Here is a 72,089-nt window from a genome sequence, read left to right as displayed (position 1 = left end):
ATTCCTGCCTCCAAGTAGAGGGCATGCAACCCTCATTATCGCCATAGGAAGCCCTGACCAACATCTCTGATGGCGTAGACGGGGCATCATCCCCTTCTATACACCTTTTCCCTTTTCGGTCTACCCTTTTGAGGACGAGCCCTGCTCCACTCCATGACAACTAGTCTACGCAACTTAGCATAAGCCAAGATCTGCTAATGGCTGGAATACGCCCCATAGTCCAGGCAGGACGAACATCATCACGAGGACCATCCCTCTACAACAAACATTGCATGCCTCACCTCTCCCCTCCTCCTCATATGCACTTGATAATCCACTGTTTAATCCCTTTCATGCAAATAATTCTATCCTGACTCAAAGCCTAACCTTGGTTCACATTTTGCAGATTTCCCCACAATAGCCGTCATGGAGCACACAATGCAGCTGGCCTACAAGGAAGCTCTCCTTCGTAGAAGGGAGGATAAGGCACTCGCGCCCCCACCAGAACGCTATGTGCCTACTCTAAAGAGGTACACACCAAAAAGAGGCCCCAAGAGACACTGCCTAGGATGCAGGCCAAAAACTCCCCAAGCCAAGAGGACGAAGGCTCAAGGGAACACCCGGGATGTGGCAACACCGGCCGTGCAAGCCCCCACTAAACGCTCGAGCACAAGGTGCTCGAAAGAGGAGAAGGCAGCAAGAGACAAGAGGGAATTTGATGAATTTTTTAAAAGCATTCTTGAAACAGCTACGGCCAGGGACTACACCATTCGGGTCCCGGTCGATATCTTCCCCGCCCAACCTAACAGGAGCCCACCACTGGCAAGCCCCAGTCGTCTGATCACCCAAATTCACCATGCCTCATACAAATAGAGTAGGCTCTATGTGTATAAGCTGCTTGCCAAATGCCATTTTGTCATGACTTTTTGTCCTTAAGTGGTTAAAGGGGCAGGCTCCCCAATTGTATAAACCTCCCTTACCTACTACTAATATTTGTCACGTCTTTAATAAGCGCCAATGATATGCATCGCAGTCAGCACCATAGGATTTTGATAAAATAATATATTTTTGTGTTGCATCTGTCATTATAATTGATGCATGTGACTTGCATATACTCTTACGAAGTGTCAAGTGAATGCAGGACGACACATGTCCTTGTACGAGAGTGTTTAGTGCCCAAGTCACCGCAAGACCAGCAATCTCACAAGGAGCCATGATGAAGCCTCACTACCAAAATCGAAAATCACCCTTGCCGATCGCCCACATCGCATGGCTCAAAGCATGATTAGTGGGCCACTCTCTCTTTCTAGGTCAAACTCTACACCTGGCACTCATGGCATCTGTTACCTCAATTGTACCAACATCGCATGTGATAAGAGGTTTTGCAAAATCTCCAATGTATCTCCCCATCTCAACAATTATTCCTCTAGCAACAAGGCTAGGACACAATCATTGCTGTAATATCCATTTTCACAGCCTTTGAATCTCAACATTTCCTACTCCAATTGAAAGTCCGATAGCCTCAATGTATTGCAATGGTTATACTCATGTTATTATCTTTATAAAGAGAGAGAGAGAGAGAGAGAGAGAGAGAGAGAGAGAGAGAGAGAGAGAGAGAGAGAGAAGAGCACTCACAATCACAACACGAAACCTAGGGGGTTAGGTATGCCTAGTGACCTTGGTCGACTGGCTCCGTCCCTAATCCCCTAGCCCTCTACACATCCCCCACAATTGTTCAGGGCACATCAAGGGTAGGACATACCTAGGGAGCTTGTCTCGCCTATGGTTAGACCTGTCACCCTAACCCAATTTCACGATTCCTTTTTGCATCCACCTTACTACCATTTCAATCGATTGTGGTAAGCATCACACGAATGGGCACGAAAAGTACACCGTACTCGTCGAGCAAACCCAATAGCTACCAGCTACTAAAAGTTCAGTGTCAATGTGTTCAATTATGCTACATCATGCTATCACAATGCAAAGGATGTCTCATACATCTTTTTGTGTACTTCTCCTCAACATGGAAAACTTTGCTTCATCCACACATTGTTACGAGGAACCAGACCCACGGTCTTCTAACTACGTAATATCTAAGTATGCACGAGCACTCACATCATATCTGCACCGAAATATATACATAGTTTGGGTCCTCAAGTGCAGGACAATACTCTCAGCTTGCTTAGAGTTCGACCTGTCTCCCAAACTAATTGAACTACGTCTTATGTACGATAAAGAAGACTAGCACTACCCTAAGGGAGAGACCACCTATGAGAGGTTTTCAATTGCAAGTATTGAAGACTCCCACAAAAGTGTCATTCGCCCTTCATCCACACTCAACTCTGAATTCTTATCCTATATCATCATGCAAGTCCACCAAGAATCATCGGTCGCAAAATCCCCAGAACATCAACACCTGTGTCAACCCATGAGTGCAACTCCCATGAATCATCGGTCGCAAAATCCCCAGAACATCAACACCTATGTCAACACCTGTGTCAACCCATGAGTGCAGCTCCCAACCCTATCACCGCCAATGTGCCCCCAATGACCTTCATCCGCACCACCACCAAAACTCCTCCAAGGCAAACCCCAGATGTCCCTTCCACCCACATCTTCGGTGCATGCCAAAGCTTGCTACCTACAACAATGAGTGCCATGGGACTGGCACTCGTCTAGGAAGGGGGTAATGTTAACCCTCAAACAACAAGATGAAAAAGCCGAAAAATCTAAGGCAGAAGAAAAGGCCAAGAAAAAAGTGAAACAAAAGACGAAGGCGCGCCAAGAAGAATCTAAAAACACAAGAAGTGCAGAAAAGACCTAAATCAAGGAAAAAGGCACATGAGAAAAAGCGCAAGTCTATACTATTGTAAAAAAGTGCGAGGCGCACCATGATTTATTTTTTAAGAGTGCCGGGCTCTCACTCGTGCAATTTGTAAATGTAGATGGGTGGTGGAAAGGAAGCTAGGAAGATATGAGGACAATGGGAAAAAGGGCCTAGGCCATAGACATGGCCGCCCATGTAAAAAAGGGGATAAGGGGATGACCACCCAAGAGGGATTTTGGATTTTGTATATAAAGTTGAAAAGTAAACGAGAAGCTCATTCTTGTGTGTGGCCAAAAGTGGCTCTCCTCTTCTCCTTCTTCTTGTTCTTGCTAGCTTGAGCTTATGCTTGAGAGAGGGAGTGTGAGAGTGTGAGGGAGTGAGTGTGTGAGGGTGAGGGACCAGGGAGGAGAAGCTCTCCATATTCTCCTCTCTTTTTCTCTTCTCTTCTCTTGCTCGCGGCAATGGAGCTTGGAGCGTGGAGCTTGAGGATGGAGCTTGCTTGAAGCTGCACTTGGATCGTGGAGCTACCAAAGTGCACGGGAGAGGAGGTAACTCAATCGGCATGGAGATAAGCTCACTACACCCGTAGAGATAGATAGCACATCAGCTATGTGAGAGGTAGCCATTAGTGCTCAGCTTGGAACGCTTGAAGCAATAAGCGGTCCGTGGGTCTTGGCGGTTGAGCGAGAGCTCCCTACAATAAAAAATGATAAACTTAGTGATGGTGGTGTTGAGGGAGGTAGGGTAATTTGAGAGAGAGAAAGAGAGAGAGAGAGAGAGAGAGAGAGAGAGAGAGAGAGAGAGAGAGAGAGAGAGAGAGAGAGAGAGAGAGAGAGATGTGGGTAAAGAGAGAGGGAACTATTTCTTACAGGTCTACAAAGAGAGAGAGAGAGAGAGAGAGAGAGAGAACAAAAAGGTGGTGATGAAGAACATGGAGTTGTTAAATCTCTACGCTAGGTCCAAGAAGGACAAAGTGGAAAAGGTGAAGAAGGTTCTTTGAGAGAGAGAGAGAGAGAACATTGTGTGTAGGGGGGAGAGAGAGATGGAGAGAATGAGCTACTTTACACACACACACACACACACAGGGAGGGAAAGAGAGAGTGAAGGTGGTGGGTGGTGGTGGTGGTAGTTGTTGAGCTAATGGCGGTGGTGGTGATGGTAATGGTAATGGTGGTGGAAGTGAAAGTGGAGATGAGTACATTAAGGGGTGGAATAAGTGAACTTTGTGGAACAAGAATAGAGAGATTGTTTTAAAAAATCACTCAAAAGCTCGCTTCTTGCCCTTCCCCCACCCTCATTATCCTTAAATCACATCAACGGTATCTTAGATGCCTTATAGGGCCATGGTGTTACACTTGGTTAGAGCTTCTCATGGCTACAAAATCAAATCAAGGAGAGGATGAGCAAGTGGTTTGAATATACTCTCCTTTACTCACAGTCATCAAGCATATAATATCTTCAAGGATGATCTAAGATGCATCTACCTTCCCTTTCAATAGCACAATTTGGTAGAAATGAGAAGCTATTTAAAGAGTCTCTTTGGATTAAGGGGAAAAGCATGGATGACCTTCCATCTCTTGGTAGCAAATCGTTGCTCTCAAGGAGGGGGAGTCGATTTGTAGAGTATTGATAGAAAAGTGAAGAGGCTAAGTCTTTCATTGCTTAATTGACTTAGATCAACAAAGAAAAATTGGGCAACCATACTACCAAATGGAAATCTAAATGTTGGGGATAAAGATGCCTGTGCCTAGCCGCCTATGTATTAGTCACATTGATAGTAACCGCATAGCAGCATACTTGTGCTTAGCCATGTGTGCATTAGTTACTGTTAGATATGATCAATGCCCCACCCTCATTAGGTGCCACCAATGATCCATGGTGCTCAAAGTTGTAAGGCCCCCAATATGAGGAGAAGCCAAATGTGAGCCCGGACATTGGTTGAGTCCTGACTTGTATATCAGATGAGGTCTATGTGACCGGATGGCAAAAAGGTGACCGTTGTGGGTCTAATCTTTGGGTTAGACAGAGTGGTTAAGCTGGTAGCAACTCGAGGTGCATTGCATCGAGTTGCGGGGTAAGGGAGTTAAAAGGGGCCCCTGGCGCTGGCCCCCCTGGCGGGGGTTCGGGGGCAGCGCCCCCGACCTGATGGTAAAGGGAATATTCCCTGGCCAACTAGTGGAGGCTCATATGGTAGGTCGGTCGGGCCGACCTAACGGCCTTCGCGGGCTATAAAAGCTAAACCCCTTCACAGCCATCGATCATTCATCTTTCACCAAGTCAGAGTTGTTGTTCCAGCTAGCCTTAAGCTCTTCACCTATCTTCTGTCTAGATCGCCATCTAAGCTTCACACAGTGGAAGCGCACGAGTGGACAGAGCCATCTTTGTATCAATTGTTTGGAGCTAAAGAATTTATTGATTCTCCTCTTATCTGTTGTGTACTCTCTATCTCTTTCTCAGATTCTGTTCGATGTGCCGTGTAATTTTTACACTTACACTGCTAGTACCCGCATACCTATACATTGCAGATGGCGGGCACCCATCATTGTCACTTCATTCTTTATTCTTTCAGTGTGATAGTTGAATAAGAAGAAGGTCAATCACACATTGTGACTATTGGAGTTCCCACATCTCTCTCTCTCTCTCTCTCTCTCTCTCTCTCTCTCTCTCTCTCTCTCTCTCCTTTTCTACCATATCTCTTGCTTCACTTCAGGGATCACTCTCTTCAACTAGTATCAAATCCATCTTCCCTAAGAGCTTGAGCCCACCAACCCCAACTTGTGGAGAAAAGCTTTAGTTCATAATTTCAATGGTAGCCATGGATTCTTCCCCTTGAGGTATACATTAAGTTCCCCCAGCTTCTTCCCCCCTCTTAATGCTTGATCTAGGACTTTGCTAGAGGTCATTCATCATTGTTCTAAGCCCTATTGTGGGTAGCAAAGGCAAAAGCAACAACAACAACATCAATGCGATTTGTGCCTATTTGGGCAACTTACATCACTACTCAACCCAATCACTTCTCCGGCCTCTAACAAGCTCCTGCTACTCTTGGTATCCATGGTCATCATTGGCAATATCTCCTAACACTTGTGTTTGCCATTGGACATCAGTTGGAGCTCTTGTAATCAGCTATTAATTCACAAATTGTGATAGTTTGTTGTCATACAGTTCAGGATAGCACTTCATTCATTGTTTGGAGGTCACTTATGCTTCCCGAGATGTCTATTTGATGTCAAATCATTTAAGGATGTTATGCTGATGTATTGGAATGTTATGGGACTAATTTGAGCACTCTTTTGTTCAATTTTACAAAGGTTTTTAATTGTTGTAATAAGCAAGGTTGAATGCTATTTTGTCATGAAATACATATCTATTGCTCCTTGGGTGCTTATTGACTACTTGGTTTGATGTACCGATGCTTATGGTTCATATTATATGCTTGGTTGTGCTTCTGGATTGCCTTTGAGCTAAGATTAGAGCTTTGAATCTTGGCATTGATTGTCATTCACTATTATGTATGGTTATTTGATGCTCTAGTAAGCGCTTTGCAAGTTACTTGGGTCAAATACTCTCAGATATATGCAACTTGGATCTTGGATGTATGGATGCCTTCCACATGATGTTTTGAGCTTTATTTGCTTGTCTGGCATTCAACTTTTGTTCCAATGGGAGCCACTACTTAACACTGGGATGTTACATTGAGCATTTGGTTACACAGTTAAGCTTGAGGGTCTTACAATGAGACAATGGGACTTTGTGACATGTACATGCGCTTGTCATGCTACATTTATGTAGTTGATGCTTAATGGACTGATCTGACATTCCTCTTGGAATGGCACCTATCTTGATGATATTGTCATAGTGATGTATGCATCTTGGTTGGTATTGAGTTATCGTTACATTACTTAGTCTATTGTGCCTCTAGTTGGTCTCTTCTATTACTTGTGAGACACACTCTATGCATGATGGTTATGCCTGTGGGATGTATCTTAGTTTGACACATTGATTCTTTATCAATGCTAGTCACATCTTCACTCACTGCTAGTTGGATATATTCCTTAGCAGTTGTAGTTTGTCTTACTTCAGTGATTGCCCATCTTTGGCATTGTTTTCTTACTGATGTACTTCATCTTTATCATGCTATAATTGCAGTCTACTATTGTTTATGCAAGCAGTCACCTTTTCTTGACAGTTCTTTGCTTTGAGTTTAGGGATACTTCCTTACTTGGTCAATACCCCTTGTTTTTCAGCCTGATTTAGTAGTGGTTTAGGGCTATCTGCAATCATTACAACAACTTGCTTTGATAGTTTGTGCACTTATTTGCTTTCATTATGACTGGTGGCTTGAGTGATAGTGCTATCTTTAATATTGAAAAGTTGGGTGGCACCAACTATAGCTACTAGAAGGCCCAAATTTGGTAAGTTTTAGTGTAGAAAATGTAGGTTAGGCCTTTGAAACATAAAAGTGTCAAGAACAAAATTATTGATGCAGAGAATTGGGTTGAATTAGATGAGCTATATAAGTCCACCATCATATTATCCCTCTCATAGTAGGTGTTCTATAATGTTGTCTCTAATGGATAGTCTGCATGGGAATTATGGGAAAAGATTCACAATGTCTATGACAAGCAAAGCCCTGCTTCTTAGATGTATTGGCTAAAGCAACTCATGGACCTTCGCATGAAGGAGGGCACTTCTATGTCAACTCACTTAAATGAGTTTCGTTCCATTATCAATCATTTGTCTTCACAGGGGATTGAATTCAAGGACACTCTTCTTCCCTTGTTCCCCTTAATTACACTGCTTGCCTAAATCATGGGATACCTTTCGTACTACTATGTTTGCCAATATACCTACTGATGGGTTACAGTTGCAAAATGTAGAGGGTGCACTCTTGATTGAAGCGATTAACAAAAATAATGTCAATGCTTCCTACACCTCTCATGCTTTGACTGTTGGAGACAATAATGGTAGAGGTGGTAATGACCGCCATGGGAAAGACTCTCAACAGTCCCACTCTTAGTCATGTGGACAGTCTCACAGCAAATCCCATGGTCGTAAGTCCTCATTGACTTGTCACTACTATGGGAAAGTAGGGCATATTTGGCCACAATGCCATAAGACGCACGAGGACAAGCATAAAGAAAAGGGCAAGGATAAAGCACTGGACAAAAATAATGATTTTAGGATTGTCCCAACAAGTCCAATGTTAAGATTGAAGAGATTAATGTTGTGCAAACTAATTTTGATGATGATTTCATACTTGCAACTTCTTCTTTTGATACTTCATAGTTGACTGAGGCTTTGTCAGGTATACCCAGTGTTGGCTGATAAATTGAGGGGCTTCTTTTCATGCAACCCCTCATAGAGAATGGTTTCACTCATATCATAGTATGGCTGGCTCTATCTATTTGGGTAATGACTTGGCATTAGAGATAGTTGCTATTGGTGATGTCCATTACAATTTAATTCAGGTTGGTTGTTTACTCTTCATAATGTACACTATGTACCAGCTCTCATGAAGAGCCTTATCTTTGTTGGCACTTTGGATTATGCAAGTTATGTAGTTTCTTTTGATGATTCCTCATGGAAGTTCACTACTCTCTACTCCTTGCTTGTATTTGGGTTACTTGACCATAATTTTGGTAATGGATGCAGTTCCATGTGTATCTCTTTGGCATCGTCGCCTTGGGCACATGTCCTTCAAAATAATGAAAATGCTTACTTGTTTTTGCAGTATCTTCCACCCCTTGACTATAAGTGCTTTGAGTATTGTGATCATTGTTTATATGGCAAGTAGACACGTAATATGTATAAAAAGTTTGGTATGATATTCATGGGTGAGCCATTGGCTCTTGTTCATTCGGATGTATATGGTCTTATATTATACAAGTCGTTAGTAGCATTTCGTTACTTTCATTGATGATTGTACACATAAGGTTTGGGCATATCTTATTAAGTAAAAATCGAAAGTCTTGGCTACATTTCAACATTGGCTTGCTTTGGTTGAGAATCAGTCTGGGTGTAGGCTAAAATGCCTAAGTTCAGATAATGGGGGTGAGTATGTCTCTAAAGCCTTTGAGCAGTTTTGTGATGAGAGGGGTATCAAGCATTAGTTAACCACCCTATACACCCCACCCCAAAATGGTATGGCTGAGCACATGAATATAACAATTCACGAGTGAGTTCGCTGTTTGCTTAGCCAAATAGGCTTACCACAGTAGTTTTGGGCAGAGGCACTTACTACTACCGTACACAATAAATCAATCCTTATGTACTGCTCTTCACTATTAGGTTGCCAATGAGGGGTATGGTCTAGAAAACCTCCCTCATATGCTCATTTGTGTATATTTGGTAGTGAGGATTTCTGCCATATACCCGAGGACAAGCGCAATAAGCTAGATCCTAAGTCTAAGAAATACATCTTTTTGGGTTATGAGGATGCAAGTGAGATGGGCTATGCCTATGGGATCCGCAGGCTCGGAAGGTTATCTGCATTCATGATGTTGTTTTCATAATGAAGAGAAAAGCATAAGTAGCCAGAGCATGTCATTGAGGTACATATGGTGATATTTCAAGAGGAGCCTCCTACTACTATACAACTAGTTGATGCCCTAGTGGCCCAAGTCCCTAATGCTCCATAAGATGTACAAGCCCCACAACCAGCTTTAAGGTGGTCTACAAGAGATAGATGATAGCCTGTCCAGTTTGAGCTCTCTACAGATTATGTTATGGTGATAGATTCTAGTGACCCTCTTACTTATCATAAGGCCATTCATAGAGGTGATAGTCACTCTTGGGATAGGGCCATGCAATTAGAGTATGACTCAATACAAAAAAATCATACGTGGGATTTGGTTTCCTTGCCTAGTGGCAAGCGTGCTTTTCCATGCAAGTGGGTGTACAAGTTGAAAAGTACCCTTAGATGCCCCAAGCCACGATATAAGGCTAGATTGGTGACTAAGTGCTTTGAGCATGAACATGGTGTGGACTTTGATGAAGCTTTTTTTCCTGTTGCTTGGCAGTGGCTTTGGTTGCTCACCTTAACTTGGATCTTTATTAGATGGATGTCAAGATGGCTTTTCTTCATAAGGACTTGCATGATGAGATTTACATGGAGTAGCCTGCAGGCTTTGTAGAACATGGTAAGGAACATCTAGTGTGCAAATTGAGAAAGAGCGTTTATGGCCTTAAGCAGACACCTGGGGAATGGTATCACCAGTTTGATGCCTTTATGCATTCACATGGATATTCCCGCAGTAATATGGATCTGTGTTTATACACGAAGAAGGCTTGTGATGGTAACCTTATGATTTTGATCCTCTATGTGGATGATACATTGATTGCTAGGAGTGTTCACGATGAGTTGGATGCCTTGAAAGGTCATCTCAAGAAGAGCTTTGAGATGAAGGACATGGGACAAGCCTCAAGTATTCTTGGGATGTGCATTACACGTGATCGCTCTAAGGGACTTCTCTACTTGTCACAGAAGGAATGCATCCAGAATGTCCTTGAGCAATTCCATCTATAGGATGTTAAGCCTATTGGTTGTCCTTTACCTTCTCACATGAAGGCTAGTTAGGCCAATTGTTCACAGTTTGATGAGTAGAAGGTTGAGATGGCCAAGATCCCTTATGCATCCGCAATGGGCAAATTGATGTATGCCATGATAGCCACCCATCCCAACATAGCATTTGCAATGGGAGTTGTGGCACGCTATATAGCTACACTTGACAGATGACATTGGGATGATGTCAAGGGTATTATGAGGTACTTGAAGGGCACATCAACTATATGCCTATGTTATGGTAGCCAAGACATGAGAGTTGTGGGAACACTAACTTTGATTATGCAAGATATGTAGACAATAGGAAGTCCACCTTTGGCTATGTCTTCACCTTTGCTGGAGGTGCTAATGTGGTCACTACACTACATTTGGATTCTATGAGTGCTATTCAATTGGCCAAGAATCTGATCTTCCATTCGAAGACGAAGCACATTGTGTTACCACTTTATATGAAAGGTCATTGAAGACAAGTCCATTGAGCTTGTCAAGATCTCAAACTAACCAAAATCCTATAGATCTACTTACTAAAAGTCTCTCAGCAGAGAATTTTTGCCTTCCTTAAGAAGTTGATAGACATTGAGTGAGATGACATCTTTCCTCATCGTGTTGTACTTATGTACATTTGTACTATATTACTTTTTTCCTTTTCTCTCCTCTCTAGGGACACATTTGCCTTTAAGTGGGAGATTGTTGGAGGTAAAGGCACCTATGCCTAGCCGCATGTGTATTAGTTACATTGATAGTACCCCACATACTCGCACACCTATACATTTCAAGTGTTCTTTCAATGACATTTGAATAAAGGGAAGATTGGTCACACATTGTGATTGCTGGAATTCCCACATCTTGTGTGTGTCTCTCTCTTACTCGTGCTCCTTCCACCACATCTCTTGCTTTCGCTTCGTGCTTCCACTTCAGGGCTCACTCCCTTCATTAAATCCCTAATTTTAGGTAAGTAGCAGGTGCTTTTCTCACATGTAGACCTAAGGGATTGATGATTCTTTGGCACAACAACGGGCTCTATAAGAATCTAGAGGTGTGTGATAAAGAGCTAAAATGGAGCCCTTTGGCTAAAAGGAGGGAGGATGCATTCTTATCACACGTGATATGGTTGCAATTTGAAACTTTTTAGAAGGGAGGATCTATCAATGAGATTTCTAAGCTCTCATTTTTTATCTTTTTGAAAGGAATTAACATATGGGTAGACCTCCAAGATTTTAGTTGACTTCGTTGGTTGGAAGTGTAGGAAGTCTAGGTTGGTACACATCAAATGCATGAACGAACTTAATTGCATGAGGTGTGCAACAAGAGGAGGGTAGATCGGCCAACTTCTATTGTTGGAAGGGCAAATGCACAAACTTGATTGTCGGAGAATAGGAAAGGGGGTTAATAAGAGGCCATGATGGGATAAAGACCAAAAGAAAAGGATGAGAAGAGTTTGAAACTAACCCCCTTATACAATTAGAATATATCCTTGTGGAGTATAGTTGCTTGGAAGCTGCCTTTGAGAGTGAGCATGGTGGAGGTGATTTGATGTTTGCCTCTTTGCCCACCACTATGTGGTAGGGAAGAAGACATTTCCTATCACCTCTTTGGGAATGCCAAGAATCCAATTTTATTTGGAACGAGCATAGCAAGCTCTTGCCTTTGTAATGAGGTAGGTTGGGGTTTGACTATTGCAAGACATGCATATGATGAGACCTTAAAGGTTTGGAATGTCATCAAGGGATTTTGGAATGAGTATAGCAAGCTCTTGCATCTATAATGAGGTAGGTTGGGGTTGGCTATTGCAAGACAAATGATGAGATCTTAAATTGGTAGGGGTGCAAGGACATGATATTGGGGGGCTTTGGAGAAAGTGTGGTAAGAGTGCCTTTACATGAGCTCCAATCTCCATGATCTCTTTTTACATTGTCCAATAAAATTTTGAATAATATATATTCACATGGTGCAAGGGGCAAAGAACATCTCCAAAGCATCCTCCATAAATCTCTATTTTATAGGACAAAAGAATTGGCCTTCTAGAATTACTAACACCTCTTCCACATGTGGGGGATTTTGTACTACTAAATAGAGTATCTCCACCACCTCTTTCTTCCTATATTTATAAAGATTCTTGTGAAAAGTAGTGGAAATAACTTGTCGAACCAATATTTTTACCCGTTGTTGATAGCACATAAAGTTGACAAGCTAACAGCAAGCTCTAGTATCTATGGTAGTAGCCCTTGCCATAGTTGGCCTTGGAGATTGGTGCTCATGGGAAGTTGCTCTAAAAGAGTTTTGGTATGCAAGATATGAAGTTTTAGACAAATTCCCATTATAAATCTCACATTGTGAATTACAATAATATCATGAGCTTTTGCAAGGGAGAGATTGCACGCCTGACCCAAAAACCTGCTACTCTCAATTACACCTAGCTAGCTATGAGGTGCCTCATAGGGAAAACCTTATGATGTCAAATACTATATAGGAAAATAAGTGAAAAGAGATCCATTTCCAACACCAAAAAGTTATTGTGGAAGGCTATTTGATTACATGTGTAGCTTCACATAAATTTTCCTCTACCAATTTTCCCATTTGTTTGAAAAAAGAAACTAACTTGATTTTAAACTAATTAAACTAGCTAGTTAGTTTAGCATTTGATAGTAAACTATTAGTTAAACTAAATGGTTAATTTTAAAACTTAGTTAATTCATTAATTACTAGTAGTTAATGAGTGCTAATGTTTAATTATAGTTAACCAAACTAATTAAACAATTTAAAACTTAGTTATTAACTTAAATTAAAAATGATATAGGGATAATTTACACATTACGGGTTTGCTTCACTCATTAAGGGCTATGGACTTAGGCATTGGGGGCCTATCATTTAGCAATTAGTTTTGATTAATTAGTAATTAGTTTTAAATAAATAAATAAATAAATGATGTTTTACATACGGGAGAATTGATTTAGGTTTGTTTAGGGATGGAAACCATGGTGGTTTATAGCAATTCAATTAAATTAATTTCATAATAGTAATTAAATTAATTAAATAGTTTAATTAAACATAATATTATAATATAAATGTATTTAAAGTTATCAAGATGAGTCAATTGTAGTTAAGATTACTAATTAATTAGAACAACATACCTAATAAATAAATAGTGATGACTAGTGTTGTAACTAATTAATTGGTTAGAGAGAGTATGCGTAGTTAGTATGTTTTGTAGTTAATAACTAATAAGTCATAATAGAGTACACTAGCATATATTTTATTTAATAACTAATAAGTTAATGATTGTAGTATTCCAAATCAAGAAAGATATAGAGAATGTGTATGTGTGTAGTTAAGCATGAAATTGTTTATTGTTCTGCTTAGAATTAATCTACTTTCCTCATTTGGTTTTATCTCATCATGATAGGTTTCAATTTAGCAAAGGTGACTTCAATCTTTATATGTGCAATCTTTTACAATGTTAGATTTTATTGTTTTTTCATTTTCTAATAATGAATAATAAAGAAAAACAAAGTTAGAGTCTTCACAAAAGATGGGGGAATGATACCTTCCCTGGTAATAATAGTTCTTCCACACTCGCTTAGCTCGTCGTTGCCAGGTGGCAAGAGTGGCCAAAGGGCTGCATTTCTTCCATTTATCCTTCAATGTGAGAGGGATGGCCATAGAGGGAGGGCTAAAGTCCTACAAAGACTTGCATTTGATAAGCTATTTGCCCGCTTGGCTATTTAGTGCAAGAAGGGGCGGTGAGTTCTTGGACACCGGTGAAGTGGACCAATCATTTTTGAGCTCGCAAGAACACTCTGTAACTAGAGTGAGTTCTTGGACACCGGTGAAGTGCACCAATCATTTTTGAGCTCGTAAGAACACTCTGTAACTAGAGCAACTCCCTGGTTGTCAAGCCGAAGCTGGTTTTGGCGACAAAGTCAAAAGGGAACCAATCATTGCGCGTAGGGTCCCAAAGCTGCAACCTGAATATTAAGCCTTTAGTAGCTAATGCTTTTGTAAGAGATCTATTGCGAAGCACATGCGAGTTTGGAGGATCAAATGGAAAGGGATTAAGCCAAATTGACGAAGATAGGGCTGTGTCACCCTGCTTGCTAAATTTAGGAGACCAGTCGAATTGTGAGATGACAACTTGCCAGCTTCTTACTAAACTTTGGGCTATTGCTGATTGCGGGATGTGAATCATTTTCTGGTAATTTTAGACCACATCAGTCGAGACTGCCCCAGTCCATGCTCGTTCAGCTTCCTTAGAGGCCGCGATCCATGTCTTCAATATTACTAACCATGGCTGGTTGTCATTCAGCCTTGTGAGTACATTGAATGCTAGTCGGTTGGCCTTGTCTGCTAGGGCTTCTATACCAACACCCCCTTCACCTCTTCTTGAGGTGATTAGGTCCCATGAGATTTGGTGCATTGTAGGGCCTTCCTTCTTCTTCCACATAAACTGTCTGAACATCTTTTCGATTTGCCCCCAGGCTATCTTCCCAAACACAAAGAGGGATGCCATGTACACAATCTGTGAAGAGAGAACATTCTTGATCACGGTGATTTGCCCCGCCAAAGACAAGGATGAATTCATCCACTTGACCATTTTCTGTTGGATCTTCTCTAGATACCATTTAAATCTTTGACTAGGAGTTATGCCAACCCCTATTAGAGCTCCAAGGTAACATACAATTTCCCCCAGCTTTACCACCTTAAAGTCATAATCAAGTATCCAATTTTGTGGGTCCCCCAGAGTAACAGGGTTGAATTCAGTCTTGCTTTTGTTTATGACCGAAGAGGAGAGTAGTGCAAAGTCATTGAACACGCCCATCAATTCATCCACTAATCTTTTCTCTGCACCCACTAGGGATCCGCTATCATCTACGAATAACTAAGATGGTGAGCATGATATGTCAAGCAAGGGCATCCCTCGAATGGTACCATCATGTACTTTATTGTCTATGTTGCGAAGGAGTGGGTTAGTAACTAATGCAAACAAAAGCGGGGCCACAAGGCACCCTTGGCGGATTGACCTCCTGAGAGAGAAAGGCCGGGTCATTGAGCCATTAATGCTGATGGAGGCCGTAGCATTGGTGAACAAAGCAGTGATCATATTTGTGAAGATGTCCCCAAATTTGAATGCTTCCATGACCTTCCTAATAAAATGCCACTTGATTCGATCATATGCTTTGTCTAGATCAATATTGATTAGAACAAAATTAGACTTGTGTGTCAAGGCCATGCCCACAAAGAATAGAAGATTTGACACTGCATCCAAAATTTTCCTTCCATTCACAAAACCGTACTGCCTCGGGTGTATAATCTTACCCATTAGGTTTTTGATTCTGAGGGCAAGAGCTTTAGACATTATCTTATAGCTGAAATTAAGCATGGTGAGTGGGCGCTAGTTGTTTACCTTATTTCTCATAGGAGACTTAGGCACCGGCTTGATTAGGCCTTGATTAATTTCTCAGGTGACGCATCCAGACCTTTGGATGTTGTTCATCATGTCCAGTAGGTTTTCCCCGCATGATGTCCAGAGGGTTTGGAAGAGCTCGAATGGCAGGCTGACAGGGCCAGGAGCTTTGCCCTTCTTCATTTTGAAGACCGCTTGCTGGACTTCCTCCAGAGTGAACGGCCTATCTAAGGCAAGAGAGTCAGTTGGTGTAATGGGGATCACAACTCCTAAGAATCTAGCTGGTGTCAGGGAGTAGCTCAGGCTCTTCCCCTACTATGGAGGATAGATGCTTCTCGAAGAGTCTTGAGATGGTATGCTCATCAGTGAGGAGTATTCCATGTTCATCCTCAATCCCTATGATGGTCTCTTTGGTTTGCTTTGCTCTAAGTGATGGGAAGAAGAAAGCATTAGGTGCGTTGCCAAACCTTTCCAATTGGCCCTTGAGTAGGGTTTTGGTAGTCTGGACTGAGTAGAACTCTTGTGTTTTCAAGAAGTGCTATGTTTGCCTTAGATGGCTCTGAGCGGTGAGGTCTCCAGGGGCCATTGTTAGAACCCGCAGGAGGTGTTCTCTAGCATTTATAGCAGCTTGGATGTCCCTCCGCCTTCTTGCTGCGATCATTCGACCATGCTCTTTCGCAATTTTGATGGTAACGTTCATGCATTTTTGCCATTTGAACTTCGGTGCTAGGGAGGAGTCTTGGGCTATCTCCAAGGACTCTTGCAGTTTGCCCATAAAGGCTTTATCCTTCAGAAATGATATGTTGAAACGAAATGGTGGCGGGCCATTTTGCATGTGTCGTGTCAGGACAAGCTGGCAAGAGATTAGAATTGGAAGGTGGTCCGAAGCTGTGATTTCACTTAGCATGTGGTATTTAATTCTCCCACACATCCACCATGTGCCATAAGTGGCATAGAATCAATCAAGCCTACATGCACGCCATGTGTCACCCACATGGCGACTATGCAAAGTGTAGGGAACTTCAGTTGTGCCTAAGGCAAGTGTGGCCACATCTCTCAACTCGCACGATGTCTCAAACATGTGCCATGCTTCCAGCTCCTCTTGGAACATACTCCGTGTGCAGCGGTCTGCGGGGAGGGCCGTCATATTCTAGGCTCACTTGAACTTGGATGCACGTGCAAACCGAGTCTAACTTCTAGACAACGTGTGGTCTAGTATTGTTATTACCATAAGGTTTTTCTGGGGCGGGGGAGGGGGGGCATGTGATATAGGCAGAGGCCTCCCGCAAAACTTTATGGAGGAACCATGTCCGTCCTGCATGATATGCCCGTCCGTCCTACACGCCTGGCCGGCCGCATGCACTCGTGCCGGTCCATGGACTTGCCCGACCAGTCGCGACGCAAAGCGCTGGGCGCTCCGAGCCTGGAAAGAGAAAGCTTCTCGAGCATTAAATCATAAGACGGGAAGAAATTTAGGAAAACCGGCAAATTGCGTGCTAAATGTTGAAACGGGAATTTTATGCCGGAGGGAAGACCGGCCTTCCCGCCGAAGCGGTAAAAGAAGAAGAACATATCAACTTCGCCATCTCCTTCTCCGTCGTCGTCTCTCTCTTTCTCTCTCTCTCGCTCTCACGGGAGAGTACCTGCTTGTAAATCCCTCGGGCTCAAAACCCCCCTCCCTCCCCTCCCCCGCCCGCAGGAACCCTAGGGCCCTGCCCCTCTCTCACCTCACCAGCAACATCCTCCAACCAGGTCCATTCGTCCATTGCCCCAATCCCCCCTCCCCCCCCGCGATGGATGCTGCCGCACCTTCTGCCCTAGACGATCGCCCCGTCGACCCTCCCTCCGAGCCTCATACCCTCGCGGACCGCACCATTGGCTCGCCACCAGCTGGTCCCCAGCCCAAGCATGAAGTAGAATCTGTCGTAGCTCATCCGGATGACCATGCACCACAGCTTTCAGGTCATGACAGCAGTGACGGCGTTGTTGATGCTGCCATCTCCATGGAACGGTTGCCCGAGGAGCCCGTTTTCGATGGCACCGAGAAGTCCTCGAGTGGAACCACCGTTGATCATGACAGCAATGCAGAGGTGACATCACGAGATCTATCAGATGGCCATCATGAGGAGAAGAGCCGTTTCCCAGCGTTTGATTTTGCAAAGAAGGGCGTGGATTGGCCTGAGAAGGCAGCAGCTCTGAAGAATTTTGTCAAAGAGCGTGGCAATATAGTTACTAGTGCTATCCGCAGACTTTCAGGTAAAATGGAGGATTTAGGGATTTTATCTGACAAGGATGGGAAAGATGATGCAGGATTCGGGGAGAGGACTCACTTCTCTTCCCTTAGCTTTTCAAGGGGCCATGTCGATGCCCCTGGTTATCCCAAAGCTGATCTAGCGTTGAAAGCGGAAACTGAACCCTCACAAATGAAAGGCAGGATAACTTTATTCTCCAAATCAGGTTGTCAGGATAGCGGAGCAGCAAGGTCTTTACTGAGGAAAAAGGGACTAAGGTTCACAGAGATCAACATAGATATTTTCCCCCAGCGGAGGCTTGAGCTTGAAGAGCGAACAGGGACGTCTAGTACCCCACAAGTGTTCTTTAATGAATCTTTTGTTGGTGGAGTAGATGAACTGAATGCTCTGGAGGATAAGAATGAATTGGATGAAAGGCTGAAGGAAGTATTTGAGAATGAATGCTCTTTGTCAGCGCCACAACCTCCTAAGTATGGAGAAGATGAACCGCGGAGTGTAAAGTTTGATGAATTTGCTGAGGTTGTTAGAAAATTGAGGGAGAAGGTTCAGGTTAAGGATCGGTTTCATAAAATGAGAATGTTTAGCAAATGTTTTGTGGCATCAGAAGCTGTGGAAGTCTTGGCAGAGGATCAATACTGTGAGAGAGATGAGGTAAAGTTATCGTGCTAAACTTTAATTAAAATGCATGTTGTCTATTTGGAAGGTCACTCTGTAAGGTACTGAAATGATTTCATTTTTGCTCGTTACTTTGGCACTCCCTGTCTGGAGAAATATAGATAAAAGGTTTGAGAGTGTGAATGTAGAACAAGTTCCCAGAGGTTAGTGGTGCAGCTTGGGTTTTCTTTAGGTCATGTGTTCAGTACTTCACAAAAACCAGGTAGGGATATCCACGTCTGACTCCATCATCCTCAAATAGTTAATATGTGCTGTGCTTTTGGATTTTCTTGAAAGGGGAGATTTCAGAAGGAAACATGAATTTGGAAAAGGGAATCTGAGCTCAAGGTTACCAAAGAGCAAAAGAGAAGACATAGTAAAGAGGAAGAATGGGACTTGGGAGGGAGTTGAACTTGGAAAAGTAGTTAAGAATGATGAATTGGAATCCAGGCAATTGGAGATCATATTTTCAACTTGGGCTGTCAATATTATGTGTGGATTTGTTGTGAATATATATTCCAAACTTGTTCCATGGTTTGTCTGAGATACAGGAGCTTGAGGCTGTGTACCTGCGTCTGAAGTTGATTCATGAGAAGCTCACCTCACTCTGATAAGTGGAGGAATTAGAGTAGGGGTGGCACTTTTGCCATTTGACCACTATTTGGTTGAGAGAAATTGCCCTTCGAGGGCCTCACATGTGTTCATGAGCCACCAGTGTAAAATAGAATGGGTGTTTCTGCCCAACTCATTAAGAATCAATACGTGTTCTGCAGTGTGTAATGAAAGAATCTCCTCATCCTTTAGTGTTATGTGTTCTGCAGTGTGTAATGAAAGAATCTCCTCATCCTTTAGTGCTGCTTAGCTACTCCCAAGTTTCTGGTTATGCCCTTTCGATCTCAATAACAAGTCAGCCTTGTCTTTTGATGATGCCTGATCAGATCCCAAGGGTCTGGATTTGCACGTTGAAGAAACTTCTGTAATGCAGAGTTGTTGGAGGTGATGACCTGGAGGAGCTTGTGAAAAAAGGTTCTTAGTCACCTTGTGGTGAGGTGAGCATGCATATGGTGAGTTCGGAAGTGTGGAGCAGAGAGATAGAGGCTAAGAAGAGTGCAGGCAGAGATGGCATTGACTTTGGAGGGTGATGGAGCAGCATCCTAGGCTGTGGAGTGAGCAGTTCTAGTTCTTGATAATTATATTGCTCTTTCAGCATCCTAGGATGTGGAGTGAGCAGTTCTAGTTCTTGATAATTAGATTGCTCTTTCATACCCTGACTATTATGCAGTGTTTGTTACTCAAGAACGTGACTTTCGTGGGAGAAAGTGTTACATAGCTTTACACACCATAGTGGTGCAATTTCTCATGCACTTGTGTTTCTTTTTTCAGGCAGTAGAATATGGCAGAAGGATTGTGGCCAAGCACTTTTTCCACCATGTACTGCAGTAAGTTTTTATTGCTTATGCTTTAGACAATGTGTGATCCTGATTCCAGTTTTTATTGCTTATGCTTTAGACAATGTGTGATCCTGATTCCAGCTGGAAAATCTTCTACTGATATTACTTTTTTTAATGAGATTGAGCTTAACAAAATGTCTCATGTACTGCTAACATTCCTAACGGCTATCTTTTTGTTTCAGGGAAAATATATTTGAAGATGGAAATCACCTTTACAGATTTCTAGAGCATGATCCTGCTATTTCAGCAAAATGCTTCAATTTCAGTGGACTTACAAATGATATGGAGCCAATGTCTGCAACTGAGATTGAAGCTCACCTAAGAAAGTTTACACTTGCTATCATTGATGCATATGTTTCTGATGATGGCAAGCATGTGGACTATCAAAGCATCTCTTTGAGTGAAGAATACAGAAGGTCAGCTCTTGCTAGCTTGTCTTGAAAATCACATTCAAGTGAGCCTTCTCTTGTCCAACACCATGCTGTATAGCATTGTTGCACTTCTATTGCTGTTCTAGCTTTTTTATTTGTTTGTTTGTTTTTGTTGTTTCTGGTGGTCTATGTATAGTTTCTGATCATCTGAATTTGCGTGTGGAGCGCTCAATTAACATTATTGGATGGTTTTCCCTTATGATGCAGGTACTTGAAAATGACCGAAGAGCTTCACCGTATTGACCTTAGTCCATTCACAAGAGAGGAAAAGCTTGCTTTCTTCATTAATCTGTACAACATAATGACAATTAATGCAATTATAACCCTTGGTCATCCAACCGGAGCCTTGGATAGGAGGCGACTGTTTGGGGATTTTCAGTATGTTGTTGGTGGTTACCCTTACTCACTTTCAGCCATTCAAAATGGAATATTACGGGGAAATCAACGTCCACCTTATCAACTTATCAAGCCATTTGGACCAAAAGATAAGCGATTACCGGTATGTAGGCATTCTTATTTCTCTTTTCTTTGGTATAGTTGAAGTGATAGAAAGAAATGGGCATTGTGAATGAGTGCATTTCAGGCATAGTATTCATTCACATAGAATTAACAGTCAAGTACAAAACAAGTCTCAGCCATTTAAACAGGTGTACTAAAAGCTACATGGAATTTACGCATCTATTTTCTGGATCAAAGTGCGGGCAACACTGGCTGTCCATTTAATGCTGCCCAGCTCATTTTTATTCCTGCTGTCATTGCTCACAAAGTCATTTATTGAACAGTTAACTACGTGATGTTGAGAAATCCTATTTTGATGAACATATTGAAAGCTTCATGTAGTTCTTACATAAGAAATATCTGGATCAAATTGTGGACAACAATGACAACCATGGATGTCCATTTACTGACTGCTTCTCATCTTATGTGTGCTGCATCTGCTTAGAACGTTAGTTTATTGAACAGTCATCTTTATTTGCCAAACAAAAGTGTACAAGGTGCACATAAAGTTGATAAGGTGGATGAAATAAGTAAGATGAGCAACTTTTCAAGAAAGTAGTCTTTGGAATGCAAGATTATTTATGTATATTTGTTTTACTGAGCAAAGCAAGGGACCAAAGTGCCTATGCTGCTGGCCTTGTTATCATGGCCCGCATGTATTTTTCACGGCCTGTGTTTCTAGACTGTACAAAGCTCTTTGAATGAATGGTTGTAGTGTCTTTGAAGCTTGATTTGAATTCTCAGGTGGCGTTGCCTGAACCAGAGCCCTTAATTCACTTTGCCCTTACAAGTGCATCTCAATCAAGTCCAGCGCTCAAGTGTTATTCTCCTGCAAATATTGATGCAGAGCTGAGAGCTGCTGTCAGAGCCTTTTTTCTTGATGGTGGTGTTGTCATTGATATGGAATCAAAGAGTGTTTCAATCAGCAAGATCATCAAATGGTATGTGATTCATTATTCCTCTCTCACGTAGGTTCTTTAGAAAAGGATGTGGTTGTGTAATGACCTTTAAGTTCTTATTAGCTGTTACTGCATAGATAGCTTGTGGATACGGGGAAACTATCTGAAGGCTTCTTGCATTTTATGATAAATCTTGATGGTTTTGACCTAAGAAGTGTTGCAATTCTAACTTCTGATATTGTTCTAAATAGATTGTAAATTGAAGCGGTCTTTCAACTTCTAACACAGAACAGCAGGAGCAATTTACGACTTGTTGCACACTGCACACATGACAGTTCCATTCATTACAAATGACATGCACATTAACTGTTAGGTTGCAAGATACTTGGGTTGGGAATCTAAGCTTGCAATTCCATGCACATGTATTGAGACTGGCATGCTTTTGCTAGCTCATTTCCACCTGCTATACATGAGAGAAAGAACATGATCACTTGACCCAAAAGCACAACTTGCTTGCTCATCCTTAGGGAAAAAATATGAAAGTTGCCACTCTAATCTTGCCTTCCGTGATTTACACATGGAAAGACAACTGGTATGCACAGAGTGTTTTCTGCTTAGTTCAAAAATTTTGTAGATGAAAGTGCACAGTATTTTGTTTCAGTATCAAATCTCAAAATGGTGGCATCACCTCACATTTGATCCGAATCATCTTTGACCATCTGATTAACGATCAAATCTCAAAATGGTGGCACCATGTCACATTTGATCCAAATCATCTTTGACCATCTGATCATACCAAATGGTGCAGCATTGTCAATCCTATGGCTCTTTTTTATAAACTTGGATTATAAAGCTGCAACTTGAAAAGAAGCAGCATGATAGCACTGTCAGATCCATGTTAATAATCTGTTTTTTGTCTTTCTATTCTTCTTGTCTTTATCTTCTTTGGAACTTTTACTTTCAAAGTTGGAAACATAATCGGTCAAATCCATGTCCGTAATCTAATTTTTGCCTTTGTGTTTTTCTTGCCTTTATCTTCTTTAGAACATTCAATTCCAAATTTGGAAACATTTGGTAAGTTTTTGCTGGTAGGACTCATCTTGGTACTCCAGGGCTTCAACCAGTCTGCAAATGGACCTCCCTTAGCTTCAGAGTTAAACTTCATAAAAATTACTAGCTAGTACACTTTTTGTTGGTTGGAATTTTGTGGGTTCTTTTGGCTTTTCTGTTTTGTGAATTTTGATACAGCTAGCTGTATGAACTGGATGCTTTCTCTGCAATTTACTGAACTACAGTGTCTTTTTAATGGCAGGTTCAGCGTTGATTTTGGGAAAAATGATACAGAAATTTTAAGATGGATGGTCAATCACTTGGAGCCAAGCAAAGCTGAAAATTTACTGGAGTTGCTGGATGGGAATCAGTTCAAGGTTTTGTACCAGGCATATGATTGGAACCCTAATTTTTAGGTTGCCTTTCCCATGTGTCTTGAACAACATTTTACTATGAACAGTTTTTGTAAGAGCTGTTGTGTGTACATAGAGCATCCGGCATACTTCTTGCAATTGTGAAGTTGCATTCAGCCTATTCTGGCTGATTTTGTTGGCATTCTAACTGTTTCGTTGGCATTCTCAGTTACTGAGTGCATGCAATGCCCTTGTGAACTCTAATGCCAGGGTGCATGCTTTGTTAAAACTTGATGAATACTGCATCACAGTTTTCTAGCGTGTTACAATCAAAGAATCATGAACGACTTCATGGGTCTTTTACATCCAGCATGTGTGCTTTTCTTCAGCTTGAGTAATGCATGATGATGAAAAATTGAATTATCTTCATCCTTTCCAAGAATCAAACAAGCCAAGAAAGGATGGACCCTGGACATCCTCATTTTTCAATTTCAGTATACACCATTCATCTATTCTCAAGGATGATGAAGGAAGACTAAGTTGTTTCCAGTTTCGATGAGGGTGTGTGAGCATTCCACCATGACTCTGCTCTGTCTCCCCCTCTTTCTCTCATCTTCTACTTCCAAGTGCTATGGGAGGCGGCAGTGGGGAATCGTCCGCGACGGGCAAAAGCCTGACAGAGCAATGCAGTATGGAGGTACAAGGCCCATGGGCCATAAATTCCATTTCTCAGAGAAGCAATGACGGTTGCATATTCTCCTAAAGAAAATAAAAGAAACCTGATTAAGGAAAATTCCATGTTATGGAAAGTGTTTTTCCTTGTTCAATAAGAAGTGATCTGTGCAGTGGTTCTGGAAGAGGGAGCCAACATGGTTATAACTGCAAAATAAAAGCTCATTGTAGCAGTTTCCTTGTAGATGGGGGAGATGATGCATGTAAGGTATCATGCTCAGTTGTTTTTTCCAATAGTCAGTAGTCGCTTGTACTAAAGAGATTTGCTGCGAGAGTCCAAGATGTTTCTTTGTTCTAGATTTACTGCTGCTTTGTAAAATGATACTTCCAGTATGGAGGCGAACTTGGAAGAGTTTGTTTCATGACTCTAAGCTGAGGGCAGAGTTCATGGGGGAGAACTATGTGCAATTTAGAAGTGTTTTTTTTTAATGTGCAATTTCATGGGCTTGTACCACATTGACCAGTCTAGGTTCGGATGCCTTCTTATAGAAAATAACATAGCAATGTATTAGAATGGATTAGGTTACAAATGCTCCAATAATGGAGAAAGGTTAAGGGGGTATGTGGAAACCTTGAAGGGCTCTGTACGTATACCATGGTGTTGCCTAGGAATGCACTTACGTAGGTAGTAGTCATTTAGGCTTTGCTTGGGATGTGCTCTACATGCGATTTTCCATGCTCAGTAATCAGTTCTTTCATGTGAAACGTCATGAGGGTGTAGTTTGAGATGTGCTTACATGTATCTTTCTATTTCATGATGAATCCAATGATTTTTTATTGATATATTGTGTCCCTTTTTGTTGTGCCATTTTTCTGCATAGGTTTTCACTTGAAGTTTTGTGAAGGCCAGTGATACTTGGTATTAGATCACCTTTGTTGTGGAGCAAACTAGCTTGATCGGAGAGGTGGCTCATAGTTGTAGAGATCCTAATGGAACATGAAGCCGATTCCTACGTATCAACCGAGTTGTGAAGGAGTCATGACATGATAGGGGTGTGTGACACTGTTAAAGATAACCACTTGGAAAGACCTCAAGCAATGGAAGGGCACCTCATTCAAAGAGGGGCTTGAGCTATATCATTAGCTTGAAGTTGCATACACAAAGAATGAGTTGTTCAAATAGATTTAGCAAACATGGAAGACAATTAAGGAGTTGAAGAAGACTCATAAGGGAGTTGAGTTGTTGAGAAGGATGAGTGAGAGTGAGGCTATGGCATTTTATCATAGTGAAAGAGAGAGATGGAAGATAGATAGTAGGTTGAAGCTAGAAAAGATTAGGAAGGACTTGGGTTACAAGAAGGAAGATGAAGATAGGTGGATATGGGAGAAGGATGAGTCCTTGCATGTAGTATAGGTTGCAGCCCAACTTGAAGAACTGGTGTTAGAAGAGATGAAGATAGAGAGCGGAGAGGAGATGCTTGACTATATGAGTCAAGAAACACCTTTGCTTGTTACAATTGAGGGTGAGGCTAGTGTAGTGCCCTCCTTTGATGCAAGGGGATGCCTTTAATGATGAAGTAGGTAAAGAGATGGTCTTGGAAGGTGAGAATGGTAATGTGAAAGTATCTTGGGTAGAAAATTCTCTATTACATGGAGCCAACACTTCATTGTGCAAGGGTGAGATCTAATCTTAGAAGATGAGATATGCGAAGTAGAAGAGAATGAGGAAGATAAGAACTTGAAGCTAGAAGAAAAGAAGGGAGAGGAGATGCTTGATTCCAACCAAGAATCACCTTGTCCCTGACAATCCGAATCCCAACAATCAACCAATTTCAACAAGTTCAACTATGATAGACTAGAGGGAGAGTTTACATATAGTATATGAACATATCGAAAGAGATAAAAGATGATAGGAAGGAAGAAGATGAGTTGTTAGATGAAGCCATAGCCAAGCTGGAAGAAAAAATGGGGCAAGAAAATAGAAGAAAGGAGATAGAAAAAAAGATAGAGTTAGTAAGGAAGACAATAGACAAGGAAGAGAAGATAGAATAAGATGAGAAGAATGAAAGAAAGAGCAGACAAATAGAAGAAGGTAAGAAAAAGAACACGAGGAAAAAGAAAAAGCAAGTAGGAAGATGTGGAGAAGCCAACGTAGAAGGACAAAAATGGAGAGCTAGGAAGCCAAAGGAAGAAGATAGGAAGAAAGAAGCTAAGCTAGAGCAAGAAGAGCAAGTCAAGATAGAACTAGGCATGAAGGCCAAAGAAGAGAAGATGGAGGGATAAGTTGGACTTGGAGAGCAAGGTGAAGAATGAATAGAAGCAAAAGTTAGACCTAGGTGAAGAAGGCCAAGAAGAAGAAGAAAGGAAAGAAAAGGAGAAAAAGCAAGAAAAGAAAGAGGAGAGCAAGGTGAAACCAAATGGCAAGAAACAAAGGCAAGATAAGGCCAAGATGAGAGAAGAAAAATAGAATGCCTTCAAAATCCCCCAAGCTAAGCTCAAGGCCATGGATAAGGCAAACCATGCATTGAAGGCTACGTTTTGCTCTAGCCAAATCGGATCAAAGTAAAAATTGAGTGCACTTTAACAATGGAGCCATTGGCTATGCCTTTGAACTTGGAGAGGTGAACTCTTATGAGTCAAGAGGATTGAGCCTTTAAGAAGGGAGAGCATGAGGGAATGCTTGCAATATGGTTTGACCAAGGTAACTTATCTCATGGAAGGGAACCTTGTAGTTGAGGCTTGAACCCTCCAACTCACTCTTAAGGTGAATGTCTTTGGACTACATCGAACACTAGTAAAAGATCAGGATCTTGGCCTTTAGGCTGCATGTGGTGCAAGGCAATGTTATCTTGATCTTATGGATTTGTGGCACTCTTAAGCACTTCAAATATGATGTCAATCCAAATGTTTCGATGATACCTCTATTTCCATTGTTTCAAATCTAGTTTTAATGTGATGACTTAGTATGCTTCCTCCTCTATTTCCATTGCTTCAAATCTAGTATTAGTGTGATGACTTAGTTCGTTTCCTCCAAAGAACATCAACTCTAAATGAAGCTCAGAAGAGCCAAAAAGGTGCCATGCACAAAGATTGTGTCTTTCATGCAAAAAGACAAGCTGAACCAACCAGTTGTCTTAAGTTCAAGGCAAGCAAGAAGGATTTGGCAAGGGGTGGAGCATAACCCATGTGCTGGACTTGGTGATGAGGGTAAAGTGTCTTGGCTAACAAAACCAAGAGATCCAAATCTTCAAGGCCCAAGGTAAAGGTTCAATGGAAGGAAGGAAATGCACAAGTAACAACCTAATGGATTGCCTTCCTTAAGGCATGGCATAACATGGCATAAGTGAGTTATTGTGCCTTATCCCCAACTATGTGATAACTTGGGATGGCACCTACAAAGCTTGGCATGCAAAGCCAAGGAAGATAGGACTTTGAAGACTCCACTCCTAAAATGTAATTGAGTTAGGGTGGACTGAATGAGAAGGAATAAAAAGAAAAAAGTCTAGATGGGTAGACATTGATCAACTTGATAGAAAAAGTTTGTCTTGAGACTCCCAAGTTGTAGAGCGGTAGACATTGACCACCTTGATAGAGAAGATTGTGTTAATACCCTGTAAATGAGTTAAATCATAATTCAATAGATATTAGCAAACTTAATAGCATAAACTGTATTAAGACCCCAAAATGAGTCGAAGGCAACATGTCTTACGTTGTTGAGGACAACAATCCATTGTGCAAGGGCTGAGTGTGGGAACTTCAAAGGGCTTTGTAGGTAGACCATGGCATTGCCTACAAATGCATCTATATAGGGAATAGTAGTCACTTGGGATGTGCTCTATATGTGATTTCTTGTGCTTAGTGGTGAACCCTCATATGTGTGATGTCATGAGGGTGTAGTCTTGAGATGTGCTTGCATGTTGTACCTTTCTATTTCATGATTATAAGGATTCCTTTTTGATATATTTTGTGTCCTTTTTGCTGTGCCACTTCAAGGTCCATAATAGGGGGGGGGGGGGGGGGTGTGGGGGGTATGTGGATAGCAAGTGAGTAAAGACCATGGATCAAGGAAATGTGATGAAACATTCTATAAATAAAATGCATATTATCAAATATGGGGGCCGGGTGGAGAGAGGGAGTAAAGACCATGGGTCAAGGACACATGATGAAAATTTTTATGCATAAAATATAATTTATCAAACATAATAAATTGTTTTTATCAATAGAATATTTTAATATGTGAAAAAAAGTAAAATATGTCATTAATATTAAGGGTATTTAAATATCTAATAATATTATGAAGGGGATCAAGGAAATGTGATGAAATATTTAATAAATAAATTATAATTTGAGTATATTTGAAACCCAAATTGTATTGAAAGCTACATTGTTAAGAGAGAAGGTGTTTACATCTATTTGAACTTGGAAATTTTACCATTTGGGTAATTTAGAAGGCTTCCTTAGGTGAGAAATAACATTTGGATAAGTAATCGCACTGAGTACTCTGACCTCTTAGTGCAGAAGGGGATGGAACTAGTCTGGGAAGGAGCACAACAACATTTTGGATATGAGTTACAAGTATGTTGCATTTTTGTGGCGGAATGCGCTTGGAAAGATACTCGACTTTAGCATCCACATCCGAGCCTAGGAATTGTTGGGCATTTGCATCCAGAACTTGAACTCGCTCTTGCAAATTCGCATTCCACCCCTCTTAGAACTTTGCAATGATCGAGCAAAAATCTCCATCTTCGGATTGTCTGATCTGCCACTTGCAAAGGAATCAGACAGTCAAAAATTTTGCTGAGAGCGGATGGTCATTATCATCCGCTAATGGGTCCATGCTTCTCCGACGTTGGCATTGTTTTGCCATTGCTCATAATATCCCTAGGAGTAGCTTGAGAAGTCAGAGAGCAGGGGTTGGAGTCGCCAGATTTGGCTAGATCCCAAGAGTGCGGGAACGAGATCCAGCACCAAGAGCCGTCTGGACCTGTGCTGTGGACTCGATAGAGAGAGTAATGGTGCGACAGTCGTAGAATCTGCAGGGACCTGTTCCAGAGCTAACAGGGCGATCTATGGCGCATCGATCGGGCCTCTTGTACCATCTTGCTGCTGTGTGTTTGCCATATGGATAGACATGGGGCTCTTAGCAGTCCCCTGAGGTTGTGGCTGGGACTGTTGCTTTGCCACATTAGTATCAGCTGGTCCGACGCATCACGAGCCTCTAATGGAACCGATTCCGACTCAGGCGTCGCTCCTGAGCACTAAGAGGAGGGAACAGAAAGGTAAAGTGTTGCCCACACATTACCCGCGTGGATCTAATAGTGATCACTCGAGTAGCCACCCGCTTGCATTCATGGAGCATCTGCTCCTGCAATACTTGGGTTTGGTTGATGCAAGGATGATCATCGAGGAAGAACATGGAGGCCACCTTCTTGGACACATTGAAGGTCTTTGCATGCAAGTATAGGGTCTCCATAAAGAACTTCAACACATCATGCTTAGCCTTGTACTCCTTATACATACTGTTAAGATAAAATTCACTAAAAATATTGGGCCCAAACAACACCTCCATCTGAGGAATAGAAAGAACAATTGGGAGCTTGTGATCACCACCCAGAGGCGATAACAGGTGCTCCTGGATGAGCCGCATCGTAAGCTCATAGTGCTCGACCAAGTTGCACCACCATCCTTGATGCAACTCTTTGCAATGATGGCCTCACCCTCAAAGTAAACCGGTCTAGTGCTCCATGGTAGGGAGATGAAGGTCTTGAGGCACATGGACCTAACCCAAGGATGAATTGCTTCCAGGCGCTCAGGGAGGACGTGCACGACTTTATCAAATGCAACTTGGTTAGGCATCATGGTTGTAGAGAAGAGTGCGCAGACAAAACTAGGTGACATAGAGAGGCAGAAGGCAATGAGAGAGAGACTTGAGCTGAATGCAGTAGTTTGCAAATGAGCCCAAGGTCGAAAGAAAACTTCGTTTGTATATGATTGTTCCAACGAACAAAGCTTGAAAAGATTTCATCAATGCATGCTCGCTCCATCAGCCACTTTTCCCATGATGAGCCATAAATGTCACCTGCATTGCGAAGCATCGTAGCGTCACCAAAAATATTACCCACGCCAAATAACGAGTAAGGGCCTTGAAGATTTGCTAGATAAGCCACACCGTTTGCCACCAAAGCCATTTGGACTTGAATACTCTCTATCAACTATGGTGTCAAGCAATCTTTTTCTCTAGATGGAAGAGTAGAAGAAGACTGAACAATTGTGAGGTAGAAAGCAATCAATTTGGTACCACGAAAAACCCAGAATGGGCCACTCCATCTAAGTTCTAACTTTTGCATAAGCTTACTCATCCATGTGTTAAACACCAAAACAACTTAGCCACAACCAAATAAGTGCTTCTCAGAGAAATTATTAGTCTGATGCTTTTGCCATAACTAGCCTGCAAACATAAGGTAAGCACAATGGATTTGCTGGCCCTTATCCAATTGAGCCAACACTTCCAGCTGAAATGGTACGGACTCCTCTGAAAGGAATTAATCCAAAACCACAATCTGCATGTTGGGTACCATAATGTAGCCACCTTATGATGAGTTCGATAGGCCCATAATGTGGTTGGAAGTTTGATGTTCCAATCTTTTTGATGATGTTCCATTAGCTTTGTAAGAATTTTGCACATGGTTTTATTAGTGGACTTGGCCAATCCATTGGGATGAGGGTAATAGGGGGAAGATTTCTTATCAATCACTAGAAAGAAGGCCACCATAACCTTATTAATGAAGTGACCTCCCCCATTAGTTACTAGCTTGACTAGATAGCCATATCAAGTAAGGATGTCTTTAAAAAGACAAGATGCTACTAAATTGGTGGAGTTATTTTTCAATGCCCATGCCTCCATCCACTTTGTATAGTAATTTGTAGCCATCAAAATGTACATATTTTTGGTGCGGGTCATTGTTGATGACTTGATCCAATCGAGGAAATCTATGCCCCACTTTTGAAATGGCTCTAACAGAAGAATTAGGTCGAGTTGGAGCTTGTGTTCCAAGGCTGCCCTAGCTACCACTAACAAGAATCACACTTATGGACCCACTTTCACACATCTCCATGCATAATAGGCCAGCACAATGTGACTTGTTGAATCTTTCAGATTACTACTTTCACAAAAAAAAAAAAAAAAACCACTAGAGATACCTTGATGAGTCTCATTTATGGCAACTTCTTGCTCCATTAGCAACACCACTTGTTGCTAAATTCTAGTTAAAGTCCGATGATAAAGTTGACCCAAAATGCATTCAAGCATCCTACTCTGGAGTGCCAAGTGCTTATGCTGATCCATCGGAAGGTGATTTGGGACTTTGCCTATAGCTAGAAAAGTGAGCATTTCTTCATGCAAGTTCCATGGAGGATTAATAGGCCTACTTTCTAGATCCTTGGCCACCGTCATCACAAAGAGTTGAGCATCAAGGAAGTCATCATGCATTCCTGCTGGTACTTACCTCGAATCTAGTTGTGAAAGGAAATCTGTCACCACATATTGGACACTGAGCTGGTGCACAACTTGAAACTCAAAATCTTGAATTAAAAGAATCCAACGATCCAAATAGCCCATGAACATTCTGCTACTTGACCAAATATACTAGGATTGAGTGATCCACATGAAAAGAAAATGGATGTCCCAAAAGATTATGCCTAAACTTCTCAATAGAATAGATAATTCATAAGTATTCGTTTTCTATAAAAAGTAATTATTTTCTATCATCATGGACAACCGCCAATGGCTAGCATACTAAATAGGCCGAAACTATCCTTTGGTATCCTCTTGCATTAGTAGGTTGCTAATGGCACTATCTAAAGCATCCATGAAGACATGGAATTCATTGTTCGAGTCTGGAGGAATTAAGATTGGAGCCTTTGATAGGATCAACTGAACCTGTCAGGATGCCAAGTTAGCCTCATTACCCCATTGGAATGCTACCTTCGAGACATGGGTCAACTTTTTGAGAGGAATATTCACATGGGCCAACAACCAAAGGTGTAGCTCATGCCAAAATACTTGCCCAAGGAATCTCAACAACTATGGAGAAGTAGGAACTTCTGCTTGCATAACATCTATCACCTTCCATGGACCAACAACAATCCCATCTCTTGAAATTACATGCCTCAGTAACATACCTCCCTTCACAACAAAGAAGCTCTTCATGGGATTGAGATTGAGGCTGACCTCCAGACATTTTGTAAAGCACAACTGGTGATAAAACAAATGCAGGAGAATAGTCCCAAACACATTGGAATAATCTAGAAATAGCCTTATAAACTCCTTTAGATAAGGCCGTTCTTGTTGCATATTGCGTACCAAACCACATTATTGTATAGAAGAACACTCCATAGGTTGTAATAAAGATGTTGAGATATCAAGCTCAATACCTATAGATACTGATGATGGATTGCATGGTTAGATAGGCTCGCACGTCTTCACAGCATATTGGTGGTCATTATGATTCTCACATGGCCATTGACTTATCACTCATTATATTTGGTTAGTTACACCTACCTAGAGTTGGCATATTATAGCACCAACCGATTAATGTAGTTAGCTATGCATTGTTTGGCTTAGTAGGCCACTATTTTTAATGCAGTACCTTATCTATACTTTATGGACATTACATTGTGTGAGGTACAAGGAAGAAAAACCAAGAAGAAAATGTTTTAGTCTCCATCTCTCTTCTTATGTTCTTGAGTGAGCTTCCTCTTATGTGTATTGTGTCTGTTCAGTGTAGTAGCTCAAGTAAGTCTTCCCACCACACACGATTCTTGACATGATATTAGAGCAACACCATTGAGAGAGGTTGGTTTTGAAGGCTAAGACATTGAAGCTCTCAAGATTAGCCCTTTCAAGAAGGGTAGATAGCTCTTTTTCAAAAAAGATGATAGTTGCTCCACTTCTTTTTCTTCTACCTTCTTCTTTCTATACTTCCCCCATTTATTTGCCTACTCTTCTGTAGCCCTTTCCTCTTTCTTATGTTGTCTTGTGTCTTTTTCAAAGGTGATATCTTCAACCTTAGGACTTGGATCACCTTTCTTTTTTCTATATGGAGGTACATTTAAAATATTGAAAGCCTTGTCATTAGTAAGGAAGATTGGCTCATGAACCTTTGAAAATCTACATCTCAACCTCCTAATAATTATCATGTCTTTGTCCATAAGTGTAAGCCTATGTGCACGAGTAACACAGATATAGGAATCTTGAAAAAACTCAATCAAAAATATCTTCTATAGCCTCTTGGACGCAATTGAGAGCTATCTTTATCCATCTAAAACTATTGTCACAAATTTCTTTAACAAGCCTTTGAAAGGGTTGTTTTGAAATTGCATTATTGAGAACCTTCATTTGTAATTCTAATCTCCTTCAGGCAACTAATATGATGTGAAAACTTTCTCCTTAGCTTTGATTTCCTTGGAAGTTTAGAAGGCTTGGAGGACTGATGCATCTTTGAAGCAAGGCCTCTAGGATCAACTTTATGCTTTCTTGCACTAGGTTTAGTTCTTGCCATCAGAAATCTCCAAAAATAACAAAACTCAAAATTAGAAGATTGTGAAATGTGACGTATGAAATGCGAAATAAGTGACCTATCCATGACAAAGAACCTTCGTTTTCACGTTTTATATGTTGAATAATAATTTTTGGTTTTATTTCTCAAATAAAGGAGAAAATTCGTAAATGAAAAATGATATAGTTTAAGTAACCATTAACAATAGTTTGGGTAGTCAACATATTACTATAGAAGAAAGAGTTCAATGAAACACAAACTAGGATCTATTAAAGATTTCCCAAGTACCATTCTCACATTTTAAAGTTCGACTAGTCTGGTTTAATGGGAGAATGAAAGTTATGGGACAAATGTATCATGTTTTGATCAGTGGTAGATTAGAGACATCTATAAGAAATAAATAAAAGAATTTTGTACATTATGTGTGTGATGAAATCTTACCTTGTGTGCTGGGTATTGGAAAATTTTGCCTTATGATGAAGTTGCCTGGCGCTGGTGAAGTCGGAGCAAGAAAGGAGCTTAGTGGTTCAAAAATTCACTTAGTGGTTTGAAAATTCTTTTTAAAAAGACATTTCTTCAAAGTATAATGAACAATTTACTCCACACATGTGGCAGGTATATCGTTGTTGCCTCGAAACCTGTGACACGTATAATTGCTATTTTCAGACGTTATGGTACTTTTATGGCATTATTTTTTGGGTGAAAGCAACCTTCTTTTTCTAGTTTAAATATAGAATTTTCTAATTAGTGCATGGTATCTTTTAAGCGAGTTCCTAGACATCCGTTTGTAAATAAATACACATTGCGAAGCCAATTCAGGCTATTGTATACACAAACTTTTCTTCTACACATCTCCCACAACCATACATCTTGCGCATCCTAAGGCAAGAATACGTGTGCTCTTGAAGAAACCAGTTCATGGTCACAAAGTAATATATTTCTAAGGCAATAAACTTCTATTGGTTATTTCTCTTATGCACAGGTGTTGTGATTTATTCTTAATTCCATTGAAAGTAATAGAAATGATTGAATAATTTATTTATTTATTCTTAATTTATTTAAAAAAGTTGATCTTTACTTCGTGTTATCTTTTTCAAGTTGCTGAATGGCATATTTTACCTGATCAGACACGATAAGACTCCATAAAGCTCTTTTGAAACCTCTACAATCGTGTTTCATAAGTCTTGGAAAAATCCATGACATTTTTTTTGCGATGTCAAATGAAACGTGAAAGATGATGCCACACTTCACTGCTTGGATCATGAACTTGCATTTCATAAGTCAAGGTTCTTTGTATTCCTAAACTTATCCTGTTGTTTCAGAATTTCATTCTGTGAGTAATTAGGATGACTAAAATGAAGCTCTAGGGAGAATGGAGGAAGAGGATTTGGAGGATACATGTGATGAGATGCTCTTTGATTTCCTCCATGCAATTGGAAATTCATCTAGATGCAACTACATCAGAGATATGCTCAATGTTCCCTTTGATTTGCAAGAGCTCTTGAAGGATCTTAAAGACAAACTAAAGGATTATAGAGAGTGTTATGATAGATATGTGCACGGTCTAGAGATTGAGAGATTTGTTCATTACAATGATGTAGTGGAAGCTATCAATGCAGCTATAACAACTTTGCAAACAAGGTTTAGCCTCATTGATGAGGAATTCAAGAAGTGGGAAGTAGATTGTCCTTTTCATCGTGATCAACATCCATGTCTTCTTGTCCACAAGGATGTTGGATTTCTTGTATATCTTCAGTATATGGACAATTCTTCTTTAGTACAATACAAGAGAAGAAGATAGAGGATATTTGCAATTAAAGATAAATAGGTTGAAGAGAAGGGGAAAATATTTTAGGAGGGTATTGAGAACCAACTAGTACAGGGATTTGATGTTGCTTTGTTTAAAAGTGAGAATGTTACAAAAGTGAAAGAAAAGGAGATAGAGTTGAGTGCATGGATTGAAGAAGGTCCTCTTGATTGTGTCCAAATATTTCCCACTTACCTCATTAAAAAAAAAGATATGTATTGCTTGTAAGATGGGGCCAAATTGATAATAATTTTATAGGTTATCAATAGGAATTGCTAGCAAGACTTGATGTTGAGGGATAGAATTTTCAAGATAGCTTTGTAGCCTTGCATTCATGTATTAATCATATCGTGGAATATGAAAAGGAGGGGCTACCTATAGAAGAAGAGTTCTTACAGGTTTAGGAGAGACTTGGTATTAATGTCATGGGATATGAAAAGAAACCGAAGTTTCCATCAAAGGAGAAACCAAAAAGTTCAATAAATCTTTATGATGATAGTCTTCTTGAAGAAGATGAAAAGCCTAAGGTATGAAATATAATTTTAAATATTTTTTGAGGTTTATATTAGAGTTTGTTATGCATTAAAGACAAATATTATAGGATATTTATCTATTGACATATTATACCATTGTGGTTTATTGTGCAGATAGACATTGAAGATCTAGACAACTTTTTTGGAAGAGCCTAGGGCTCAAGGCCATTGAAGCTTCACAAAAGTCAAGGCCTTATTTATAATATTGGAAGTTTAAATAATCAAATAGTTGCAATTTATCATAGCAGGTTGTCAAGCTCTCCAAATGTACCAATGATGGCTTTGAAAGCTATCTCCAAGGTGACCGGATCCCAAGTTTTCAATAGAGGATTAAATAAGATAATTTTGGTGGAGCAGGAAGAAGTTGTAAGAGTTTTTGGCTTCATGCTTGGATATAATGGATCTAGGATAGGATAGTTTGGATTTCTTGGCTCTTATATTTATTCTCCCATGTAGGAGATTCCGAGAATTCGAAGCTCCCAAGCTATAGAAAACAAGAGTTCTTGAAATGTAGAGGTCTTATTGAGTGGGATTAAACAAAAGATTCCTCTAGAGGTCCTAGTGAGTTGCTTGAAACTAGAGACTCTTTTGCAACAACAGAGTCAAACTAAAAGATGTCAAGGGTTTCTTGAAACCCATCTTTTTCCATCTCTTTGTCTAGTTTGTAATCATTCTGAAAATCTTTGCTTTGCACAAGAGTTTAAATATCTCTCTTTTCTTCTCTGGGTGATACTTTGTATAGTCCTTGCCAAAGATGATGTATTACATGATGTGGTTGTGTCTTTGAGCTTGAATTTGTACCAAATTTGTCTATAGAATCATTGGAAGACCTATAATAAAAAATTTGCTTTGTATCTTCTACCTCCATGTCTTGTGTATCTAAAGTATTTTGTTCTTGCTTGATAATGTGATTTTTTTGTACCTTGGGTAGAAAATTAGTAAAAAAACCTTATATGAGTTAGACAATGAAGAGACATATATATGCAAACTTCTTACCATATAGAGAGTGAAGTGTTGATCACCCCAAGCTTTTGTCATTGCCTTTTTAAAAATATTCAATTCGTTTTTTAAGACTTTGAGATCATCATCATTTTATTCAGATTTATCACAATAGAGAATACTTTGTCTAGTATTTCCCAAACATTGGCTTTTCTATTTCAAACTTGTCCATTATCAGCATGATCCTTCACTGCATTATGTAGGGACTTCCATTGATTGTATCTAATAGTTGAGCCATCATTCTTGAGGTCTTTTACTAGAACTATAGAGATCATTAGATGATTGATCCATAGCCAAGGATGTGAGTAGAAGATTGGATTGAAAAACTATGTGAATTAGAAACAAGAAGGAAAAAGAAAAGGAAACTAGTAAGGAGGGGAAAGAAAGAAGAGAGTGAGAATGGAGGGAGGCAATCAAACGTCAAACAAAATTCAAATTAAATATTAGTTTTCACTTTAATGAGGATGAGTAAGATCTTCATTATGACAACCTTTGTCACATTTATGGCGGCCCAGATTTCTAGGTTTTGATGTGCCCACGAGAACATCACGACAATGACTCATTAATGATTTTTGATATATTTACTTATCAAAATATAATTTTTTTAAAATATTTAAACAATAATTTTATTTTCTAAAATATTTTATCTCTCTAGGATTGCTTATAGGGCATTTTTGGAAACCTCAAAACTCCCCTAATGACGATTATGCATGAATTGTGTTGCTTTAGACACGAGGCTACCTACTTGAAAGCTCCTAGGAGATTATCTTATTTAGCTCCTTATGCAAACAATGACTATTAGTAATATAAAATTAATCAAAATCCCTACTATCCAAGGACACAACAATTGGTCATGCCAACACTTGTCCAATAGAAGCTAGTGATAAGAGCCAAGATTAATCCCTCTAGTATACAAAGATCTTAGAGTACAATTGTCACTTACCCTCCTAGTGATGCATCAATGAATTGCAATGAAGAACCAATTGAAAATGAGTGCAATAATCCCTATGTCACATACAACGAAGAGGGCAATGCCATGCTTATGGACTATCAACTTATTCTAGTCATGATGCTAGGATGAGGATGAGGAAGAGGAATGATGCGACCAACAAAAAAACCATTGAGTACTAGAACTATGTGTAGCCTAGGCACATGTTTGCAAAGTTCCCCAAAGGTCCTAAAGATGGTTGAACATATCAATGATGCCATGAATGTGGCATTATGCATATGTATGCCAACTATCCTAGACAAAAATCTAGCACTAATAAAGTAATTGTCTTGTTAGTACCTTTAAGGTTCTTTTGGAGTAGAAATAATTAATGAGGACACCATACCCATTCTTGTGAATGTTGTCACATGGATATGAAGAAAAAATATGGGAATAAATATACTTGGTCCCTCTATTACACGACTTTATCATGGGAAAGAAGAATTCCAAGAAGAGTAAGAACTATGTTGCAGCCAAAGTTATGTTGAAGAGCAAAGGGCTCGATGCATTACTAGAAAGGAGATTTGCATCTTGTGTAAAGAGTGCGACCACAATACCTCGCACTGAGAAAGAAACCTCGACAAAGGTAGGAGAAGACCCTAATGGTGAACACCAACTTGAATTGATTGATAAGGTCAATCAATGGGTACAAGAGGCACATATGAGTGGACAAGGTTTGGAGACCATAGAAGACATGAGTGCAATTGGATTATCCCATAGAGCACCCTTGTCTAATCCCAGAGGTGAATACAAATTTGGAAAACTTCACCTTGGGGCAAGAGAGTAATCAAAACATGATGAGCATAAGGCAAAAGAAGAGTGAAAGATGCAATTATTTTCAATACAATAAAGTGGATCCTAGTGTCTTCATTGCATGGGTCTCCACCAATGTCATGGTGCCACTAGATATGCTATTGAAGGGTGGTCCCAACCTTTGGAAGACCTTCAAGCTACCAATTCCATCACCAAGAGCATTCGGAGTTAATATATTCTGAAAATGAGCAAAGAGGCATGCCATCCTCCTAATAGAAGTCCTAGATGATGCCATGCAAAGCAACATTGTATCCTCCCAACATAAGTCCTAGTTGATGTTGTGCAAAGAGGCATAGTTGATATAGGGCCTAGAATTAGCATAGTAAACCAATTAGTTATAGAAGCACAGAGAAGCCCACCAATTGAAAGCATGCACTTTAACCTCACAATGTAGATGGATGCAAGATTTTCCCATTAGGTGTGCTAAAATATTGATCTATTAAGATTGCTAAGATCAACTTCCTATAGTAAAATTTGTGGTCACAAAAGGGGTGGACTACATTCTATGACTTGGCCAACCTTGGATGCAAAATGCAAGAATAATTGATGACTAGGGCAAGGACCTAGCCTTCTCGGGTAATATGTGCCAATAAATTTGAATAGAAATGGAAGCTAGAAGACTACACTAGTTAACCTAAACACAATTTATAACATACTCCAAGGGAACATTAATTGCACTCTCACATAAGTATGGTGTTAGAATTAGAATGGCTAGTACTTCTAGGGATCCTAAATCACAAGCATTCAGGATATAAACCCATGGGCCTCATCTTAACTTTCAAAGTCCTTGTGATAGAAGGAGTTAGGAGTCAAAATCATGAAGTTTAGTGTTGGATTGTAGTGCTAATACTAACCTAAGATCCCTTAGCTAGCTAAGAGGAAACAAGTAAGCAAAAATCTTTCGATCTAGGTAAGAAGATGAGGTCTAAAAGGATGCTAAGAAGAATAGGGACTCTAGCAAAGACAATCAAAGGAAAACCCAAGATTTTTTTCAAATAGGGGGATCAGTTCATTGTGATGCTTGATGTAAAGAGGTGAGAAAAGTCCTATGAGACAATTAAAGGACCTACAAAACTCAAAGAGGTGAACCTTGCTAAGGAAGGGGAAAGCCCCAAGCTTGTATATATGGGCAATGACCTTGCAAAGGAGGAGCAGAACAAGCTCATCGACCTACTCATGGAATTTAAGGATGTGTTCACTTGGACTTACACCAACCTCAAGGGAGTATCCTCACGTGTTGATGTGCACCATCTCAATGGATCCCAATATCAAGCCTACCAAGAAAATACCATATCCAATGAACCCATGATGCATACATATTGTTAGGGAAGAATGGGACAAACTTTTCAAGGTAGGGTTAATTTATGAGATTGAGCATATGGATTGGGTATCACCCATGATTATTGTACTCAAGAAAAATAGAAATATTTGAGTACACCAATTACAAAAGGCGAATGCAACCACCAAGAGAGATCATTGTTCTCTGTCTCACACTGACCATATGATTGAGTACATGGCATGTAAGGAGGCATATATATTTCTTGATATATTTTTAGGCTATAAATAAAAATAAGCCCATCCAAATGATTGGCACAAAACAACCTTTCCCACAAAATGGGGAGTATTTGCCTACATTGTTATCACCTTTGGACTTAAAAACACACTTGCAATTTTTAGTGCTTAATGTGCATGATCTAAAAGGACATATTATGCCAATACCTTGAGCTATTAGTGAATGATTTCTATGTTAATTTTGAATGGACCGAAGATTTAGACAAGCTAAGATGAATGTTCGAGTAGTGCTAGTAGTATTAGTTATCTCTGCAGCCTCTTAAATGCTAGTTTTGGATAAAATGTGGAGTAATTCAAAGCCATGTAATATCCAAAAAGTGCATTGCGATGGATATAACTAGGATTCAAGTAATCTTGGAGCTATCACCAACCTCAAACCCCAAGTTTATTCAATGCTTCCTAGGCCACATAAGTTATTATAGGCAATTTGTGCTTAATTATGTTGTAATCGCAAGACCCTTATACAAGTTGTCGGTGACCTAGAAATGGATCAAGGAGTTTGCATATGAAGCCCTAAAAAATACTCTAGTAACAAAATCTTAGATGTAAGAATGGCTCCAAGACAATAGCCAAAATTTTATAGGAGAAATTGATCTCTAGATTTGGCTATCCCATTGAGATCATCAATTAGCATGGGACACACTTTGTGAATAGTCATAGAACACTTGCTCTCAATATGTAAAGTCATTCACAAGAAACTATCTCCTAACTACTTGCAAGCAAATAGCCAAGTTGAGTCAATAACCAAAACTTTGATCAATGTCTTGACCAAGATAGTTTTTGGATTGCATGTGTGAATTGCGTGATCTATACACAATTATTGAAACATGTTTAATTTATGTACACAGTTATAGTCTAAGAGGCCTTCCTGTGATAGGTGACATGAAGGACAACAAGAGGAATTAGATAATGGAGACCTCCAAGCATGTTCAAAGTCATACATGTTAGAACAAAAGAAGATCATGATTGAAAAAACATGGGTTCAATCAAATTTTGAAGAATCAAAACAATACAAATTCTTCAAGGGAACAAAAATGTGGATCACAATCAAACTTACACCAACATAACTCAAAACACGACCATGCAAAATCTTTAGGATGAATGTCACAATCATCATTTTTGTATAGCGAGTGCATTGGAGGCCTCTAGATAAATGGCCCATGAGGGATGTGAGAGCTCATGCTACTTCCAAGTGGAGCACTTGTTGGCTAGGTATGACACTAATAGGATGAGCCTACCTCATTTTCAATATGACCTTGACTCTAGATCTCGCAGATAGAGAGGAACATGCTCATCAAGTAGGACTTGTGTCAAAGACATACATATAGGACATAAAATCCACAATATCATACCACTGACAAATGATTCTGCGATCATTGCCTGATATGGCATTGTGGGCCTTATCCTTTCTGTATGACTCATAAACGTAATGTAAAGACCTTGGAAGATGAGCAAAGTGAAAATGAAGAGTCCCTAGTGATGGAGCTACAAGGAGAATCCTAGACTCCTCTTCCCACAAAGATGCATCACTACAAATACCTTTTTATAAGCCATACTGAGGATGAGCTCATTATTAGATGCTTGTACATGGATTGTTACATGCCACAGGCCATGTAAGTTGCCATAGGCCAACTTAGAGTATCATCACATCAACTAGAAATGGAGATGGTAGGGCCTCACTAGGTACCTAGGGAGGAGAGAATCTGTCAATAGTGCCATGAGGAGTTGGAGATAGAAGAGCATTTCCTATGTAGATGTAGTGCCCACACCCAAATATGAGAGAAGTATCATACATTGTTTTAAGCAAAGTAGACTATATAATTGGTGATTATTAGTACGCCAAATCAAAGATACTTGGGCCAATATATAGTAGAGGTCCAAAGAGTTAAAGCATCCCTCTATTGGTGGTAGATACATGAGATAGAGCATGACAAAGTCATGACAAAGTTCTAATGGGTATCCACCATATAGATATAGGGACATGGGGACTGAGAGGGTTGTCCCTATAGAGAGCACACGAGATTTAGGGCTATAGTGCATTTAGTAGGAGGAGGCCATACTCCCACAAGTGATGAGAGATCATTTGGTTTCAATGGTGGCATGAGGCATACCTAGCCCCTCAAGCCAGTGGCTTCCCCTAGGAGCTATTCAAGAGCTTGTACTAGGAGCTGCCACCTAGTTTATCATGCTTTATATCTCCCTATACTCATTGGATGGTGTTAGATTTGCTTGGCATCATTGTTTCCAATGTTTCTAGCACCAACATCCTCCCTTAAATAAATGCATGTTTATGTGCAATGTATCTTTCTAATCTTTCTCATCACTTTCCCCAAGGATGCGAGGGTAACAATCGAGAGTGAGGCTTTAGCACTCGTCGAACAGTGAGATGTATCCATATTCTATCTCAATTGTGTTGATAGGATAGGGATTTTCTAACTTGGAAGCAAAAAAATTGGTTTTGAAGGACTCCCTTACCAAAGTTCTTACATGTTTAGTAGAGCTAGGGGACATCTCTAAGTGATGGTGGCTACAAGCTAATAAGAAGATTGAAGATGAATGAAGTCCAACAAATGACAACTAGAGTGCAAAATAGGAAAAAAAAAATATAATCCAAACAAGGAAGGAGATAGATGAGCATGGCATGATAAACACTATCTTTTCATTAGTTAATAAATCTACATTACAAAAGCAGATTGCATTCCATGCATATTAAGGAGGCCTCCTCGATGGGTAGCATGAAGAAACATAGGAGAAACTAGATGATGAAGACCATTACATGTGTTTCAACTCATATAGGTTAGAGATCCAGCTAAAGCCAATATTGAAAGAACAAGGGTTTGATTGGATGAGTTACCATGAATTTGTAGTATTAAACCAATCAAATTGTTTCCAAGGAACCCAAATGTGGATCATAGATGAACTCACACTAACACAACTCAAAGCATGGCCAAGTGAAATCATCAAGATTAAGGCAACTAGAAAAGAGGGTAGATGGGAAATTTATCCAAACAAAAAAGCTATCATAAAGGAGTTCAAAAAGCCTAAGCATTGAGTTGTTTTAGGGTCATGATATATTTGGGAATTGGTTTTTCTTTCTACCCCAACTGCTCCAAAACATGGATTATAACTAAAATTTTGATGTATGCCTATCTATCTTATAGGCATTTGAGATGTCTTCAAGAACTTTAAGATAATTTATTTTCCTCTCTCTCTCTCTCTCTCTCTCTCTCTCTCTCTCTCTCTCTCTCTCTCTCTACATTTGATACTTGATAAGGACAAAGTTGATGACTAGAATACATACAACACATTAAGATTTGATATGTCAAATTTCAATATGCTTTTCAAATTCCAATGTGCATATATAGATGTTTAGGTATACATATATGTGGCATGCAACTAATGTCATATTCCAAAATACTCTTCAAATGCTTCAATAAGAAGTTTCATTTAAAAACAAAGCTTCAAGTTCCAACCTAAGATGGAACTAAAAGTAAAGTCAATTGAAATGCCATACAAAATCATAACCTTGCATTGTGATCCATATCATCATTATAATAGAACATAAAATTTAAGGGAGAGAGTTTCTTTTTTATTTTTGTGTGTGTGTGTGTGTGTTTTTTCCCCTTTTTTGGGGGAGCGGAATGGGCATGTGTGATGGATTTGTTAGGGGGAAGAGAAGAAAGAGAGCACCACTCTAAACCTCTTTAATGATATCATCCTCAATAGTGGCCATCACACATCCTTTGTTACCTTTACCAATTCCATCAAAGTTATCACTCTAACATTCTTTGTAAGCTACTATGGCATCCTAATAAAGGAGAGAAAAAAGCAAAGCCTATGTATGACAAATGTATCATCCAAGGTAAGGGGATTGCCATGGAAACAAATAGTAAAGGAAAAGAAACAATTGGCATTCCATCAACAAGCCAATAAGGCTAGAACATTCATATCATTGAGGTGCTATTAACTTGCTCTCAATTTTTGAAATTTTTAGAAAGAACTATATGCCTTTTTTGTATATGACCGCTTTATGATTGCGTGATATCTTCAAGTTTTTTTAATTGACTAAAATTTCAACTCCATAGTCTCATCCAAATTAAACACAATGGTTTTGAATCTCAACGTGCTTATAAATGATAATTCAGCTTAAATTCACACTTTAAGTCCGTCTCCTTTTATTGAAATCAACTTATCCCAACGAATTCATCCTCCAAGTTTTCTAATTGATGTGTGCACACGATACTATTATTTTTCATAGTCTATTTTCTTGATGGAGGCCTAATATATTGAGATGGTAAGCTCAACATGTATGGATATTGATGATGGATTGCCTGGTTAGATGCGTATGTACATCTACACTTAGCACATCAGTGGTCATTATGATCCTCACATGGCCATTGACCTATAACTTAGCATATTTGGTTTGTTGCACCTACCTATAGTAATTGACATAGTTATAGAGTCAGTCAATTGGTATTGTGAGTTATGCACTATTTGACTAGGTAGGCCACTTTTCTTTATGTTGCATCTTATCTATACTTTACATACATTGTATTGTGGGAAAAAGAAGAAGAAAAAACCAGTAACATAATGTTTTGGCTTCCATATCTCTTCTTGTGTTCTTGAGTGAGTTTCCTCTTGTGTGTATGGTGTGTGTTTGGTGTAGCACCTCAAGCAAGTTTCTCCACCATGCAATTCATGACATCATATTAGAGAGGCACCACTAAGGCTGGCTTTGAAGAGACCGAAGTGAAGGAGAAGAAGCAAGGATTTGATCAAGCAAGCAATAAGAAGAAGCTCTCCCATTCTTTTACTCTTTCTCTTGGATAGTGCATGTGGAGGCAATGGAAGCATGGTAGAGCGAAATCTTAGATTTCTATCAAATGATTTGATATGCAAGCAAAGCATTGTATATTCTGTACATTAGCATTTGAGGGCTATCTCTCGCAGCTCTTTAAGCCATCTGAGGCCATTTCAGGCCCCGTTTCAAACTCGCAAGGTTGCAGATAGTAGTTTCAAGATACATTGTGATGTCAGTTGTGTCGACCAAGAGTGGATGCATAGGTTATAGATTTTGAATTTGTAAGTTCTAAGGTGTTTGACAAGAAGCAAACACAAGTTTTATCTACAAATATGTTGCAGATTACATATACTGATGAGCAGTCATCGTGAAAGAGGGTGCTTGGCATGTTGCTATGCACTTGTTGTAAAAGGTTGTAGAAGACTTGTTGTTTTGTATCAACTTTGTGAAAATAATAAAGAACAATGGAAACCCCATCATTGAGAAGCTAGACAATAATAACTACCAATCATGGAAGTTTCATGTGACAAACTTCCTCATTAGAAAAAGCCTTTATGAGTTCATTTTAGATGAAGAAAAGAAGCCAGAGCTAAGTAATCCTATGGCTGTAGAAGAATAAAAGATGTGGAAAGAATTTAATACAAAAGATAAAAAGATAATGTATTGGCTATCTGTAGTCATTGATAACACTATATTGGGACACATAAAAAATATAGAAACTTCACATGTAGCTTGGACAAATTTTAAGAACATGTTTTCAGTAAATACAAAGGCACGAAAGATTCAAGCGAGAGTTGAATACTTTGAAGAAAGGGAAGATGTTTGTAAATGAGTTTGTTTTGATAGTGAGAAGCATTGTAGATGCCTTAGAAGCTATTGATGCAATGCCTAATAATGATCATTTGGTTTCATCTATCTTGGATGGCCTTAATAATGAAAAGGCCTAGAAAATATTTGTCACTTCTATAAATGTCAGAATCCATTTCTAGTTTTTGATGAGTTGGTCTCTCTTATTTTCACTAAAGAGATTAACATGCAGGGTGAATCATTTGAAAGAAGTGGCGAATAACTCCAAGCATTTTACTCAAGTTCAAGAAGAGGACATGGCAAATCCTCTTTAAGAGGTTGTGGTAAGGGATGTGCTGGTGATAACTAGTAAAATAGATTAAATCAACAGTTCGGTGAAATGCAGGTTTCAGAAAGCCATGGAACTTTAGAGGGAGGGAAAACTCTGCAAGAAGAGGTGGATGACAGATCTAAGGTTCTAGAAATTTTGGTATTATTTGTCATTATTGTAGCAAAATGGGTCATATTGCAGCCTAGATCTAAGCTAAGAAGGATGATATATGTAGTGGTAAATTGCAGCAAGAAAATTATACATCGTCTTCCCACGATAGAATGAAGACAAAAATGAGTATCTATTTGTTATGCAGGATATCATGAATGTTGTTATAAGAAAGGGGATACATGATGATATATGATATGTTAATTTTGACACATCTAATCATGTAACCAGACATGTTGAATGATTTATGCCATCCAATTTCACACATTGAAAAAGTTTCATTGTTCTTAGATGATGGTTCGACAAAGAGTCTGTTAGATATATTACATGTGCCATCCATCATAATAATTTAGTGTCTGTTGGCCAAATGGTAGAGCGTGGGTTGTAGGTTCGATTTAATGCAAAAGATTGTCTGGAAGTAGAGTTGGCCACATGTTCACTTTAGATGCTATAATTCCTACTATGAATGCTGCTATGTATGCTAAAGGCAAAGGAGTGGTTGCAGACATTGAAATACGACACATATATATTGGACATGCAAATATGTAAAGATACTGAAATTAATGCAATCCAAAGGGTTGATTATAGGGTTGTTCGCTTTTAGAGTTACAGAATTTCATAAAGTATATGAATCATGTTAGTTTGATAAGCAGGTAAGACCACATTTTCTACATGATAGAGATGTGAGCCAGAATATACTGAATGTTGTGTATATAGATGTTTGGGGCCTACACAAAATATATATCTTAGTGGCACCAAATATTTTATCACATTTATTGATGTTTGTTCAAGAAAGCTCTAGGCATATTTCATGAAGGAAAATAGCGATGTGTTTGAGTACTTGAAAACTTTCAAGACTGTTGTTGAAACATAAATAGGCTTGAAAGTTAAGTGCTTAAGGTTAGATGGAGGGGGAGAGTACCTCTCCAGTGAGTTTAGTGACTTTTTGAGGTCTCATGGGTTAAAGATTTACTTGTAGGTATATCCCACAGCAAAATGGGATTGAAAAAAGAAAAAATAGACAGTATAGAAGTTACATAGGCATTGATGGTGGCATAATTTTTTTTTGAAAATATTTTTGGTCTGAAGCTATTCATACTACTATCTATATTATGAATAGAACTCCCACAACTGCAATTCATGGGATGATCCTTGAAGAATGTTTTTTTTGAAAATATTTTTGGTCTGAAGCTATTCATACTACTATCTATATTATGAATAGAACTCCCACAACTGCAATTCATGGGATGATCCTTGAAGAATGTTTTACATATAAGAAGCTTGATGTGTCACACTTCAAAGTGTTTCGTTGTATTGCATATGTTCATGTTACAATATGTTCATATGTCAGATGAAATGTGAAAAAACCTTGATCCAAAGGTTGAGAAATGTATTTTCATTGGATACTCTTTAGAGTAGAAATGACATTGTTATTATAACCTTGTCATAGGCGAGTTTAGAGTAAGCAGGGATGTTATTTTTTATGAGAGAAGCAATTGATATTTATCTAGTGATAATGCATTGGATGATGATGATGATAATGTGTAGATAGAAAAGAAAAATACAAAGCCTTAATGGACAAAAAACATCATCTGGTACTACATCTATAGTTAGCTCTTAGTTTAGAAGACTAAGGAGTAGCCCCACATCTTCAGGTGTATCTAGAAGTATTGCAGGTAAAGATAAATGAAAGAATAAAGTGTTAGATGTTAATAATACATTTGCTTGTCATTTGGGGTTTGATGGAGATTCTAGTGGTTTAGAGAATTTGGATGATGAGCTTAGTATTCCTTCAGTCAGAACACTAAGTGTACAAAGAGCACATGGTAATGTAAAGGCTCCACTGAGTAATCCAATAGTATGCAGGTCTAGTAGAGTTAGATGCACTGTTAAAAGATTTGATTTTGAGGAGTATACAACTCACCATTATGCTTATATGGTAAAGGTGATCGAGAATGTTGAGCCCACTTATGTTAAGGATGTTGTTGGTTATGCTCATCGAGATATAACAATGGATGAGAAGATGACTGCATTAGAAGCTAATAAGACTTGGGATCTAGTATCATTGCCTAAGGAAAAGAAAGCTATTGTATATAAGTAAATGTAAAAAATTAAGCATAATGTAGATGGTTCTACACTAGGTATAAGGGTAGGTTGGTTGCAAAAGACTATGCTCCAACATATAGCATAGATTACGAAGAGACATTCAATTCAATTGCTAGGATGACAACTGTAAGATGTGTGATTGCTTTGGCAACAATCTAAAGGTTGGAGTTTGCAACAAATGAATGTAAAGAATATCCTCTTGCACGGTGAATTGCCAGTAGGTTATGAGGATTTAGAGGATCCCACATATGTGTGTAGGTTAAAGAAGGTAATGTATGGGCTAAAGCAAGCACCTAGAGTATAGTTTGACAAGATTAGAGAGTATTTTATCAACATTGGCTTTTATGTTTCCGATGCTCATAATTCACTTTATGTGAGAAAGAGAGATGTATGTTTGATTATCATAGTTATCTATGTGGATTGTTTGATTATTACAAGTGATAATGACAGTGGGATCATTGAAGTCAAGGACCATTTAAAGAAGAAGTTTGAGATGAAGGATTTGCGTAAGCTAAGGTTTTTTCTTGGTATTGAGGTGATTAAATGTGATGATGTTATATTAGCTATCCCAAAGGCAATATGACATGGATATATTGTCAAAGTATGGTATATCAATATATAAGTTTCTTTTAGTATCATTGAAGTAAAATGTGAATTTAAGTTGGGGATGAGATCAAAGACACTATTGTGTTCAAAATGATACTCGAAAGTCTGATTTACATGACTATCATAAGACCAAACTTAAGTTATGTCATTAGCCTAGTTAGTCAATTTATGTAGATGCTTAGAAAGCCTCATTTAAGATATAGTTAGACACATATTGGGGTATATAAAGTCCACTTTATATTATGGACTCTTTTATGAGACAAGTAAGGATATACATATGTTTGGATACATAGATACAAATTGCGATGATAGTATGTCTAATGAAAGATTTACCAACAAATTTATGTTTTCCCTTGGCAATGCAACAATTATGTGAAGTAACAAAAAGTTGCTTTATCGGGTATAAAGATTGAGAATAGAGATATTGCTATGGTAACATGTGCAAAAGTTATAAGGTGATTTGGGTGTGCAAGGAGATGATTCAATTATCATTCACTGTGACAACATGAATAACATATAGTTAACTAGGAAGCCAGTGTTTCATACTAGGACAAAACACATTGAGGTGCATTACCACTTTGTGAGAGAAGACACTTGTAAGTGAGATCGACTTAGTATATATCAACACACAAGATCAGATAGCTGACATTTTCATAAACATTCGATACAAAGAAGCTTCGAAATTTTTAAGCTTTTTTCAAATTGCAAAGATATAATTGAGTTTGAGAGAAAATGTTGAGATAGTAAGCTCAACATATACGAATATTGATGATGGACCACTTGGTTAGATGGATTTGCACATCTACACGAAGTATGCCAATGATCATTATGATTCTCAAAAGACCACTAATTTCACTTATTATATTTGATTTATTACATCTACCTACAATTGGTATCGTTATAATGGTTGTCAATTAGTATAGTTAGTTATGCATTGTTTGACTTAGTAGACCACTTTCCTTTATGTTACATTTTATCTATACTGTGTGCACATTGTATTGAGGGAAGAAAAGGAAAACATTAGCAAGAAAACATTTTGATATCCATTCTTCTTATATTCTTGAGTAAGCTTCCTCTTATGTGTATAGTATATATTTTGTGTAGCAACTCAAGCAAGTGCCACCCACCATGCGATTCTTAACACAATAGATTTCCATCAATTCAAGATTCCTACAAAATGAAGATTCATCATGACTTCCAAAACCCTACTTCACTCTTTAATCCATTTCTTGTTCAAACCCAAAAGATGTTATATAATACTTGAAAAACTAAGATTTATGGTTCTATCTATAATAAGTGAGCCTTTCAATGTGGAGAGATTTAAACATCAAACTAAAATATCAAAAAAATGTAAAGAGGCAGTCATTCCAAATCTATTCTCAAGAAAAGTAAACCCAAAGTGTGTCTCCTAGAGAGGTGCTCTAGCAATTGCATCAAGGTGAACTTCAATTGCTCTAGGTCCCTATATACACAATTTGAAAGATTATAAAAGTTTAAATTAAGGGACCATACTCTATTCAATGTGTTGCAACATAAATGCAAATATATTCTCTACTTGTTATAGGCTTGGCATAGTCAAGCTCGAACAACTTCTCCAAACCACCTTTCAATTATCAAAGCCTAATTATCATGAAGTGGCTAAAGCCCCTTGAAATAAAACAAATTTGTCAATCAACATATGAATCATCATTCTTCTTTACAAGCAACTACTCAAAGAACACATCTATGATTCTTATTTTAAGTATCTAAAAGAAAACCAAGGGTCTTTGGGCAACTACTTAAAAATCAACAAAATGTTAAAAAGTAGTATTGTTAGGTCCCAGAGTTTGGCAACTAAAATAAAACATTGTACATTAAAGAGAGGGGGAACAAATGTGGGTTATGGTTATTAGCATTTACAAATTTTCCAACAAGAAAGCTTTTACTTGTCTAGTCCTTGGGAGTCTTAAGCATCAAATTTTCCTTCTGCTCTCAACCCTAGCTCTAAACCGAGTGTCACTTTGTAACCTTGATTTTTATATTTCTACTTTTCACCAACTTGGCATCACACACACATTAATCTAAAGTATCTTTAAAATGTGAGCCCCCCCAAAAAAACATAGGACTTCATGTGCTGCAGAAGATAACACTGTGCTTTCATAAATCTTTTGCACGCCATAAAACCTGGCTTGATTGCTGAAGGTCAGACTTGACTTACATTCAAAAAGATAATGAATTACCCATTGATACACATCTTGCACGCGTGCTAAGTCCACTTGCTAGAAACGTCCCAAATGAGCAAGTCAGTAAATGCTTCATTTAAATTTTGGAGCCATTTTCACACTTAGCATGATGATATAAGACCCCACACATGTGTGTAAAGCATCATATCTACCCACATTTTATCCAGGATCTATTTGGCAACAATTCATTAAAGTTCTGTAAATTTTGAAGTACACATCTTAACATTTGACAGGCTCAACCTTGATGCTTTCAACAAAATACCCACTTCATACTTTACAGGGCCAAGTTGAGGCATCCACCGACTCCCTTGAAAACTTCCTAGCTGACAGATGTGGCATACAAGTAGCCACTTCAATATGTTCTGCCAAGCATACTTCTGCCTCAAATTTATGTACATGCAAGGCATCATTGTTATGGAGTACAGTTTCATGAAAGGTAATCAGTTGCACAAGACAATTTCAACTATCATGATTTGTCACCTGAATTTGGCATATATACATACATACACCATTAAAAAGAAAAATCCACCATGCCACAATATCCAGCATAGCAGCACAATGCAAGTCGCGCTTCTCCTGCATAGATTTACAAAGAAAACTTACTGCTAATTCAAACCTGATGCAGTGACTTCAAACACAAAGTCCACCTATCCAAAGTCAAACCATCAAACATGGCATCCATTGCTCTCATACATTAACAAAAGGAACTGAATTGTACAAGAGATGCTGCAGAGTGTAGATCTCTCCTCTCGTGAGCATAAAGCCACATTACACAACAAATGGTGTGAAATTTGCAGCCAGCACTGATCAGACATAATGTCTGAATGCATAGATTTAGGTCAAGGCTACCTGTATGGAGATGGCACAGACAGCACACGTGCTGTCTGCATGCATAGATGCATAATGCAAGTCATGGCTATCCACATCAAGATGGTGACTCTTTGTCAATCTTCTCACTTTGTTAAGAGAGAAACTCTAACTCTTCCCAGTTAACAGTCTCCCCACAGAGGGAGGTCATCCATACCAGCCAGGAGATGGAGCATCGAGTGGAGCATTTGGAGCCCCTGGTGATTCCAGACTCTGCAGATGATGCTTTTCATCCGGTGAAGTAAGGAAGTTTGAAGCAGGCACTACCCATCCTGTGGCCACCAAGTCTATTGTATCGCCCACCCTGCAAGGATCAGAGCTCGGAGATTTTTCTTCCCATCTCATGTTACCCCTCTTTTCTCATAAGTTCATAACCCCTTCTCTTCCATCTCTTCATCCTTTGCTGCATGTGGACTTGGCTCTTAGGAGCCCACTCTTAAAGTGTGAGTTCCAATAGGAAATACTCGTGTGGACTTCCAATAGAAGTTATTTTGGGAAGTCCACTCCTAGTCTGGAGTTCCAATAGGAGATAATCCAATAGGCACCTTTATGTGTGAAACCCTTATCTAGCATCACCTTCATGAAGAAGCAGGAGCTGCAGCCACTGCCAATAAACTTTCCATCCTGACTGTCAATGACAAGCATGATCAAAAGCCTATCTACACTACGGTTGAGAAGAGGTGGACTACGTCGTCGTCATCAACCATTGTTCCATATCCCACATGCTATTTATAAGACTCAAGGCGCTATTGTGCACATTCATTGTGTGAACTCCCACCTTCAAGGTGAGTCTGATGTCCAGTCCCTTTTATCATGAGTTTGGCTTGTGTCGTGTCTCATGTGTAGGTTGGATCCTGGGGGGATGTTTCATTGGTATCAAAATGTTACCTGCAATTGGATGCGAGATCCGATGACATGCACAAAACCACTTTTGCTCACACAACCGTGATGGTTCACGCTTGATATACAAGTAGTGCCTGACTAGCCTATTCTGGGGACCATGCAGCAAGTAAAAACTTTTTTAGGTTTTACTATGTTTTTCTGGAAATTCATTAAGAACTATGCTCATATTATTGAACCCTTGACACCTTTGCTTAATGGTATCTAAAGCAAGACGAAAAACGTTAGTTCACTCGTTATTTGGACTAGTGAGCTCGATCAATGTTTTCAAATATTGAAACAACTCATTACCACTGCACCGATGCTGCAGATTATCAATTTGAATAAACCTTTTGAGGTTTATAGGGATGTGAGCAATTATACTTTAGGTGTTGTCATTTATCAGGATGGTTGATCTATTGCATTCGAGCACCATAAACTCGCCAATACTACCCAAGAGAAAGAATTATTGGTGGTCATCCATGCGCTTAAAGTATGGCGTCATTTGTACAACGCCCAGTTTATTATTTGGATGGACCACCACTCATTGAAATATCTATGTGGTCAGCTTGATCTCTGTGGCCACAAGGTAATATGGTTGGAGCTTTTGCAAGAGTTAGACTTTGAAATTCACTATAGGAAGGGTGCAACTAATATAGTTGCTGATGCTCTTAGTCGAATTCTTGAAGTCAATGCTTTGTTCTTCTCCAAAATTTTGATTGATTTCTATCTTTCTCTCAAAGGGCATTGCCAAAATGATCTTCACTTCGATAAGATTTGGCAACTAGTTCAAGAGGAATCTAGTAGCCCAAGAAGCTCAAGCAGTCCAGACACAAGAAGACTGGCTATTGAGAGAAAGATGGTGGAAAAGTATTCAATTCGGAATGGATTACTTTTTAAATAAGGCAAAGTGTGTGTACCTAATGATTAGGATATCCGCAAGAAAATTTTATACGAGTGCCATGATGTGCGGAGCGCTGGACACCCTGGTATACACACGACTTTGGCCTTGATCACTCATTATTTTTATTGGCCGCATATTAAGACTACAGTGTTGAGTCTTATGTGCGTGAATGTCCACATTGTCAACTTAATAAAGCTGAACAACACAAACAAGTAGAGATGTTGCATCCTTAACAAATCTCTAATAGGAAATGAGTAGCATTTCTATAGATTTTGTAGTAGGGTTTCCCTGTACGAATTGAGGCCATAATGCAATCTGAGTTGTCACCAATCCATTGACAAAAATGGCTCAATTCATTCCTACAAAGATGACCATGAAAAACCATGCATTGGCTAGTCTCTTTGTCAAACACCTTTATAGACTTTATGGCTTGCCAAATGAAATAATCAATGACTAGGATCCTAAGTTCACTAGCCATTTCTGGCAAACAATGTTTCAAAAATTGAAAACTCGATTGTCCATATCCTCCTTAGATCATCCAGAAACCAATGGACAAACGAACGGATGAATTAAACCATGGAGAATATACTTCGAGCATATGTCTCTCGTAGACAATTTGATTAGGAGCATTATCTTCCTCAAATTAAGTTTGCTTATAATAATGCTAAGCATTTAGCTATCACTTATAGCTTGTTTATACTTACATAAGGTTATGAGCTGAAACCATCGATTGCCACAGAGCTCAAGGGGTTGAAAATGCAATCCATAGTTGTCTTTCTATACAATATGCACGAGATGTTGACTATTGCAAGGGAGAGCATTAAAATGACCTAGGATCATACCATGTTTTATGCTAACCAACATCATACCCCTACAGAGCTCCAAAAGGGCATGTGGGTTTATCTTAAAGTCCCAAAGAACTCCGATTCAATGACAACTAGCAAGTGCTATAAATTGTCTTCAAAATATTACAATCCTTTCCAAATTACCGAGAAGATAAGTAGCGTATTCAATGAGTTAGACTTACCTTCGGAAATTTGAGTTCACCTTGTGTTCCACGTGAGTCATTTGAAAAAACGACTTCGATAATGTGAGCAAATTGTTTTAATCGAGGAAGTTCCACAACTTGAGGATACTACTCGTTAGATTCCACTCAAATCTGAATTGGTTGTTGACTCCGCAACTTGAGGATATTGTTCGTTATGTTCCATGCAAACCTGAATTGGTCGTTGACCTTAGGACTAAACAATCTCGTCAGACCATTTATTGGGAGTATTTGGTCAAGGTAAAAAACCACCCGAAGGCAGAGGCTACGTGGGAGTTGATACATTCATTGAAGAGTCGTTTTCCTCACTAAGTCCCTAAGGATATTGTTGAGGACAACAGGGGAAGTGTTAGGCCCCTAAACATTTGGATGGGCGCTAGTAGCATTGATCATGGTGGTTACGAAGTGGCTTAGTGCAAATGCACTAAGGACACTTCGGGATTTAGGGTAGCCGAGTCCTATTTATAGGATTCAAGGAGCTATTGTGCACATTCATTGTGTGATCACCATTCTTGGACTCTTTGCTCATTGGCCAACGTATCCACACACTGGGATGGTGTGGGCTGGTGGTATGGGATGCCAACCCTTAGGATGTGGTCATGACCTGGAGTGCTACTAGCTCCTAGATTTCGAGGTGAGCCTGTTTGGATCTACAGCTGGGAGGTGTGTCTAATGTCTAGTCCCTTTTATCAAGAGTTTGGCTTGCATTGTGTCTCGTGTGCAAATTGGATCCTCGGGGGACGTTTCACTAACCTAGTATGTGCACCTCCTTGAAGGCACCCCTTATGCCAACTCGCTGTTTTGGGCAACAGATGGTCCTACATCAACTATTGGAATCCTTTGCTGCATGTGGACTTGGCTCTCAGGAGCCCACTCCTAGAGTGGGAGTTCCAATAGAAAATACTTGTGCAGACTTTAAACAGAAGTTATTTTGGGAAGTCAACTCCTAGTGTAGAGTTCCAATAGGAGATAATCCAATAGGCACCTTTAGGTGTGAAACCGTCATCTAGCATCACCTTGATGAAGAAGCAAGGGCTACAGCCATTACCAATAAAATTTCCATCGTGATTATCGATGATAAAATGATCACAAGCCTATCTACACTACAATTGAGAAGAGACAGACTACGTTGTTGTCATCAACCATCGTTCCCTACCCCGCCCTAGTATGTGTGGCTCCCTCAAGACACCCCTTGTGCGAACTCACTATTGGAATCCTTTGTTGCATGTGGACTTGGCTCGTAAGAGCCCACTCTTAGAGTGGGAGTACTCGTGTGGACTTCCAATAAAAGGTATTTTGGGAAGTCCACTCCTAGTGTGGAGTTCCAACAAGAGGCAATCCAATAGGCACCTTTAGGTGTGAAACCATCATTCACCATCACCTTGACAAAGAAGCAAGGGCTGCAGCCACTGCCATATAAACTTTCCACCTAATTGTCAACCTCAAGCATGATCAAAAGCCTACCTACACTATGGTTGAGAAGAGGTGGACTACATTGTTGCCATCAACCATCATTCCCTACCCCGCGTTGAACTAAAACACACTTTACAGCTGATTAGCATTTTTATATAGCCCCAAAACACGCTTAATTAATGAAAAACACAAATTTGGTGCCCGATTCGAGAGAGTTTCAGTGGTCTCCCAAAACCCTAATTTTTTTGGGCAACCTTCAATATCTATAAATAGACAGGCTGCCCACCATTCAGCCTCATCTCTTCTGTGCAAGTTTCTCACCCTTGTGTGCAGATCTCAGCTATCAATCTCCCAATATGTGGTGATCTAGCCTTCGTGACTACTGCCATCACCTCATTTGCTCCTCTACTCCGGCGTCCTACTGTTGCGTTTTATTGTGGCATTTTGCTGCTTCGCCCACATCATCAGGCATCATCCTTTGCAGTCTCCTCACACTCTAGTGATCAGCTTTGGTGTTTTTCTCACTCCGTTACTCCGATTGCTGATCACAGCACTTGGGATCTGTCTTCGGTGGATGTCACTCTCCGATACTTCATTGCGCTACCCTTCAGCATTTTGTATACTTTTACATTCATTTACAGCATTCACTCACTTCAAAGTTTCTTCTCTGTGTGCTTGTCTTTGGGTTTGAGTTTTGAGTTTTGCATTTGTGTTTTACGTTTAGGGTTTGAGTTTGCTTGTCTTTGTCTGAGTCCTTGTGTTTCAATCTTAGTCGCACATGTTGTGTTTCCTCGGTGCAAACCCTAGTATATCTTCATATAGTATTAGAGCCGGTACTCTTCTAAAGAGTATCCTATAGTGATTGTGGAGGCTAGTGATTGTGCGATTCACACACGGCACGATTCTAACTCATAATGTCTTAGGCACCTTCTTCTTTGGATCCTATGACGCCCTATCAGGCTTCTCCATCATTACAGGCTCTGAGAAGGTATTATGGTCTCGAGGAGGAGGTAGATACACCTTCACCTTTGCTATCTTCTTCTTCTTCTCGTTTTGGTCATCTTACAAATGAGTGCTACTACTCCATTTGGACTAATTGGTGAGACTGGCCATCTCTCTAATCTTGGAGGGATTATGACATTCAGCACGTCTGGCGATCTATCTCCTTTATCTCTGCCAGGCCTTGTGTTAAGTTCATATAACCCTATTGAGTTGTATGAAACAAAACCTTCTCATGTTTCTTCTTTTGTTGTGCAGGATCTGGATGATTTTTAGTACATTAACTTTAAAAGAGAAGGCTCTCGAAGCAAATAATCTTTATCAGGTTTATCTCTATCTATTTCATTTAAGCAAGTAAACCACGCCTCTCAACTCCCTTCCATCCCACCACTATCTTCTCCACATTCTGATCTACTCACATCTTCATTCTAAAATCTTGGATTACATTCCACTTTTCCTCAAAGCACACTAGGGGTTGGATTTTCCATCTCTCCTAACACTTTCTCTTTCTCCATTCCACCATCTACCTATCCACCATTCCCTCCACCTCTTGGTGCATTGTTAGGGGAAATGCCATTCTTTAACATTGTACCTTCCACCTACCCCCACTTTACCACATCCTATTACTCTAGGACAGCTGTGATGGGCATCCCCCTCACTACCCCCAAACACTCACAAACCCCCCACACGACCTTTCAGACATAAGGATATCCATCCTTTGTTTATGGACTATCATCACACATCCCTTTGATCACTCCTACGCAAGAATTTCCATCCTCTGCTCCTCATGCCCCTATCCCTCCACCTTGGGCTCTACAAGCAGTTACCATGCTCATACCCAATCCGCCCTTGCCCATATTTGGATCCGCTATGCTACACTTCTTGTATGTATGGTGGGCACTCTAGGATTCCTTCCTCAATGTACTCTACTCCCCCACTATCCCCCCTATTCACCCTACCCCCATTACACACCTCTATCTCCTAGCACCACCACTCATGTTGCAACGGCCAAAAATGCCTTCACGGATAAGACTCGTTTTAATGGGTCGAATTTCACCACTGGGTTGAACTTCATATAACAAGTGCTTGAATCTCAAGGACTTTGGGACCTTGTCATTGGTTGTTGCAAAGGGCTTCACACAACAGCCAGGGGTGGATTTCCATGACACCTACCTCTCACTTTGGATATCTACCATTAGAGCCATTCTTGCCTTAACCAGGCATAGGAGATGGCCAATTTATCAACTTGATGTAAATTTTGACGTCCTAAATGGTGATTTGAAGGAGATCTATATTGAGTAGCCTCCTGACTTTTCCTCATTAGATGGACAGGTGTATAGGTTGAAGAAGGCCCCTTACAGCCTCAAATAGGCTCCACGTGCTTGGAAGAAGAAGATCGATTCGTTTCTCCAAGGGAAGTTGGGGTATTGACATTCCGATCCCCAACTATATGTCCACACCTCACCTAGAGGGCACGTGCTGTTTGTGCTTTATGTGAATGATCTTATTTTGACAGGTGATCATGCCCAGAAGGTCAAGGAGACTAAGGCAGCACTACACAAGGTGTTCAAGATGCCAAATATGAGACTTCATTTATTTTTAGGCCATGAGATTTACCAGACTCCAAGGGAGATTTTCATCTCCCAGCAACGGTTTGTGGAGGAGCTCTTGGCCACATTTGAGATGGAGGGATGTAAGACCATTTCTACTCCTATGGATCCGAATTGGAAGGCTACAACCCATGCGAATTCTCCCGTAGTGGATGCTACCTGCTACAGGTAGTTGATTGGATTCTTGATTTGGCTTCTTAACACACATGTTGTGTGCTTTCCTATAGGTCTGTTGGCTAGGTTTATGAGTGAACCCAAGATGGTACATTGGAAGGCTACTATGAGGATTTTGCGGTTCCTAATGGGAACCCCCGATCTTGGCATCCATTATCTAGTAAGTACTCGAGATTTCTCTTTGGTTCTTATAGTTTGGATGGGCCGAAGATGTTGACCATCGAAGGTCAATGACACGATATTGTTTTACTTTGAGTGCAAGTGTTATCTCTTGGAGTAGCAAGAAGCAGCCCATTGTTGCCCTTTCTTCCACCGAGGCGGAGTATAGAGCGGCCTCTTCTACCACATGTGAGACGGTATGGTATGGCTTCCGAGGTTACTAGGAGAGCTTGGTTGTCCTCAGATAAGTCCAACAACACTTCATTGAAACAATGAGAGTTGCATTGCTTTGGCACAAGACCCAGTGGTTCATGCGAGATCGAAGCATATTGAGATTCAATCCCATTTCATTCAGGAGAAGATCTTGGATGAGACCATTGATGTGGTTTACTACAAGATGGAGGATAATCTTACAAATTTGTTTACGAAGGCGCTTCCTCAGCATCTTCTCCGACAGCACTCCAAATCCTTGAGCCTTATGCTATATCCAAGATCTGATAGGGGAAGTTAGAGATTATTCATCCCTTGAACTATCATTTCTCAAGTTACCATTGGTTGAGTCAATTCTCTCGGAGGTACTCTCGGAGGGCATTATTCATTAGTCATTATTCTTGTCAATCAACGGGCATTTTCAGCAGACATAGTGTATGGGCAGTTTATCAAGCAGGCAATGGTGCCACGTGAAGCTGGAGGACTGATCGCTGATTATTTTATTCATTTATGTAGTCGGCAATTTTCTGATCAGGTTGGCCAGTTTTTTACTGGCCGATTGCATTATTTTATTGCATTCTTTTCTCCTATTTATCCCACTTGGCAACCTGCTCCACACACTTGGTTTTCAGGTACTGGTGGGAGAGCTTCGGCTGGAGGAGATATGTCTACAGTCCTTGTATATCTACCCTCTTCATTTCAACATTCACTTACTGCAGATTTTTGCGTTCTTCTATCTCTTTCCTCTCTCCCTTTTTCTCGTGTTTATTTTCTTTCAAATTTTCCCATACACCTCTGCATTTGCTGCACTCTGACAGCTGCTCCACATAGACTTTCTCATCCAAATAACTGTTCAGAAAGCTACTCTTAACATCCATCTAATAGAGCAGCTAGTGTAACTAACAAGTGGAATGATATCAACCATGCAATCGAAGCAAATGTCTTTTCATTGTCAACACCATGCTTCTATTAAAACCTTACACCATTGGACTAAGTGGATCATAAGTGAGCTGCTCACTAGACGAAACATTAGCTCAAGGCCTGCTTAATAACTTAAGTGCCGTAAGTGAGCTGGTTACTAGGCAAAACTTTCAATACAACTCAATTTCTAAGGTGAAAACTTTCAATTTAATGAAAGTTTCACATTTGGCACCTTGTTACTTTTGCATTGCTCTTGTACCACATAGCCTCTACACTTGTCCACTGTATGCCTAATGTCAAATCATTCACTGTCTATGTAATGGTCACCATGCCAAGAGCTAGGGCTACAAGAATTAAAGTACATTTGAATTAAAAATCTTCATAAGTTTAATTAAATCATTAAGTTCATTTCGCATTCTCGTGACACTTGAATAAGAAAAATGTCTTGAATGGGGGTCATGTAATGAGTGGCTCTACTATACACAATCCAAGGAGTGAAAAAACTGCTCAATCAGGTAGAATGGGCTTCTATGGTCGTCTCATTAGTGATAAGCAACTCACAAATATGGACCAAGCTCACATCCTTTGATATCTCTATAGAGACAAGGTGGGCCTAAGGACAAAAATCTATCACTGGTCTAGCAAGCCAGTCAGATATGCCCTCTAAAGTTGAGAATGGTATTGATTGTGATGGCTAACCGATAATTTGAGATCTTCACTGTCCCTATATTTGTTGGTTGCCTCCACCCTACCTCCCCCTATTGGGGGTTACCTTGATGCTGAGGGGCAGGGGTTTGATTTTTGGGTTTTGGTTGTGTGCCTCTGTCCTTTGAACAATACTCGTCATCAAAATGGCCAGCCTTTTGACAATATTGGTAGTAACTATTTTTCTTAGGCACATTCTACCATCCAGGTCTAAGAGACAACTGAAAATTCCCTTATGATTCACTATTTTGTGTTTAAGTTTGATTTTGATTTTGGTTTTGTGCCTTCTTGCCCTTCCCTTGCTACCCCTTTTAAGAAGTGGTAACAAGAGCTCTCTTTAAAGAGTGAGTAGCATTGTTATGAAACTAATCAAATAGCTAAGTATACACAGTAGCTGATGCTGAGATTCATAAAATGTATAGCACAATCAGCTATGAAATCACTTGCTAAATAAAATTGAAATATCTCTTTGTAAGCTTATTAAGGAACAATGTGACCTCGTCATTAAGGGACTCTGCAGCTCTTGTGGTGGAGAACTTAGCGAGCAATCGCCGATATTCAGTCAGCACATTCTCTAGAGATCTCAGCATTTCTCAGCCATTTGAACAAAGCCAGATTTGGTGGATAGCAAAGGGATTCTAATGTAAACCCTAAATTTTTGCAGAAATTATTGGGGTGTAGCAACTACCTCGAGACCCATGCCAACAAGAGAAGGCATAATACATTGAAATCAACACCTGAAATTTGTTGTATTGTCATGGATTTCAGATGCCAAGCCATCCATTGTAAATTTGGGGGAACATTTGGCCAGTTGGGGTCCAATCAGAGCATGTCTTGGGTGAAAATCAAGGGACAACTGCCTACTTTTTTTCCTGATTGTTGGACTAGTAAGGGGCTTTTGGATCAGCCAAGGAGATTGTGGAACCTTGGCTTGTAATAAATTCATTGGCAATTGAAGATAAATAAATACCAAAGGGGGCACTAGTTTTGGGACTGATAGGGTGTCCACCATCCAAGAATTTTGAAGGTGAATTGTGCATTTCAATTTATGTTTATTTGTTGATTGTTGTAATTAAGTGCTTGATCAGGGAATTACCACTCTCCAAGAAGAAAAACCGGTTTCATGGTTCCATTGCCAGGATCCCACTCAATTCCTTGATTTGGTGGGCTGCCCAAGGCACTTGTTGCCAGCCAAAGCTTTATGCTAGTGCTGATTTATGCTCTCAGTTGAGAAATTACAGCAAGATGTCTTCATACAGTGAGATGGAATCAAGCAGTGATGATGCCTCTCAGTATAACCACTCAACAGGGGGAAGAAGGAAATGCAATGCCTAATCTTGGACCTGATCTTGGACAAAGCTCACATGGTGGACAACAAGCTGAAAATGTTGTTGGGCAAGATGCAGGGCCTTCAAGGCATAATGAGGCTGATGACCAGCAAAGTGAAGTGGAATTTGATTACTAGTTCAAAAATCGGATGAGAACAACAACAAATCTCTTTGCTGAATTGGCAAAAAAAGCTCAATTTACTCAATTTTTGAATGCTCCGAAGAAGGACAGCAAGGGCAAGAAGAAGAAGAAATCTTCTACATGTTTGAGATAGCAAGGTGCACCAAAGGTAATGCCAAAGTCTTCACTTGAAGCTCCCAAAGATGCTAATGAAAACAATTGGTACCTTTGGGGCAAGAAATGCAAATGCAAGGCCATCATGGAAGTGTCAATCCAATGGATTTTGGACAGCTAGGCATGCATATTATGATGGGGCAACTAGGATACTGTGATTCATGCACTGTCTACATGGAAATATTACTTGTTAGGGCTGATTTGACAGTCGAGACAGACCATCAGACTGTGAGGTACTTTTTGACATAGACAAAGTTGTCAGAGAAGCATACAAGATGGGCAAATTTTCCCTCTATGTTTCATTTTTAGATTGTACATATTAATGGTAAAAAGAATGTTGTGGCTAATGCACTGTCACGTAAGCCACATATTTCAGCCGTCAACTACGAGAGTGCGCAACGGAAGAGAAACATGAACACAGAGAAAAGCAAAGAGAGAGGAAGCAGAAGAAGAAGGAAGAATATTGCACTAACTCAAGAAGAATGTTGATACAACAGAGATGGACTGATCAATCCTTGCACGCAACCCAAAGCATCGATGAGGGCACCGGATTGGGTTGATGACAATGGCACTACCAAACACAGAGAGTCAGAGTGTGCAACTGCAAAGGGAAGATTGAAGACTGAAGAGCGTGTTTGTCTGCTAAGTGGGTGGGCTAGCTATAAATAGCCATAAATGCCCAAATCTAGCCAACTTGCACTGGTAGGTGCCAAAAAACTGGCTGACCAGCATTTAAATGCTGGTCACTAAAGAAAAGAAAAAAGGCAGAATAAATAGGGGTGACTACGGAAAAATCCTGGATGACATTGGCAATGTCTAACAAATGTAGACAGACTATGGAAAGCAGAAACTCTCCTAGGAATGCACACAAAAAGCCAGCAAATAAAGAAAATGCGCCTAAACTACCAAAGCTCCTATGTCTCCGTCACACTCTGATAGGAGCTCACAACCAAGAGATGACAAATTGGCATAGCTAACATAGGTAGGCTAACACCCCTCTCAAATCCCCGGAGTGGCTAAAGACCCAACAACCTCATGTGATGAAGCATAGAAGCCTAGGGCAAAGGCTTCGTGAAAAGATTAGCTGCGTTGTCCTCCATGAGACAATAGGCCATTGCTAACTCGAAATCCACAATCCGCTCTCGAACATAGTGATACTGAACCTCAATGTGCTTTGTGCAAGCAAGAAACATAGGGTTCTTTGCTAAAGCTGTAAACCCTAAATTTCTATATAAATCAAGGTTAAGCAGCCACCTCGAGACCCGTGATGGTATTAACCGTAGGCATCCGAGGCATAGGCAAATTCTCATAGATGACAACTCTTTGGTCCCTATAAAAGGCAAAGGTGACATGCAACTCATCCCAAAGGGACAAAGGTGGTGCCCACACATCAGAAGTTTTCTATGTGACAAGTTTGGGCTTTCATCTTCTTTCAGTGAACAAGATTTATGCTCTTGGTCTTATGGTCAAGTTTGATAAGGACTCGTTCCGAGTTATTGATGGAGATCCTTGACAGGTTCTTTGTGCAGGTCATGAGGAGAATAGAATCTAGAAGATATCGTCTTCTTTTGGTGAGCAAGATTTGTGCTCTTAGTCTTATGGTCAAGATTGATAAGGACTTGTTCCAAGTTCTTGATGGAGCTTCCCCATTGTACTTCATTCATCATCATTCATTCAAGTTTCTAAGTTTTTGAGTTCATTCACTACTAGTATCTGTCATATATTCTCTGTTGTCTCCATTCAAAACCCTGTCATTTAAATACAAGTACCATTTAAGTAGACTTACATGAAAGGCATCATATCTCCCACTATATTCTTCCATTGTGTTGGAAGCTCAAGTCAATAAGAAACTTCTTTTATTTTGCTAATTGTGTTGAATAACCAAAAAAACGTATTGGACAACTTTGGAAAGGATGGAATTGGGTTAGAACCTTGTGTTAGCCTACTTTTGTCAAATTTCAAGAAAACATTCATAAGCTTGCTTCCTTTGTTGCTCTTGAGCCACTTTTTCCTTGCTATTTTAAAATCCAAAGCAAACTTATCCACAACAAAAATATTCTTCAAAGCAAATAACTAGAGGAAGAATCACTTTGCCTTGCTAATTTTTGAAGATTTTCCTGCGGATGAATGTAATATATTGTAGGCAAACTCCGAGAAAGGCACATATCTTTAACTTTTCATGAATCAAGAAGAGTGTGATCCATAAACTCCATTTGGCAGGTGAGAGAACTTTGAAGTGAACCCTAGATTTCCAAATAAAATTGCTTGTGAATTTGGAAATCTCTCTCTGAGCTAATATTGGAATTTGGAAAGCAGACAATAGGGGAGACATGTGATGGACCAGAGAGCTGCCCAGATATTGAAGTGCTCAATCTTTGCAACTGAACTCACTGACAGGCCAATGACATGGCAAATCAATGTCATGGTGTGCAAGCATGACACAAGTGTCCAGGAATGGGTGCATAGGCAGCCTCCTGTCCCACTTAAACTAGTCAATGGGCTGTGGAACCAGCCAGACTTATCCAATAGCCTGTCTAAGGCACACTCTTCTCATCTTCAGGGACTTTCAATTTTCATCATCATTCCTCAACTTCCTTGGCAAGCTTTCAGTGTCATATGAGACTGAGATCATGGTTCATGACTGGAGGCTCAGAGACTCACAGTCGTAGGCTGCTAGAGGCTGAGCCGCATTCTGTCCTAGACAGGACAGCAAGTGCATTCCAAGAATGTGCAGTTCAGCAACGTGCAGGGGTGCATGTGTACCAGTAGTACAGCGTGATTCACTATGGGCAGCCTTTATACTTATTACATATTTATTGACTATGGGCAGCCTTAATACTTATTACATCATTATTAATGCAGGTATATACAAGGAGAAGATCATTTCCAGAATGCCAGCTGCTCATTTGCCGGTGTTGTCCACAGCTAGGGGGTTATCCCCATACCAGACACACAGAACAATACCATAAAATGTGGCACTAAAATACAAAATAAGACACTGCTCAGATTCACTACTAATGTTTGCGTTGAGCACAAAACCTGTGGAGTCTTTGGCAAAATGTACTTATGCTCTGCTTTCCTCTGGTTTTGGGATCTTGATTTCCAAAAGCTTTTCAACTGGAGTTCTGCATATGGGGCATCGATTTGTTTGTCGTTGCAGTAGTTTAGCACACTCGCTGCACATGCACTGTGAAGAAAAAAAGCAACACTTACAAAAGCCAGCATCAAATAAAACTGATATTGTCATTCTACACAGGCAATCAGTAGAATATCAGATAGTGTCTGCATTCATTACAAAAACCACTTCTGCAAGAGTTCATTAGACAGGTTTTGAGAGCCTGTGAAAGCTGTTAAAATTTCTTGCCTTAAGTTACAGCTGTTAGAGGAAAAGATAAGGATCAAAGCTTGGCAAAGCCATTTTCTCCAGGATTATATCAACCCTTACCATGTGCCTGCAGGGCAGTACGGCTGTATCCCTTTGCTCAGAAAGGCAAATAACACACTCCTTGCCAAAGTCACTGCTATCGATGCCACCCCCTCCATCCACATTCTCGATTCCATATATTTCTTGTAACTCATACCGCCTACCATCCACCCATATCATCTGTTTCACCACTTTGACAGCCCGAATGTCACCTTTCATCTCCAGAACACACTGAGTCATTTGTGCATTAACTGATTTTGGCAATGGGGCCCCGGGTGGCTTAGGCTCAGCATCCACTGGAAGATCTTTCAATAAAGTCTCTGTTCTCACAATTAATGGGAATATTTCATTGTTTTTCACTTCCCTGAGGTCTGAAGGATCAAATGCAGACAGATCGACACCTGTCCCCGGCTCCTGTCTGAACTTCTGACCTAACCCTTTATCAAATGGTACCCTTACTGGCTTGAAAGTATGGGGTTTAACAGGAATCAGACTGCATTCAGGCCCCTCCTTGGCATAGAAGAAAATGCAGATGCTGAAAAAAAAAATCCAGATATTGAATATCGCATGTTCTGCCCCATAATAGCTCTCTTTTCAGAGATAGACGAAATCAGCTGCAAACTACATACCTCCCTGGAACAATGGCATCAAAGGTAAAAGCAACCAAATAGAAACCTGGGTTTTGGTCGTCTTTCTCCAAATGAACTGTTGCCTTCTTTACATTCACATCATGACGAATTGTGCTAAGATTTTGCTGAATAACATAATTCACAATCGAAGATGACGGTGGGGCAACAGCTTGACTGTAAGCACCAGAGGGCATGCTCATAAAAATCTGACCATTGTTTGGGACATAGCCTTGAGGATAGTATGGCATCCTGACGTCTGGTGGGATGCGTGCGTTGCGGCCGCTGGCTGAATGGTTGTAGGGGATGTACGTGGGGGCTCCTAAATGAGCATTGGCATATCCTGGAGGTGGAGGAAGAGTGGGATTCTGCTGTCCACGCCAGTTACGCCGGTTGCTTGAACCATTGCCCATGAAGAGTGGTGCAGTAAAGCCTAAAATTTGGCTGTGCAGGTCCTAGTTTGTCTTCACATCAGATGTCTTGCACCTGTGACATTCACGGGTCAGAACAACGGGATAACCATTACGTATCCGGCATTCATGGGTCACAACGACAGGATAAACCATCATCACAACTACATAAACCATTAGGTATGTATTACAAGTAAGTACGTGTATCACAAACACATTCACAAGAAGTTTCTGACATTTTTCCATGTGGGAGAAGGGGATGTTTTCCCTTTTTTTTTCCGTATCGTGTTCAACCTTATGAGCTTCAGCTTGGGAAGGGCCGCACACCTAGCTAGGAGCGGTTGGTGGCAGACCCATGCCACCAATGGCGCCTAGCTAAGTATGCGATCCCTCGCTCGCAAAAGCTCATGATATTGTCATAATTCACAATGTGAGAATTATAGTGCTAATTTGTCTAAAACTTCTTGTGATCGGTTCTTCCGACAGGAAGAGGAGTAGAAAAGAAACTCTGAAGCTAAAGCCAACTCATGCCAACCGTTAATGATGTTTAGTCCTGGTCTTTCTTTTATGTTTCTGACAAAGGGAGGAACAATGATCACTCGACCTTCAAAGGATCATGTCTGATGATTGATGATTGATGATGTTTGAGATTTTCTGCTACTAATCGCTGACAGAAAGATCACAAGGTGCAAATTTATGATGCAGAACATCTGAGAAAAGTTTGATTGGCGAGTCACTTATCGTACCACAGAAATCCAATGGGCGGGTTGCAGATTGAGATTGGTGAGTCAATTATCGTACCACAGAATCCAATGGGGGGGTAGCTGATTGGGTGGTGTTTCAGATGCCACAGGAAGGCAGATCTCTCTCTCTCTCTCTGTGGGTATGCGTCTACCTGTAGGTAAGTAACTGGGTGGTGTTTCAGATGCCACAGGAAGGCAGATCTCTCTCTCTCTCTCTGTGGGTATGCGTCTACCTGCAGGTAAGTAACTGCAATTCCGAGGGTGTTATATCTATACATATAGGATGCTAAATATATAATGGTTGTGGGCTATCTGCCTGCGCTTCCTGCGTTTGTTTTTCTCCCCAAGAGATGCGTCCCACCTCTCCGTTTGTACACCCACATTCCAAATGCGTGTTATCACAAGGTCTCTTTCCAAGTGACCAAGAAAATCTTTTAAAAATAATCTTTGGGCAAGATTTTGCCCCTCGTCTTTACCCTAATATTTATTTTACCAATCTAAGCACTTATTTAGAGGTTGGATATCCACAGCTTTACACATTGGAGTTGGCATGATTTTGTTGTTTCCTTAATTCCTTGCCCAATTTTGAATGGGGAGTCCTCTCTATCCACTTTGTACTTCGACAGACAAGGATGCATTTTTTGCATTTGCAAATCATTTTTAAAAATGTATGTTTATTATTTTTCACTTTTTTACAAAATATATATTTTTGGTGTGTACAGGTATTATGCCCATGTCTGTACCCAGTTTCAAAAAGTGCATGCCTACACTCTGGGCAATGGTTGGGTATCTATCACTCGGAGCGTAAGCAGTCTAAGTCCCATTTCATTGGCTAAGCTTACACAAGAAGTTCTAGATAAAGTCCCACTATAATTCCCACATTGTGAATTATGGTACTATCATAAGCTTTCGCCAAGGAGGAACTGCATATTAGTTAGGTACCTCAAAGAATGTACCTATAAGAAATCATCCATGTCATGTGCATTCACAAGGTATCCTTTACTTACATGCTATAAGCCAATGAAATATCCCTTTTTCCTTAAGAAACTTATGGTTTTTTTTGTCAATTTGCAATTAAAAAGCTTATTTTGTAAATGTAATCCGATAAATTTTATTAAATAAAATAACCCTTCTATTGATCACATGTGATACCCCTTGAGCTAGGTGCGATTACGAGCAAGGGCCCCAATTACATCTAACTAGGTATATGGTGCTTCCTAAGCTAAAGTTCATGATGTTAAACACTTTAAAGAAAAATAACGGAAAACAACCCCTTCTTCCACATGGAAAATTGTCAAAAACTTCTTGTGTAGTGGAATAGTAAAGTAAGGAACTTATGATGGCTCATGGCTAGGTGACTTGGGTTGGTTTATTTTAATGGCTAAGCTAGAGAAATGGCAAAGTAAGGAGCTTATGATGACCCTAGCCACATAGTGAGTTTGATTGCTATCATTTCATGTTTCTATACTACCACCCCAATTTCCCACATGGAGAGAGCAGAGACATGTGAAGCTATTGTGATTGCCATTTGCAAATGTATTGTCTTACAACCTATGAAATAATCATGGTTATTCCTTCAAATATGTTCCAATAAGACAAAGGGAAACTTACCTGCACCCAAGGCACCTTGAAACTCTTTGATAAGGACTTGGAATTAGATGCATGCAAATAAGAAGGGAGGTTGTTGTTTGAGACAATACTAGAGGAGGAGTTCATGGCAGAGTTTATGAAGGCCTCCATCCACACAATTGGTTAGTCATTTTTGCTTTGCTATAAAGAGAAGCCACTCTAAAACAACAAGCTATTCTTAAACCATGTGCATTATGTCATCCATGTTGGTGAAGACCTTGTAGCCTAATGTTAGAAGCCCTTGCTTTTTGAAAACTAGTTTTGAGCCTTTTTTTTGGTTGCAAATGAGGTTTATTCTTGGTTTTCCAAAAGAATACAAAGCATTCATTTGTTCAAAATTATGAGTGGCTTTATTTTGGTTGTTGAGTTTTGAACCAAACATTTTCCTTCCTACATTTGCACAACTAATTCTGAATTTGTGATATATGTGGCCTCTAAAAGGCATTAAAACCCCTATTATGCGTAACCAACCAAGAGGAAAACCAAGCCTCATAAGATCCTTCACTTGTGGTGCCCCCATTTAAATACAATGGGCCAACTTTCGACCATTGAACTCATAAAAAATGTGTACCATGTAATCTCATGGAAATGAAGAACCATGGGTTTAACACCCCATTACTTGAGTAATAACTCTTCATGTGCCATGTAACCCAACTAGCCAACCAAATGCGTTGGTTATAGAAAAGTTCATCCACCCAAAGTTCACACCAATTTGTTGCTATGAACAAGCACTCAAATAAGGCATCCATCCTCTTACCCATTGTTAATCGTTATTAACTTCAAATGTATTGAGGTATGTGTATTGACTAATTCTTTCTTCGAGGCTTATAGATGGTATCAATGATATAAGGCTTGCTACATCTCTAATGCATACAAATATTGCACCTTGAAGTAGCCATTATTAAGAAGCTACTTAGTATCATGTGCATTCAAGCCCATATATATAGACTATCATCATGATGTGATTTTGATGCATTTATTAAAGGAGATGTCCTTTTGGTTGGAGGATCTCTAGGTACACTTTCCTCTTTAAAAAAATTCAATCACTTCCTTTTGTAGATAAATGAGTAGATATGTTTCCACTATGTATAGGTCACAACCCTTAAAAAAGGAAACAATTAATTCACTGAAAAAAAATTACCCTATGGGAATGCAAGTTTACCAAGTATACAAGCTCATCTTTATAGAAACATGTGTCGATTTCTACCCATAGAATACTCAATTGAAAAAAGATACAGCTTTTTTTGTGCCTTCTAGGTCGCTTCATCATTGTTATATGTTTTCTTAGTCATTCAATGGGACAGTGACAATCATTTCTATTTCCATTTACTCTTGTACTTGAAGAGGTCCTATTTCTTCCAATTTCACCTCTTTTTCAATGAGGATAATCGAAAAGGTTTTGGGTGATATTAACCCTTTGAAGAAACATTGGAATCTTTTGAAATATTTCTTATAAAGGATTGATTTATACATAGGTTTGGAAAACTCGCGCGTTTTTTAGTAAAGTACTTTCATAGAGGACATGAAAAAACTCTTTTTAAAAATTTTGAGTTTAAAAGGTCGCAAAGTTTCTATATATGCCTTATGCAAGTAGTTGCCTAGCTTTCAAAGTTTAGAAGAGTTCCCATTTTTCACAATGTGATGAGTTACATTACAAAAAGTAAAGAGATATACCCATAATCCATAAAAATGTTATATTGAAGCTTGCTTGCAAGCTCATAAAAACATTTTTGAAGGTGTGATTTGACTTGGATAGCTTGCCCAAGATAGCAACTACAATTTCTAAGATTTGTGGAGCGAAATTTCCACGAACAAAATGTCATTTAATCTTCCTACCAAACAAAATGTCAAACCTAAATTACCAAAACCTTCCCAATGATTAAGGCCCTTAGTAGATCCCAAGATTCATGCGAGCCCCTCCCCCCGACATGAGAGAGAGAGAGAGAGAGAGAGAGAGAGAGAGAGAGAGAGAGAGAGAGAGAGAGAGAGAGAGAGAGAGAGAGAGAGAGAGAGAGAGAGAGAGAGAGAGAGAGAGAGAGAGAGAGAGAGAGATGAATTTACCAGTTTGTCGTAGGTAGGTTGGAGGTAGGAGCAGCACGAGCACGCAGGTTATCGCAAGTAGGTTGCACGCTCCTAGGAGCAACTCAAGCATGATCAGTCTATCATCTAGGAGTAGCAAGAGCAAAATGCAAGCAAGATCAGGATGGCACAATAGGAGAGAGGAAATCTACCAATGAATACCACATCTGGTCATAATGACCACGAATGTTCTTTCCATGCAAGACCTGATTTGATTTTGCTTTGGTGATAAAAAGTAGGTTTGGGAGCTTTGTGGTGGTTTGGCACATCACCTAACGTATAGTCTCAATTATAAAGTAGTATAGATATCCTTTATCACCAAGAATAGCTTGTTTCTAGGTGATAATAA

At 39.8% G+C, this 72,089-nt stretch overlaps 2 protein-coding genes across 3 annotated transcripts; one reads left to right on the top strand and one right to left on the bottom strand.

Moving 5' to 3' along the window:
• The first annotated feature begins 17,283 nt into the window (after nucleotides 1-17,283).
• Nucleotides 17,284-24,495, top strand: LOC148012451 (uncharacterized). Its single transcript, XM_087668940.1, has 6 exons — nucleotides 17,284-18,674; nucleotides 20,061-20,116; nucleotides 20,311-20,544; nucleotides 20,767-21,058; nucleotides 21,802-21,998; nucleotides 23,269-24,495. Exons 1-6 carry the CDS (start codon nucleotides 17,565-17,567, stop codon nucleotides 23,420-23,422), a joined length of 2,043 nt encoding a protein of 680 aa, XP_087525066.1. The 5' UTR covers nucleotides 17,284-17,564; the 3' UTR covers nucleotides 23,423-24,495.
• A 26,774-nt stretch (nucleotides 24,496-51,269) lies between these two features.
• On the bottom strand, nucleotides 51,270-68,415 carry LOC148012450 (putative E3 ubiquitin-protein ligase LUL2). 2 transcript variants are annotated; one of them, XM_087668701.1, is made up of 5 exons: nucleotides 68,091-68,415; nucleotides 66,883-67,365; nucleotides 66,275-66,788; nucleotides 65,869-66,016; nucleotides 51,270-51,896 (listed from the first exon to the last, which is right to left on the bottom strand). In XM_087668701.1, exons 2-4 carry the CDS (start codon nucleotides 67,290-67,292, stop codon nucleotides 65,894-65,896), a joined length of 1,047 nt encoding a protein of 348 aa, XP_087524827.1. In that variant the 5' UTR covers nucleotides 67,293-67,365; nucleotides 68,091-68,415; the 3' UTR covers nucleotides 51,270-51,896; nucleotides 65,869-65,893. The 2 variants fall into 2 exon arrangements, with proteins under 2 accessions (XP_087524827.1, XP_087524826.1); XM_087668700.1 differs by having other exon boundaries at nucleotides 51,272-51,896; nucleotides 68,036-68,415.
• Nucleotides 68,416-72,089: the final 3,674 nt, after the last annotated feature.

This window comes from Lygodium microphyllum, chromosome 27 (genome assembly GCF_053477565.2).
Source record: "Lygodium microphyllum isolate KBCC chromosome 27, Lygodium_microphyllum_v1.1.10, whole genome shotgun sequence".
Lineage (NCBI taxonomy): Eukaryota > Viridiplantae > Streptophyta > Polypodiopsida > Schizaeales > Lygodiaceae > Lygodium > Lygodium microphyllum.
The sequence above is the reverse complement of the archived record's forward strand: the minus strand, read 5'-3'. Positions and strand labels throughout refer to the sequence as shown.

Coding starts and splice junctions, on each gene's coding strand:
- LOC148012451 (XM_087668940.1), top strand. CDS start 17,565: ATGGATGCTGCCGCACCTTCTGCCCTAGACGATCGCCCCGTCGACCCT. Junction 20,117..20,310: donor TTTTTCCACCATGTACTGCA/GTAAGTTTTTAT, acceptor TTTTTGTTTCAG/GGAAAATATATTTGAAGATG. Junction 20,545..20,766: donor TTGAGTGAAGAATACAGAAG/GTCAGCTCTTGC, acceptor CTTATGATGCAG/GTACTTGAAAATGACCGAAG.
- LOC148012450 (XM_087668701.1), bottom strand. CDS start 67,292: ATGGGCAATGGTTCAAGCAACCGGCGTAACTGGCGTGGACAGCAGAAT. Junction 66,789..66,882: donor GATGCCATTGTTCCAGGGAG/GTATGTAGTTTG, acceptor TTTTTTTTTCAG/CATCTGCATTTTCTTCTATG. Junction 66,017..66,274: donor TACTGCCCTGCAGGCACATG/GTAAGGGTTGAT, acceptor TTTTCTTCACAG/TGCATGTGCAGCGAGTGTGC.